The following is a 72089-nucleotide window of genomic DNA, read 5'->3' as shown; positions in this document are numbered from 1 at the left end:
AACTATTCAAAATCCTTAGAGTACTAGAAACCCCATCCCAACCCCCCAATAACATAATCAAAGATGAGGCCTGGTGCATCAGCATGTAAAATGCCATGCAGCAGAAAATCATCATCCTCCAAGACAAAACTGAAAAGAAAAGGGCAGTCCTCCAATCACCCACCCTCACAGCTAACTCAACAACTATCCACTCCATAACAGCCTAAATGTAAAGGTGACATATGCCCAGCATCATTAAAGAATGCGCAGAAGCAGTTATCCCGTTCATCATGAGCTTCATTAACTATCCTTTTCTTCTAGCCAGGTCACCACTCGTCTAAAAGAATCATGGGTACGACCATTACTAAAAAAATCTCCTTGGACACCCTGCTACCCAACAACTATAGACCCATCACAACAGTTCCCTTCCTCTTCAAGATCCAAACTAGGGCTGTCTACCTAAAAATCCAAGCCTTCTTTGAAACTCACCATATCCTAGGCATGCACCAATCCAGCTTTTGCCCATGCCACAGCACTGAATCAGCAATCCTGGATCTCAAAGTTCAACTAGACTGATTCAAAGACTAAGGCAAACCAGCGCTACTACTCCTCCTTGATCTGTCTGCCTTTTTCGACCTGTCAGATCACAACACACTCTGTCACCAACTCACAAACTCGGCAAACTTCTCCCGCAAATCAGCAGCATGGATAGCCTCATTCCTTGAAAACAGAGTGCCAGGGGACCACTCCGGTGGTGATAGTGCGCGGTACAAATGTCCTTTAACATTAACACGCACCCTGATCCCGATTCCCTGTAGCATCCCTCAAGACTCATGCATCTCCCCATCTTTCTACAATACATTCACCAAACTCCTCTTTGACCGCCTAGACTCCCTCGGCATCTCCTATGCCAACTACGCCGACAACACCCAAATCCTCTTCACACTTTCAGGCTCCTTCCAAGAAGACTCCATCTCCATCAACAAAATATATTCAACCATCCAGACCTGGATGGCCGCCGACCACCTATGTCTGTATGATGAGAAAACTGAGATCCTACTTCTAGGGTCGCCCACCATGCTCAAGAAACTCAGCACAGAACTCTCCTCCTTCTGCATAGATGGTAACCAGATTCCTGACCACCCCTCTGAAAAGATACTAGGTGTCCACATAGATGCCACTCTCTCCCTTACCAAACAAGTAAAAGCCAGTGTGTCCTCGTCCGCCTACAAAACTATGCTTATCAATGCAAAAAGGCACTTCCTCTCCCTTACAGATTGCTTAACCATAGCCAGAGCCATCATTGGAGCAAAACTGGGCTACTGCAATGCATTATTTACAGGCACCTCTAAGCAGAACCTCGAGAAACTACAAGTTATTCAAAATAACACCCTGCGAGCAGCCCTGAACATATGCAAAAGCAACCCTATCTCATAAAAGCTCACTGGATCACTGTCTGTGAAAGGATCATCTTCAAAACCCTTTCAATCACTCACAAATGTCGATCAAACACAACCCCCCAGTACCTAGTCAGAAGAATTGAACACTCCAACTCGACCAGACCAGTGAGAACCGCCCGGCACACCAGCTAATCCTTCCAAAGGTGAAAAAGACAAGAGCAGGAGGGACCAGTTTCCCTACAGTAGCTGCTACCCAATGGAACGCTCTCCTGCCTGAAATAAGAGTACTAACAGACTACCGTCCATTCCGCAAGGCGCACACAACATAGCTCTTTGTCTAAGAACTGCTGCCCCCACACACCACCCAAAACAAGAACTTTTCAAGCGCCACCCCCAGGTCTCCACCTTTTCCCTTTCTTGCCTAATCAGCAAGACCCCCGTGAACTGACTTACCCGGCATAATTTTTTTCTTTATGTCTCCTTCTTGTCTCCCTGTCCTCTTCTGCTCTTAAAACAAATGTAGTGTGTTCTGAAACCGTGCCCTGATGCCCTCGAGCTTGGGTGCTCTACAAATGCAAATAAATAAATAAAATAATTAAATATCTGGACTCCACCAAAGCCCTTGCAGCGCCCTCAATGTCATTTTCATTGTATCTGGTTCCCGCTGAGATGCACTCAACACCCCTTTAGTCAATTAATCCCTGATAATGACCTACTTCTCCTGCATCCTTAAAACAGTCAATAACTTAACTAGCTCAACAACCTCCGCCTCAACCACACCAAAAACAAAATCATATATCTTTCAATTGCCGTGCCAACTGCCCTCCTCTCCCCCCAATTTCTTCAATGACCAGAAACCTGGGTTTGCTAATGCACAGCATCCTGTCTTTTACTGCTCAAACTAACCAGGCAGTACAAAAGACTCACTTCCAGATGAAGAACATCTTCTCTTACCAAACCACGTTCTGGAAAATGAAAGTGGCCGAAGTCCTCGAGCTCTCCATACTGCAATATTCCCGACATGAGACCAACAAAGGGATCAATCTTAGGGTTGCACTTTTTCAGAACAAGGCAGCCAGGCCTATCTTCTGTTACAAACTCTGGGTCCTCATTTCATCTACCTTTAAATTCTATAAATGGCTCCGAAGTAAACAGACCTATCTCCAAAACTGTAATGGTTTATTGAGAAGCCACCCAGACCACAGGGAGGTCCTTCCCCCCAAACTCAAGTGGTTTTGCAGCAAAATGTTTAACATATTCTTTTCTTTAGCCCTATCTCAGACAAATATCATGCCTCTTGGATCCCTCTCCCCGAGCTAACAAAGAGCCAAGAACCACGATGGTGTCCGGGAAATAAATTGGCATTTATTTAAGTTAAAAGGAATAGAAATGTGAACAAAAATGTCACACACCAATTTATCCGTGGCACAACACAATCAACTTTTCTCAGCATAAATAAATCACAAAACTGTGTTAAAAAGAACACAATCACAAATCTTCACTTTCTGCTAATTTCACTTCAGGAAATAATTGCACTGATCAATAACAAAGGCACTTATCATGTAACATTGTGTGATTTTGATTTTCCTGCAGGCTTAAAAGGCTAGCAGTAGGATTTCAAGATTGGTACAAATACATACAGAAAGAATTGGAATGTTGTGGTAAATTTTGGATTTCAGACCCCCCCTTACTGAAAGTCCTGTGTTGGGGAGGCTGGATATAAAGGTTGGACTGATTTAAGAACAAAGACACCCCCCTTCCTTAAAGTAGTCGGGGTCAGCAGGAAAACAAGGATTACCCAATTAAATTCTAGGCTATAGTTTTCAGCACACACTGGGAAAAGAGGTTTGCTCATTTTGAATGTTAACAATATTTACCTTGTAGTGTTCTACCAAATGGGGAATTAATATATTTAGTAAAATAGGCTAAGGGTCTACACAGTTTTGCCCTCCACCCACTACAAAGGGAAAGGCATCAAGGCAAGCGGACTACCCCACCTTTTGGTTTCCCAGGGCTCAGTTCTACTTACATAGAAAGCCTCTGTATAAGGTTCAGGACAGTTTGCTGCATCTCAGGTCACTCTGGAAAGATAGGGCAGGAGTCTGGTCACTCCAGTCTCAACGATGACCTCCCGCTCTCCACCATAGGACCCAGTCAGCTTTGAGGCCTTCCTAGAAATAGACAGCTCCACCCAGATGAATTCTCAGCAATCTCCTCTGGTGTCTCCTTACCGCTGTCAGATGGTAAGTTTCCCACATCTGAAAAAATTGTGCAGAGGGCGAATAGTTAATTACCACAAAGGTGTATCAAATTTTATGAGACATGATACAAAAAATTCAAAAAAGTCAATTAATGACATATTGTTATACAATTCATTATTATATCACATGAAAGAACAGCAAGGGCATACATAAAAAATGGCTAAAACCAGTTCACCACAATGAACATTCATAGTGCAGCATTCAGACCATACACAACAATCAGTGACATTCAAACATACAACAAGTACTAAAAAACAAAGCATAATTGATTGACAATAGGAGATGGGGTGTACAAACTTTCCCCGCATCCAGTATGATTATATTTATTTTTTAGATTGTTTTCAAACCAGCAATAGAGATAAGTAAAACAATCTATCACAAGGGCGGATCTAAAGAGAGGAAATGTATGTAGATCACATCCCTAAATTATTAGCTCAACCGGTTTCGACGAAGAATGTGCTTTGGACAACGTATTCATCAGGAGAAGGATAACAGAAAACTGCAAGGCAAGAGCAAAACTGCATGAGTGTGCGGCATTGCCCTGCCCCAGACTTAACTATAACAATAATGTGTACACCACGTGCCACCTGACCAGTGACAACAAGTTGTTAAAATATTTTACATTTTAAATTTAAAATAGGGAGTCTAGGAAAACCAATCAAAGGCAGCCCTAATCCACAGGGTTTTGATCCAGAGAAAGAGATACCGTGACTGTGGAGACAGGTGAATACCACCATAAGGGACCTAGGTGGCAGAGCAAGTTGATTTTAAAGGATTAGAAGCCCCACACCCAAGGGTGACTGCAGACAGTAAAACTACACAACTCTGCAACCAAACTGACCTCGTAAGTGTAAGCCTACACAGCCAGATTAGAAGTAGGATGGAGTAACTGCTGCCAGGCCCCAATCGGTCCACTAGAATCTTGAGTGGGGAAACAGACAGGGGGAAGGGGAAGGAAAAAACACAAGTAGGCATAAATTGGGTGCCATGTATTACAAAAATACTCATCCCAAAACTTGGGCCCCAGTGCTCTGGGTGATCCCCTCCAATAGTGGGCATCCAACACTGTCCACTTAATAAGTTGTACAACACAGCTTGCCATCATAATATAAACTGCTATACTGCAAAACAAAAATAATCAATTACCCATACTATATATGAGCAAGAGAGTTAATGCTAGTCAGCTGACATCCACTAGTGCCTCAAAGCCCTGCTCAAATATAGGGTTGCGGCCCCCTCGGCTGGTTTGGTACCGAATGGGCCACTGCACATATCAAATGCAAATATCATGCCAAATAGATCCCCATTGTCCTAAGCTGGTCGGCATCAGGCCCATCAGTGGGTAAAAGGTGATAAGTTTCACAGACCATAGGAGCTAAATATTGGGTAGTTTTAATCCCGGGCACACTCAGATGCTTATTAAGATGGCAATAAATCAGCTCAATTGAAAAAAGAATCTGAAAGTAAATTCATTATAAACAATCGCCTGGACCCGGCTTAAGGCACAATCCATTTACTGCGCTCAAGGTTACGTCTGACAACACACTGCCTGCCGTTAAGAAAAACAAACTAATGAGGGACTCGCATAAGTTGCAATACGTGCAATGCACGGTGGTTCTGGTGCTGCGAGTATCCTTCGCAGGAAGCACAGATGACGTGCCACAAAAGTGGACCAGCCTCGATAGGCTAAATTAGCCCAACGGTGTCACGTGCTGTGTATTGCTGGCACGTCGTGACGCTTAGAAAGCCCAGGGTCTCACGTGCTTTGCATCAGTGTTATGGCAACACGTCGTAACATTCCGGGATCAATACCGTACCGGAAAACAAAATAACAAGCATGACTGCCAAATCCGGCTACAGAAACCAATGGGTGAGGCAAATCACGTGGCTCGTACTAGACCGAATGACCTCACAGAGATGTCTCTTTGAAAACAAAAGCAATTGCTAAGATCCCATAGTATGTAAAGGTCCTTTAGCAATCCATTATTCAACAAGGGCTAGACTTATTAGCAAAAAATGATATAAGTCTGAATTAAAAAGACTTGCAGGCGGCATCCAGGGGTATGTGCTGAATTCAAAATCTTCAAAAGTGCAGGGAGGAAAACCAGATGTCGAATGATAAATTAGACTAAAGCTGCCTAACAGACATTAAAGTCCCATGATTCTAAGGAGTTCAGGCCTTTGTGGAGAGTTTGTAAATTAAAAATCCACATTTTTTTTTTATAGGCCAATTTATTAGGTGTTTGTACTGGCCCACTTGCTCAAATTTTTTCAATACAAAACCATATTAATGTGTCTGTATCATGACCCATCTCCACAAAATGTGAAACCAATGGGGCAAAAAGTGTACGTATCCTGATCTTTGAACGATGTTCATTGATGCGTACATTAATTTCTCTCGTTGTCTTGCCCACATAAAATGGTAAGTTTCAGCAGCCTTTCTGATGGCCTGTCTCTTGTCTGTCTGTTCTGTGTGTTTCCCTCTGTCCTACTGCAGTCCCCCTTATATAGCAGTGATAACACCACCAATTTTACAATCTTGGGGAAGTACCCTGCAATAATCCCTGCCACTAGGATTGGACAGTTACCCTTCTCTCTCCTCCCAAACCCAACCTCCAATTCAGGATTGGTTTAGGGGTCTGGAGCAACATATGGCAATTCCCATCTGTAATCGCCTTTTGTTCTCCTGTCAACCTTTTGGCAAAAACTAGTTATGTATCACAACTTCATAATTTTACTGATTCAGCTAATCATGGAGAATTAGATAAACTGACCATCAAATCCGTACCATGTAGAATGGCCATGTGACACCTTTCAGCCTTCCATAAAAAGCATAACAGATATGAATATGTATGTTATTAAACATATCCCTAATTCCCTTTTCCACCTGCTCACCAACTCTCACATTTGGAACATGTTCAGATCAGCCAGAAGCCTAATTTAGCTGGACATTACATTTCCCTGAGTCGCAGGTAGATGAATTTTATATCCCCCAAATCGCCTGGAAATTACAGAAAAATGGTAAATAGATTAAATCCATCCGCCTTATGATGGTTGAGAAAAAGGGCTAGATGATAATAGTCCTTTGGGTCAGTCTGAGCTCAGAGTTTTTTTTTTTTTTTATCGGTTTCCATTGTGTTGGAAGGTTGCTCTTTGAAGTGTGTGCCCCCATTTTCACAAATATTAGTCATGCTCCAGCCAAGAGTAACTTTTCTTGAAGTCTGTGCTTTCAGAGCTAGCAGGTATGGAGAACACTGAATTTTGACACTTTCAGCAGGACATTTAATTGCAATTGGTAATTAGATGGGAGATGCGACATCCAGGCTGGGAGAGGGAGATTTTTTAGTGAATTTTGCCCACAGCCAGAAAAAGGGTCTGCCTGAGGCTGACACTTTTCATAAAGACAGCGTGGCTTTTCAAAATGCCACTGGAGTTTTGTAGGTGAAACATAATATACTTTGCTTTTTGTCAACCCACACATCATGTTTTGTTTTCCTGACATTTTTCTGTTAGCAAAAGCTGTTTTTATTTGCACACACCTGTGCAGGTCATTTCTGTTTTAAATGTTTAACTATCCTGTTTTCCATGTGACAGGGATCTTTGATTCCTCCTTATTTTGTAAATTAAATGTTGCTTATCCATTGGTGATGACAGGTAGGCCCCTTTCCACATGGCTCTTTAATTTTACTTGAAAAACAGAAACAAAGGCCAGGCCGTTTTTGTTTCAGTGTTTAAAATCTTGCTATTCATGTGAGAGGGACTTCTGTTTGGGGTCTTTAAATGCACCTCACAAAACCCTCTGGGTCATTGGTACCTGGATCATTGATACCTTGTGAACCCGGGGGGTCCTTAAATCAGTAACAAGTCATGCATGGATGGGATGCAGAATTAATCTTACACAAAATAATAAGACTGACTCAGGGAGTTGGAAAAAAGTCTCTCCCGACAGTTTTATTATCAATTGTCTAAAACAGGGAGTTACAATGGACATCAACAGACGTTCGCTTAAGTTCTCTCAGCACATTTCATAAAAAAGAACACTTTTATAATGAAAATTTGCCATATATATCAGACTACATGGCAAATAAGAGAAATAAGAGAAACCTACAGGAGGTTGTGGTTGGCTCCAGGGGATCATCTAAGTATACTTTCCACATAGGGACGGGTTATGATTGGGTCTCTGCAGTCAGGTGGACAACTTATGCCCACCCCTAGTGCAAGTCATATTCAACAGTTATTAAGTACACAGTATTTCATTGGCTCTCCAACTATAAGGCCCTTCGTTTTATGGCCCTCTACAATTGGTTGCCATGCTTTTACCCTTCTGGAACATTCGGCTCACGAGCAGCACGTAAGCTGGTTCCCCAGGTGTCAGTGAGTGGACTTGACTGTGTCTCCCCACCCAATTAGCCCAACATCTCTGCTTCATGTGATGTCATTAGCTTCTCTTCCTCTCATTTTTATATTCCTCCAGGGATCTCCTCCAAGAGATTGTCATCTCTACGGGGATACATCAGATAGGGCTTTCTCAATGGATACCTTTTCTCAATGCTCTCCGTGGAATAGGCAGCATCACTGGTGTCGTACATGTCGCGTTCTCTGGCTTCCAGCATATAGGAAGCATGGGGGCGGGACTTCCTGCAGGGGCATTCAGCTGCTCCTCTACACTTGCATCCAGCATCATGAAACACTGGAGCGATCTCCAGGTGTAACTCAGGAATTAACCACCCGACAGCAGATTCTGCCCTAAACACACTGCCTACCTGTTTGGCAGGGGTATTGCTAGGTCTGGAAAAGACCCAGGGCTCCGCTCATTTTGGGACTGTCGGGAGTGGTGGCTAGCGAGCCTTTTTGGTTGTAACCCCTGAGCTTCTATCCAGGGCTACGACCAAAAGACCCAGGGCTATAGCCCCTTCAGCCCCGCCATATTAACGCCTCTGCTGTTTGGCACAGCATTCCAATAAACCTTGCTCCCCACCCCCACCCTGAATGCCCAGCTCAACCTGTACATTTCTCTAACAATGTTTCAATGCGATACATTGGTTTCACTTCCAGGAAACGGCTCTTCTCTGTGAGGAGATGTGAACGGGCGCCTCCCCGTCAGCTTGGAAGCAGCTGGACCAAAGTTTTGTTGCATTATGATATTTCTAAATAAATATATAAAGGCCGCTCAGTAGGGAGCAATGCATGGACAATGGTAGCTCTTCTGCAGTGACCTTTTTCTATGTTCAGATTAAAAGTTCGAAATTGCTATTAAAAAAAAAATCAATTAATAATGACGGGTCGCCCGGCACTTTCAAGTCAAACCGCCTACAGCAGTTGACGTATTTGGTAAATAAAAGCTCAAAGTAGTCCTTTGAAAAATCTGCAAAGTTGTTTTCTGTTCGATCAGTAAAAAATTGTTATTACATTTTGGGTTTCGTAAAATGATTTTTTTCTCCTCACACAGTCCATTACAAAAAGCTGCCGGCTAATTCCATCAATGTAAAAAATGGGTGACTTTTTTGGATAATGCAAACCACAGAATAATATCTTTTATGATGTTATGTGTTAAACGTTTTTTGTTTAACTGTACGACACACAAATAAACAATTGAAAAATACATGCATATTTCGTTTCTTTTCTTAATAAGTGTTGCAGTTTCAAATTAAACGTTACACGCTACACAGGTTCATATTATTATTTTACACATGACATGGCACATTACTTAAAAAAGAGAAACATTAAAAAAAAGAATGTTTACCTATTAATTAATACTAGACCACATATCCATTTATCATCATCCCTCAATATAACTGGACCGACGTTAGCAGTCCTATGGCGCTCGTCAGGAAGCAAGCTCAGGTACCCTCCTCTCAACGTTCACCAGCTTTAGTTATGCCCATTAATCACATTATTCCAGGTTAATCATTAATTGTTACCCAGGGGAGGCAGTATTTTCTCACTGTTTCCCAGAATCTCTTATCAATGCCATGATCACCGACACGTGAGTCGCACTATGGCACGTTATCAAGAACAATCCCTATTATCGATTTAAAACCAATGAACAGGAGCTCTCAGATAAGGTTGTCTGCGTTGAACGACATGTGTTTTATTGTTTCTTGGCCCTTTACCTGTGCGCATAATCGGCAACACCTTTTACTTGCAGAAAGTCCCAGCCAAGGACCATAGTTTGCCAGAAAGGGGTAATTGATACCATCGCAGTAATAAAAATCCCCCTGTGATATTTTTGACATGGGATCTTTAGTAAATAGGGTTGGTGTTTACCACATAAGAAGGTTTAACCAACAAGCGATTGCGTCGTTTTCTTCTCCAGGACCAGTTCATAAATAGGTGCATTAGCCTGACAAACAGCCTTATCACTCGTTGGGCGGAGCGACAAATATGCGGCGGTAATGCTATTACCGCTGCAGTACCGCTCCACCTAATACAGAGTTTTGGGGAAGGTCAGGGCACTCACCTCCAGCTTTGAGTTGGAGGTGAGTGCACCGATTTTTGGCCCATTTTCGATGCTATTACCGCCGGGTCTATTACCGCTGGCAGTAACAGCACCGAAAAGCCCCGTAGACTCCTATGGATTCTTGGGAATGACGGCCACACCGCAACTCAGGATCCGGTGCAAATTGCGACAGTCCGAATTGCGGAGACGCTAATAGCATTTACCGCTGGGATACCGCCCAACTCGTGAGGAGGTCCAAAGAGCCTTCTTTTTGAATTGGCATATTACATTTTATACAGTTTGTGACCAATCTACCTGCCTTTCTATAATCATCAGAAATACCTGTACTCTTTCTTTTTTTTTTAAACTTTGGTTTTATTAGCATTTTCTTAATATAGCAAACGGGCTCCATGCATGTTCAAAAGAAGTACATATGACAGGCCCAATGAACCCGGCACCCCCTCCCTTCCTCCCCCCACCCCAAAACATGCCCACCCCCCTAATCTCTTATTCAAACATGAACCGTAATTTTGGGAGTCTTAAACTGTTCATTTGTGTCCGGAGCTTGGTAAAGAGTGTGAACGTCGACAATCATCTATGGCTGTGATTCGACCGCCTACCCCCTGGCCGTGGGTGCCCGTTCCGTCTTTGGTTCCTCCAAGTCCCGTCACACCGGGCCCCGTCCCGGGCCCCTGCCGGGCATCAGTGGATGTCCCATCCCCAGTCTGCTGCACCCCATACCAGTTCTCTTGGAATGCACCAGAGTCATTCTTCATCATTGCCGTTAGCTTGTCCATTAAGAACATATTTTTCAATTTTCTTAGCCAGTCCTCCTTTGAGGGGGTCTCTGGGCTCTTCCATTTCTGAACCAGGGCCCCCCTTTCCGCCCTCAGCATTGTTTCCCACATTCTGGGGTACCTGTAAATGTCCGTGGCCTCCGGGGGGAGACCCAACAACACCGTCAGAGGGTTCTGGTGGAGCAATTCCTCTGTGACTTCAGCAATCCAGCCCCTGACCCTATCCCAATACGCCTGTACTTTTGGGCAGTGCCACCACATGTGGCCCCTCGATCCTGTCTGGCCGCACCCCCTTGGACACATGGGGGACACTCCGTGAACATTTTTGATAACTTTACGGGGTCTCTGTGCCACCCCTGCAAGATCTTGAAGTTGTGTTCCATGTCGGCTAGGAATAGATTCCCATGGAATGCTATTTTAAATATCCGTGACCAGGTGTCCTCCGAGATCACCTCTCCTGCCAGGTCATTCCAAAAAGCGGGGAAAACCTGTCTCTCCACTAAATTAGCAGTGTTCAGGATCCTGTACATCCCTGACACTGTTCCCTTCCTGGAGGTCGCTGTGTCAAGTAGTTTCTCAAAGGGGGTTAGCTGTCTCTTCAGGTTCTGACCCCATGATTGGTCACAAAGAATGCCCTTCGGGCGGAGATATTCGAATCTGGCGAGGGACCCCTGCCCAATAGCGTCCCTCAGATCCTCGTATGGTAGGAATTCCCACTCCCGGAATAATTGCCCCGCCCATTCCAGTCCTGAGGTCTGACCAGGCCTGTGCCTTGCGGAACCCCCTACTACCTATATTGAGGGGGTGTCCCCAGAGTGAGGACATCGGAGATGACCACGACGTTAGGTGCGCTGTCTGGGGGCCCTCCCTCCAGATTGCCCAGAGAACTCCCAGGGTAGGATGGTTTTTAAATCTGTTCGGGATGAACCTGCGCGGGGCCCAGAGGAAATCTCGAACTTTAAGAGGGTGGGCATCCATATCCTCCAAGTAGGACCAGTAGGTGCCCATTCCCTCCCTCATGTGCTCCAGGAGGACGCGCAGTTGGGCGGCGCGGAAATAAAGTTGGAAGTCTGGTAAGCCAAACCTTCCCTCTTCTCTCGGCAGGGTCAGGACCGCCTTTGCGGTCCTCAGGGTCCTGCCCTGCCAAATAAACTTGCGGACCGCATTCTGCAGAGTCCTAACGGTTTGGTCAGGGACGCTGGTTGGGAGGGAGGTGAAGAGATAAAGCAAACGCGGCAGTACATTCATCTTCACTGCCGTCATGCGGCCGTACCAGGACAGAATCATTGAGCCCCACCTCCTGAGGTCCGCGGTAATACCTGCTAAAACGGGGTCATAGTTGGTCGGGGTGAGTTTTGATAAATCCCTGGTGAGGAGGACGCCCAGGTATCGGATAGAGACCTTTCCCACTGATATCCCGTTAAGTATGCCCACAGAGTCTAAGCCCGGGTCCCGTGTTCTCATGGGGAGCAGAACTAATTTAGACGCATTAATCTTCAGCCCAGAGAAGTGCCCAAATGCACCCACCAGAGACAGGAGGGGGGAGGGAGGAACTGGGGTCCACCAGGTAAGCCAAGATGTCGTCCGCAAACAGGGAAAGCTTAAATTCCACTTCGCCCCTCTTAACTCCTTTGATTTCCGGGTATGATCTAACTGCTATGGCCAGGGGCTCCATTGTAAGGACATATATCAGGGGGGACAGCGGACATCCCTGTCTTGTGCCCCGTGAGAGGGGGAAGGGATCCGATAACCTGCCATTCACTTGTACCCTTGCCATCGGAGCTCTATATAATGCAGCCACCCATCCCCTGAAATGTTGCGCCAAATCCCATTTTCTGGAGGAGGAATTCCATGTATCTCCACTCGACCCTATCGAATGCCTTTTCCGAGTCCAGGGAGAGGACGCTCGCGTCGAGGTCCGACTCCTGGGTGTGGTGGAACAAGTCTATGGTTTTACGGATGTTGTGTGAGCCCTGTCTTCCCCTTATAAATCCTACCTGGGCCCCATGGATCAGTTTCGGTAGTATCTCCTCCAACCGCCTCCCGATTACCTTGGCTAGGATCTTAACATCGATGTTCAACAGGGATATCGGGCGGTAGGAAGAGCACTCCGTGGGGTCCTTCCCTTCCTTGGGCAATACCACAATTATGGCCTCCATCATGGAGTGTGGGAGGGTCCCCCCCTCTAGTACTGTGTTGAAGACCTTCACTAAGTGCGGGACTAAGGTCGAGCAAAACCTTTTATAAAAGTAGACTGTGAAGCCATCCTCGCCCGGGGAAGTGCCCACCTTCATCCCGCTGATTGCGTGTTCCACCTCGTCCTCAGTCACCAGGCCCTCCAACCCCTCTGCCATTTCCCTAGTTAGGGCTGGCATTTGTATTGAGTTCAGGAACCCTTCTATCTCCGCGTCACCCCCGTTATATTCTGATGAGTATAGTTTTTCATAGTATCGGCGGAATGCCTCTCCTATGTGGGGAGTGTCATGGCCTATTAACCCCTCTTCGTTCTTTACTGCTTTCACCATTCTGCTTCTCTGCACCTCCCTCAGTTTCCAGGCCAGGATCCTATCTGCCCTGTCCTCCTTTTCGTAGTACTTTTGCTTAACCAATTGGAGACTCTGTTCCGTTTTGTGCAGGTGGAGATCTTTCAACTGGAGCCTATAGTCGGCCAGAGTGGCGAGCTGATCTCGATCCAATGGATCTGCAGGGGGACCCCCCGGTTGGAGTTGAGCTATTTTCTCTCTCAGTGATTTTTCCTGGGCCTCCCTTACTCTTTTATTTTGGGCACCCATTTTGATAAGGAGTCCCCTTAGGGTTGCCTTGAAGTCGTCCCATAGGGTGTGCGGACCTACCTCCCCATTGTCGTTAAACTCGAAGAATTCTGTTATTGCGTCTAGCACCTCCTGCGCGTGGACCTCATCCTTCAACAGAGAGTCGTTGCATTTCGATCGTCCCCTACAGTCGCTTAGCCAGCCCCTTGCAATGGTGGTTCGGACCATGTCGTGGTCCGACCAGGGGACGGTGTCGACTTTGTGGCCAGTGACGAATGGGTGCAGGGTCTCGTCCACTAAGATGTAATCTATTCTGGAATAAGATGAGTGAATGGCTGAATAGTATGTGAAGGAGGGGGCTCCCGTTCTGGGAGTCGGGACCGTGTCCACAAGACCCAGCCCTGAGTTAACCCTTTGGAAGGTCCGAGCCATGGACTCATCCGTTGCCCTGGACGACTGGGGACCAACGCATTTCCTGTCCTGGGTTGGATCCAGGACCATGTTGAAATCTCCCCCCACCACCAACACGCCCCGGACAAAAAGCTTAAGTGTAATGCTCACCTGACTCCCACGGAGGCGCTGGCCTGGTTCGCGCTGCTGTGACCTCTTCTAAGGTGATGCGCAGGGTTCGGAAGACGGACTGGACCGGACCCCCAAATCTAGCTTGTCTGGCTCGCAGAAGTATCCTTCTGTAGGCGAAAATAGGGGATTAACTGTCTGCGGGGTAATGCAATCGGCCTCCCCCTTTCCCCTCTCACCCTCCTCAAACCCTTCTGTGATTCCCCGTAGCGTCTCACCTTAGGGTCTGGAAGGATGAGCTCTCCATCCTGCTTCTGATGCAGGGGCGCGTTGGTATCCAGTTACTTCACTGGATTTTCGGATTGGTGAGAACCAAACTTGCTTGGCTTCCAGGTAAGTTTTTTGATAAGAGGTTCCCCTTGTGTCCATGCATTAATGTACTAATGCTAGTGTCTTTTTCCCCATAGGGGCCGGGGTACGGAATGCCGGGGAACAGGCACCGACCCGAGATGAGAGGTGAAATCCTTATAGAAATCAGGTAAGTCTTTAATGAGCGTTTTTTGGTAATGTCTTTTCATCCGCTCATTAACGCTGATGTCTCTTTTTCCCCTTAGGGGCCGGGGTCCCGAAATGCCAGGATGCGGCGCGGACCCGAAATGAAGAGGGAATGAATCAACAGGTAATTCTTAACATGGAGATTTAGCTTTCCTTATTCCCTTCTCTCTCTCACCTTTTGTTCTTGCCTTTTTCTCCCTAGGCGCTGGGGCGTGACTGCGAATCCGGATGATCGCTGCAGAACATGGAGGCGCCCTGTAAAGGTGAGTGGAATGCAGCGCTGCAGCGATCGACGCGATGAGCTTTTAAATAAAAGTCTTCCTTTTCAGGATTGTCAGCGAGATGTAGCAGGTAAGGACTTTTCCTTCTTCTGTTCTCTTCTTCTCTTCCTTTGCAGGTGATCCAGGATGCTGGCAGGCGTGGCAGAAGTCAGGATGCAGGAGCAGACACGGTGAGCGTCCAGCTGCTAGATGCAGAACAACGCGAAGCACGTGTGGCTGTTCGGGTGGGGTTTAAATAGCCTTGGAAGAAGTTCCAGGTATGTATCCTTCCTCCAATCAGGTATGTATCCTTCCCCGACCATGCCCGGATGGTAAATTAGTCCCACAGGTAAAGTAGTTCCTTTCAGGCCTCAAGGAGGCCGGGATCCTGCAGCATGGTCTGCATCAGGTAAGTGCACCCAAGCACTCCCATAATGAGCCTGGCGCCTATGGCGCCAGGACTGATGTCTTTTATGAGCCTGGCGCCATAGGCGTCAGGACACTGTCCAAAGGGCCCCTATATGCGGTTGCTGGGTCTTTCCTTGGGGACTGGATGTCCGCTTTCGGGGACGCAGGGCTTGAACCGGCTCCCCGGGAGCGGGCATCATGACAGCACTCCCCCCCAAGGCCCCCTCCCAAGGTTGTTCCCTCTGGGGGTTTTGGTTTGTCTGGGAAGAGTCGGTGGAATTTCCTGACTAATCGAGGTTCATGCACATGGTCGCTGGGTTCCCACGACCTCTCCTGAGGTCCGTACCCCTTCCAATCAATTAGGTAGAACAGTTTTGACCTAAACATTTTTGAGTCTAAAATGTTCTTCACTTCGAATTCGGGCTCCCCATCTATTAGAATAGGTTCTGGAGGTTTGAGTAGTCGGGTTCCGGGTACCACTGGTTTCAGAAGTGACACATGAAAAACAGGGTGAATTCGCATACTAGCTGGTAAATCAAGTTTAACATCCACTGGGTTAATTATTGCCGTAATAGAATAAGGTCCCAGATATTTTGGGTTAAAAGTTTGAGGCCCTTTGAGTGGTAAATTTCTGGTAGCTAACCACACTTGATCCCCAATCTGATACTGAGGTGCTTCACTCCGATGTAGATCAGCATTCTCCTTGTATTTTCTCTTGGCTTGTTGTAAATGCGTAGTTGCCTCTTTGAAGGCTTGGGTAATTGTAGAATGCAGATGTTCTACTGCAGGCATTCCGAGGTTCTGAGGTGAGTCAAGGTTTGAGGTTCGAGGGTGATGCCCAAACAAAGTATAAAAAGGACTGTGGCCAGTTCCAGAGTGTACCGAATTATTATATGTGTATTCGGCTATCCAAAGAATGTCTTTCCAGTTGCTTTCAGATTGCTGTAACATACACCGTAAGTACTGCTCAAGGGTCTGATTTGTCCTCTCGGTCTGACCATCGGTCTGAGGGTGGTGACTGGTCGATAATCTTACGTCGATCTGCGCCATTTGACAACATTTGCGCCAGAAGTGGGAAATGAATTGGCTTCCCCGGTCAGAGATTAGTGTAGATGGGAATCCATGTAGCCGAACAATATTTTCGAGGAATTCTTTGGCTAGGACAGAAGCTGAAGGTAAACCTTTCAAAGGAATAAAGTGGGCCATTTTGGAAAACAAATACACAATTACCAGAATAGTATTGTACCCCGAACAAGGAGGCAGGTCCGTAATAAAATCCATTGATGGGGTGTGCCAGGGTGCTGGCGGTATGCCTAGAGGTTGAAGGAGACCGGCTGGTCTTTTCTTTTGACTTTTATTTTGGGAGCAAACACCACAGGACATCACAAAAGATTTAACATCTTTTAGCCAAGAGGGCCACCAAAATTGTCGTTTCACCTTTTCCTCTGTCTTGGCAATACCGGGGTGTCCCTCTATTAATGTATCATGATAACCGGAAATAACTAGTTCGTGTAATGCCTTATGTGGCAGGAATAAGCGTCCTTGGAAATAAGGTAAACCATTATCTATGGTAAAGTCTGATCCCTTTTGTATCCAATCCTGTAAGGTTGTAGGGTCCAGGAGTTGTTTCACTCTGGCTTGAATGTCTTCAAGCGTCTGTAACAAAGTCATGCCTAGAATCCTCTGTTCGGGAATTATTGGTACTGGTTCTGAGTTTGTATCAGATTCTCCCATTCCAATTCGGGATAAGGCGTCTGCTTTGCCATTCTTGCAGCCAGGTCGATAGGTAATCACGAAATCAAATTCAGCGAAAAACAAAGCCCATCGGAGCTGCCGTGATGACTGAGCCTTGGCGGTTTTCAAATACTGTAAATTCCGGTGATCAGTGATCACTGTGATGGTATGTCGAGCGCCAAGCAGATAATGCCGCCAGGCTTTAAAAGCGGACTTAATGGCTAACAGTTCTTTGTCAGTGATTGCATAATTAACCTCGGGTGCCGAGAATTTTCTGGACCAAAATGCTACGGGATGCAGTTGGTTGGTTTCGGGATCTCTTTGGGACAGGACAGCTCCTATGGTTAGGCTGGATGCGTCAGTCTCGACGACATAAGGGAGATCTGGACGCGGGTGTTTCAATATAGGTGCAGAGGTAAACTTAGCTTTTAAATCCTGAAAGGCCTGCTCGGCTTCTTCAGACCATTCAAAACGTTTATTTTTCCTCAAGAGTGCAGTAATGGGTTGTACCACGCGTGAAAATTCCGGGATAAACCTGCGATAGAAATTGGCAAAGCCGAGCATACTTTGAACCCCTTTTACAGAGCTAGGTGATGGCCATTTGAGGATGGCATTCACTTTTCTTGAGTCCATTCGGACTCCTTTGGGTGTCAGGATGAAACCTAGAAACTCGACTTCTGTGGTATGGAAAACACATTTCTCCAATTTAGCAAATAGTTTGTGTTGGCGCAGTTTTTCAAGTACTGCCCTGACGTGTTTTCTGTGTTCAGATTCCGAAGAGGAGTACACCAGAATGTCATCGATATATACGACAACACAAACATCGATGAGTTCCCGAAGGACATCATTCATGAAGTATTGGAAGGCAGCCGGCGCGTTACACAATCCGAAAGGCATCACCTGGTACTCGAATAATCCGTATTTAGTACGGAAGGCAGTTTTCCATTCGTCGCCTTCTTTAACTCGTACCAGATGATAAGCCCCCCGGAGATCTAACTTGGTGTATATGCAAGCGTCCTTCACCTGGTCAAGGAGTTCAGGGATCAGAGGCAGAGGATAACGGTTTTTAACCGTTATCTGGTTCAATGCGCGGTAATCGATACAAGTTCTAAGGTCGCCTTCGTTTTTGGGCACGAAGAACAAAGCCGAGGATGCCGAGGACTTTGACGAGCGAATAAAACCATTAGCTAGGTATTGATCCAAATATTGTCTCAAATGCAGGTTCTCAGGTTCGGTAAGGGCATAAATCCTACTACAAGGGGGTTGTGCACCGGGCACCAGATCGATTTGGCAATCGTACGATCTGTGAGGAGGTAACTTGTTGGCCTGTTCCTTTTGGAAGACGTCCTGAAAGTCTTGGTATTCCGGGGGTAGTTGCATGGAGGCAGAGGTTACAGATGCTAGATTAATCTTCAGGTTTTCTGGGTAGCAGGTTTGTGTACAATCCGGGAAGGTTATTCTCTTAGCTCGCCAATCAATTCGAGGATTATGTGTCTCTAACCAAGGGATTCCAAGAATAACCTGAAACTGTGGAGCCTTGATTACATCAAACACAACACCCTCCCGATGGCCGTCGGGACCAATAAGAGTCACCTCAGTAGTGGAATGTGTTACCAGTCCAGAGGCAATTTCAGTTCCATCGACTGTGGTGATGACATCTTTGCTGGTTTTAGGACGGAGAGGGAGGTTAATCCTAGAGACCAATTCACGATCCACATAGTTTCCAATAGCCCCACTATCGATGTATGCCTTTATTGCATGCAACCGCTTAGGCTGTTCTGGATCTACGAGAACCATTGGCACAATGAAATGCGAGGTCTGAGAGTTAGTTTTCAAGCTCGGCAAGTGGACCCCTACGCTTGTCGGGCGGAGTCGTTTCCCGAAACAGAGTCTTCATGGTTTTTATCAGCGGCTCCTACCGCCTTTCGGGGCGGTTTTGCCGGGTAATCTCGTAGAAAGTGTCCAGAATTCCCACAATAAAGACCTAATTTTAACTGCTGCCTCCTTTCACGTTCCTTTTGAGTTAAGGGTCCTTTAACCCCTCCAATTTGCATAGGCTCAGAGACATCAACTCCCTTGGGATTAGCATGGGTCTTGACCAACACCCGGGTCTCAAACCTGGACCAATCTGCTTTTCTGTTTTGAAGTCTGTGATCCAATTGGACCACTAAGTCTATATACTCTGTGCATTCTTGGGGCGGATTAACAACTTGGGCCAAGACATCTTTAAGTTCTCCGCGTAGGCCTCGATAAAACAACGTGACTCTTTTATCCTCTGGCCATCCCGTTTCCACAATTAGTCTATTAAAGGTTGCAATATAGGATAGGAGGTCCTGATTGCCCTGTCACAGGGATAGAAGTTCATCATCCAGAGCCTGCCCCTGAGAGTGTCGAGCAAATAACATTTCCATGCTTGCTTGAAACCCTTGAAAATCACGGAGAATCGGGTCATCTTGAGTAACCAGTGGAACTGACCAATCGGCAGCGCAGCCGCTGAGATATGACAATACAAAGGCTACCTCGGTCTGATCATTAGGGAAGGCCCCAGGTCGGCATAGGAAGTGCAAACGACACTGATTCATGAATACGGCGAATCGTTTGGGGTCCCCAGCAAAGCGTTCGGGTGGGGCCAGCGGCATGTTTCCGGGTAGATTAATCTGCACAGGGTTACTGGAAACCACAGGAGCGGGGTTCCCGCCAGAACCGGGTAGAGGAGTTTGCCCAGCTTGACCTTGCAAAAGCTTTCTGGCCAGGTCATCAGTTCTTTCCTTTGATATTATTAATTCCCTCCTGAGGGCATTAGTCTCTTGACGAGCGGCATGTACTTCGGCCCGTAATCCCCCCAGTAATTGGGCCAACTGATCAGTCTCAGAACTTTCCATAGCGCCTGGGTGGGAATTTGTAGGAAGGCTTAGCGTTCTGTAATGCTCACCTGACTCCCACGGAGGCGCTGGCCTGGTTCGCGCTGCTGTGACCTCTTCTAAGGTGATGCGCAGGGTTCGGAAGACGGATTGGACAGGGCCCCCAAATCTGGCTTGTCTGGCTCGCAGAAGTATCCTTCTGTAGGCGAAAATAGGGGATTAACTGTCTGCGGGGTAATGCAATCGGCCTCCCCCTTTCCCCTCTCACCCTCCTCGAAACCCTTCTGTGATTCCCCGTAGCGTCTCACCTTAGGGTCTGGAAGGACGAGCTCTCCATCCTGCTTCTGATGCAGAGGCGCGTTGGTATCCAGTTACTTCACTGGATTTTCGTATTGGTGAGAACCAAACTTGCTTGGCTTCCAGGTAAGTTTTTTGATAAGAGGTTCCCCTTGTGTCCATGCATTAATGTACTAATGCTAGTGTCTTTTTCCCCATAGGGGCCGGGGTACGGAATGCCGGGGAACAGGCACCGACCCGAGATGAGAGGTGAAATCCTTGTAGAAATCAGGTAAGTCTTTAATGAGCGTTTTTTGGTAATGTCTTTTCATTCGCTCATTAACGCTGATGTCTCTTTTTCCCCTTAGGGGCCGGGGTCCGGAAATGCCAGGATGCGGCGCGGACCCGAAATGAAGAGGGAATGAATCAACAGGTAAGTCTTAACATGGAGATTTAGCTTTCCTTATTCCCTGTGGCTGTTCGGGTGGGGTTTAAATAGCCTTGGAAGAAGTTCCAGGTATGTATCCTTCCTCCAATCAGGTATGTATCCTTCCCCGACCACGCCCGGATGGAAAATTAGTCCCACAGGTAAAGTAGTTCCTTTCAGGCCTCAAGGAGGCCGGGATCCTGCAGCATGGTCTGCATCAGGTAAGTGCACCCAAGCACTCCCATAATGAGCCTGGCGCCTATGGCGCTAGGACTGATGTCTTTTATGAGCCTGGCGCCATAGGCGCCAGGACACTGTCCAAAGGGCCCCTATATGGGGTTGCTGGGTCTTTCCTTGGGGACTGGATGTCCGCTTTCGGGGACGCAGGGCTTGAACCGGCTCCCCGGGAGCGGGCATCATGACATTAAGTTTCTCCCCCACCTCCTCCCAGAATTAGGCTTGACCTTCATTTGGGCCGTATACCACCGCTAGGGTAAGTGGGGCACCCTCCAGGTACCCTCATACCAACAAGGAACGGCACTCAGGGTCTTTCAGTGTGTCCTCTTTTTCGAAACCAACGTTCCTCGCCAGGAGGATGGCTACCTCTCTTTTTTTACCCTTGAGGGATGCACAAAAAACCACCTCTATTCCTCCCCCCGCATCTTGGGATCCTTCCCCCGTGCCCAGTGAGTTTCTTGTAAGAAGAGAAGGTCAAGGTTAGCCCTCCTAAATTCCCTATAGAGCAGGGACCTCTTTGTGGGGGTGTTTAGGCCCAGCACGTTAAGTGAACCCACTCCCAGGGCCGTCAGACTTTCAGCCATTATCTAATAATAATAATAATTAGGCTTTTATATAGCGCTACAAACCCTCAGGTATCTGAGCGCTGCTTATTATTACCCACGGTGTGTGGTGCTCATTTATCGACCTCGGAAGGATGAAAGGCTGAGTTTGGCCCCGCCGGGATTCGAACCTGCGTTAACAGGCTCTGCACGGGTGTCAAAGCGGGCGCTCTACTCGCTGTGCCACTTGATCTAAGATCGCTCCTCTCCCTGTCGACATATTCTCACAACCCTTTCCTGCATGCTCCCTTGAATTCAAATTGTGCTCCCCCATTCCTCCCTCCCCCTGGGTGGGCCTGAAACTTTTCCCCAACTGCCCCCCAATCCCCGTCCCGAACTGAACAACCCCAATTGTCGTGTATCGCCCCTCCCCCTCCCCCCTCCCTGGCATCCAGCCAATTAGTTCTGCCATCGCTGGCTTTGGCCGAACCACCAGCCTGCCCCACCTCGGCCAGGCCATCTGTGTAAAGCTCATCGTCTTGAGCCCCCCCTACCCCTCAATTGCAGCGACCCCTCCCTGTCCCCCTTATACTTGTTGTTCGTGGGGACGCTGTGAGTAATTGAACTTCCGAAACACCACTACACTATTTTGGAGCCTAATGTCAGCTTTATTGTGCTCTGGACTATGGCCTGTTAATACTAAGAACAGCTTTAGCTCTTTGAGCAGCCTGTGGCAATTTGGCTTGTGGTGCTGTGATGTCATGAGGTGGGTGAGGTCAGCGGTGCAATGGTGTGTGCTGAGAGATCCACTTGGAAGTAGGCCTGGGTGGTGGGCACCTGTGGCTCTCTGGCTTCTACCTCTGCACTGGGAACCTTCTTCGAGCAGGCTTACCTGGTAAGATTACAGCATAAAATGGTGGCAAGATATTCTTCTGATGGCTGAAGAGATCTTGGTGAGCTGTGGGTGGGCAGGGGGAGAGCAGCATAATCTTTAGCTCAATGGCCCCAATAGAAGTCAGACCCACCACCCAAGGCCGTTTTGCACATGTATTTATTTTATTTATTTATTTTAACATTTATAGCAGTGCACCAAGCCCTTAGGCATCTGGGAGCTAGTTTATTTGTGTGTCTGTTTATTTGTTTGTTTATTTATTTATTTATTTGTTTATTTGTTTGTTTATTTGTATGTAAGGCGTACATGACCCCAAGGTACCTGGGTGCCTTTACCACAAAGGTTACAAGTATACCTTCAACTTAGTTACAATGGAAGCAAATATACAACATGTGCAAAGAATGTACAAGAAGATCGATTATACACAAGCTTCAGAGTATTATACAGTGGATGCCAATATACAACATATACAGTCAAATTGCACAACAGATAATGTGAATGAGGTACCATAAGTAGGGGGAAATTACATAACGTACAGGTAGGTGCAGAGTATCTGAAATAAGCACAAGAGGCGTTAGTGAGTCAGGAGGTCAGGTAGTCTCTTCTGTGGAGTGCTAGAATGATCCAGGTGTGTCATTAGTGACCAGACAGTTTATGGTTTTGCACCTGAACATGAAGAACGGTTGGTTAGCTCTCAGTGAAGGAGGTAAGGAGTTCCATGCTTGTTCTGCCTTGACAGGGAAATTGCTTCCTCCTGCTTTTTTTTGTTTAAATTTAGGCACAACCAAACAGGATGAATTGATAGTTCTTGTGGGTCGTAAAGTGGATTTTTTCCTGATTCTCTCCGTGAGGTAGATATGGGCAGCTTTTTTAAGGCTTTTATACGTTAGTGATGAAGTTTTGAGCATAATTTTGTCCTTCGTGGAAAGCCATTTTATCTGCCTCCTCAGATGCGATATGTGTTCTGTCTTTGGTATGCAATGGGCTGCTCTGAGGGCATTGTTTTGCAGAATTTGGATTTTGTTAGTGATGCAATTGCTTGCTCCAAGGTACAGAGAGTTACAATAATCCAGTTTGGAGAGGATAAGTGCTCTCGCTAGGGTTGTACAGCTGCCTTTGGACAAGAAGGGTTTGCAGGCCCTGATCAGCTTACAAGTATAAGCAGAAGAGGAAGCCATCGCATTGACTTTTTTGTTAAATGTGAAGGCAGAGTTGAGGTAAAAAAGGCTATTACCGTCTATGTTGAAGGCAGCATAGTTTGAGCTCAGTTTGTTGAGGTTGGCTTTAGATCCGAGTATTAGGAGTTCAGTCGTGTCATCACTCAGGCATAGACGGTGTGTGGCCATCCAGGCCTGAATGATAAGGTATATTCTATTCACCAAGGCCAAGTCTTTGTCATACTCTCCAGTGAGAGGTATGAGGATCTGGGTGTCATCTGCATGGTTTGTGTAGGTGGCACCCAGGTGGTCTAGGTCATCGAACAGTGGCTTGGTAAATATATTATACATAGTCGGAGATACACAAGAACCTGTGGAACACCACATGCTATCAGGATTTGATCAGCTGCTGCTAGTGGAGAGAAGACTCTCATAGTCCTTTTGTTTAGAAAAGTGTTTATCCAGGTGATAGCGTCTTGTGAGAAGTATGCCGCCGAGGCAAGGTGTTTACGGAGTACTTGGTGGTTGACCAGATTGAAGGCGGCCGAAAGATCGAGAAGTAGCAGCAGTGCTGTTTTTCCCTGATCCTCCAGTTCATCAATGTGTGTATTTAGATCTATTAATGCTGTCTCAGTGCCCTGCCATTGTCTAAAGCCAGATTGGCGGGCACCGAGGAGGTGGCTATTCTCTAGGTACTCCTGAATATGGGTGTAGGCCACTTTATCAAGGATCTTGAGTAAAAATTGTACTGTGGTAATAGGTCTAAAGTTGGTCAAGATTGACGGGTCCAGTGATTGTTTTTTCAATAGGGGTTGGACCCAGGACTCTTTAAGATTACTGGGGACAGTGCCAGAATTAAAAGAGGAGTTAATTAGTTTAGTTATAAACGGTGCCTGTTCTCGAGCGGCATCTTTCATTAACTGTGCCGGGCAGCTGTCTCCATGACATCACAAGGGTTTGAGGGATGAGATGATTCTTTCTACCTTGTTGGTGGAGACTTGAGTGAAGTTGAAGTGGTGTTCTGAATATTCATGCACCAGAGTTTGTCCTTCAGACATTCATCTGTCTGGGAATGGGTGGGTGATTCAATTTCCCTTAGAATAGTGAACAGTTCCTCATTGCTTGAAGTGGCTTTATTAATCCTATCATTATAGGATTTGGGTTTGGAACATATTATTTCCTTTTTGTAGAGGGTAGCTAGGTTGATCAAGTTATTTTTGTTTTCATCAGTAAGAAAAAGTTTCCACACGGTTTCAAGTTTTCTTTTTTCTGTTCTCAAAGATTTAAGGTGGGGAGTGAACCAAGAGTTCAGATGCGTTTTAGGTTTGCTTTTCTTCAACTTAAGTGGAGCAATAACATCTAGAGCTTTGATCATGGTGGCATTATAATCATCTAATGGGATGTCTGGACTGGTTGAGTCCAGCCGTGAGTTAAGCGTAGGCACGATAAGTGGTATAAGCTTATCAGCGGTGATGTTACTTTTATTCCTAGTAAGGAGGGTGGGGCAATTGGAAAGATCTGGGAGCCAGGTATATTAGTTGGCACGGTGATGGTGATCAGGACATGATCAGTCCAGGTTTTAGGTGTAATAGAGGTGAAGGATACTGCGCAGTTGAGGTTGGCAATCCAATCAAGGGTTCTCCCTTTGATATGAGTGGCCTGGGTCACTCTTCGGGTGAGACTCAATCATGTTAGTAGATAAGAGATTACTAGAGCCTGTTGGTCGTTAGGCTCATTAAAACCTAAGTTGAAATCTAGCAAAATAAGTTGAGAAGTCGGTTTGGTATCAGAAAGAATTACAGATATGTCTTCTTCAAATGTGCCAATCCATCCTCGTGGTCTTTATAACAGGTATATTGTTAAGGTACCTGAGTTTGAGAAAGGAACTTTGTCTGTGAATAATTTGCAGGAGCTAACATCAGGAGAGGGGGTTATTCTCATGGCTAGGTCAGACTTGGTAAGTCAGCTACATGGTAAGTTACAATAAGTACGATTGCAAAGACCACATGGTGACCATGCAAAGCGTCCCAAACAAGAGGGAATATCTTGAAAAACACACTCCAGTAAAGCCTCTCATTGCCACAAGGTGAAGCAGGCTACTTTAGGTAAGTGAGAAAACATGAGTGACAAAATAAGTTTGAGTGCACATTCTGGCAAGTCTCACCTCATGGTTACAAGGAGCCAATTCAGGTGATCAAAAAAGAGTGGCAAAATACGTATGAGTGCACATGCTGGCAAGACTCGCCTCACAGTAAAGGGGGCAAATTCAGGTTAACAAACATGTACGACAAAATAAGTATGAGTGCACATTCTGGCAAGCCTCGCCTCATGATACAGGGGGAAAATTCAGGTGAGCAAACATAAGTGGCAAAATAAGTATGAGTGCACGTTCTGGAAAGTCTTGCATCATGGTACAGGGGGAAAATTCAGATGAGCAAACATGCGTGGCAAAATAAGTATGAGTGCACATTCTGGCAAGCCGCATCTCATGGTACACAGGGCAAATTCAGGTGAGCAAACATGTGCGGCAAAATACGTATGAGTGCACATTCTGGCAAGTGTCACCTCCTGGAACAGGGGGCAAGTTCAGGTGAGCAAACTTACGTGTCAAAATATGTTTTAGTGCAGATTTTGGCAATCCTTGCCTCATGGAGAAAGGGGAAAATTCAGATGAGCAAACATACGTGGCAAAATAAGTATGAGTGCACATTCTGGCAAGCCTCACCACATGGTTCAGGAGGAAAATTCAGATGAGCAAACATGCGTGGCAAAATAAGTATGAATGCACATTCTGACAAGCCTTGCCTCATGGAACAGGGGGAAATTTAGAAGAGAAAACATGCATGGCAAAATAAGTATGAGTGCACAGCCTGGCAAGCTTCGCCTCATGGTACAGGGGGCAAATTCAGGTGAGCAAACATGCGTGGGAAAAAAAGTATGAGTGCGCATTCTGGCAAGTCTCTTCTCATGGAACAGGGGGCATATTCAGATGAGCAAACATACATGGCAAAATAAGTATGAGTGCACATTCTGGCAAGCCTCGCCTCATGGAGCAGGGGCAGAATTGAGGTGAGAAAACATGCGTAGGAAAATAAATATGAGGGCGCATTCCGGCAAGCCTCGCCTCACGGTACAGGGGGGCAAGGCAAATTTAGATGAGCAAACATGCGTGGCAAAATAAGTATGAGGGCACATTCTGGCAAGTCTCATCTCATGGAACAGGGGGCAAGTTCAGGTGAGCAAACAAGAGTGTAAAGAAAAATATGAGTGTGCATTCTCGCAAGCCTTGCCTCAAGCAAAAGGGGGCAAATTCAGGTGAGCAAACATGCGCCGCAAAATAAGTATGGGCACACATTCTGGCAAGCCTCACCTCATGGAACAGGGGGCATATTCAGGTGAGCAAACATGTGTGGCAAAAGAAGTATGAGTTCACATTCTGGCAAGTCGTGCCTCATGGAACAGGGAGCAAAATGAGATGAGTAAACATGCATGGCAAAATAAAATAAGTAGGAGTGCACATTCTGGCAAGCCTCGCCTCATTCAGGTGACCACACATGCATGGCAAAATAAGCATGAGTGCACATTCTGACAAGCCTCGCCTCATGGTGCAAGGGGCAAATTCAGGTGAGCAAACATGCGTGCCAAAATAAGTATGAGTGCACATTCTGGAAAGCCTTGCCTCATGGAGCAGGGAGAAAATTCATGTGAGCAAATATGCATGGCAAAATAAAATAAGTAGGAGTGCACATTCTTGCAAGCCTCGCTTCATGGTACAGGGTGCCAATTCAGGTGAGCAAACATACATGGCAAAATTAGTATGAGTGCACATTCTGGCAAGCCTCGCCTCATGGAGCAGGGGCAAAATTGAGGTGAGAAAACATGCGTGGCAAAATAAGTATGAGTGCACATTTTGGAAAGCTTCGCCTCATGGTACAGGGGGCAAATTCAGGGGAGCAAATATGCGTGGCAAAATAAGTATGAGTGCGCATTCTGGCAAGCCTCGCCTCGCCTCAAAGTACAGGGGGTAAATTCAGATGAGCAATCATGCATGGCAAAATAAGTATGAGTGCAAATTCTGGCAAGTCTCACCTCATGGTACACGCAGCAAGGTCAGGTGAGAAAACAAGAGTGTCAAAACAAATATGAGTGCACATTCTGGCCTCGCCTCAAGGTACAGGGTGCAAATTCAGGTGAGCAAACATGAAGCGCAAACTAAGTGTGAGTACACATTCTGGCAAGCCTCGCCTCATGAAATAGGGGGAAAATACAGGTGAGCAAACATGCATGGCAAAATAAAAAAAGTAGGAGTGCACATTCTGGCAAGCCTTGCCTCATGGTACAGGGGGCAAATTCAGGTGAGCAAATATGCGTGTCAAAATAAGTATGAGTGCACATTCTGGCAAGCCTCGCCTCATGGAACAGGGGGAACATTCAGGTGAGCACACATGCATGGCAAAATAAGCATGAGTGCACATTCTGGCAAGCCTCGCCTCATGGTGCAAGGGGCAAATTCAGGTGAGCAAACATGCGTGTCAAATTAAGTATGAGTGAACATTCTGGCAAGCCTCGCCTCATGGAGCAAGGGGCAAATTCAGGTGAGCAAACATGAATGTCAAATTAAGTATGAATGCACATTCTGCATGCCTCGCCTCATGGAACAGGGTGCAAATTCAGGTGAGCAAACATACATGGCAAAATTAGTATGAGTGCACATTCTGGCAAGCCTCGCCTCATGGAGCAGGGGCAAAATCGAGGTAAGAAAACATGCGTGGCAAAATAAGTATGAGTGCGCATTCTGGCAAGCCTCGCCTCAAAGTACAGGGGGTAAATTCAGATGAGCAATCATGCATGGCAATATAAGTATGAGTGCACATTCTGGCAAGCCTCGCCTCATGGTACACGGGGCAATTTCAGGTGAGAAAACATGTATGGCAAAATAAGTATGAGTGCACATTCTGGCAATTCTCACCTCATGGTACAGGCAGCAAGGTCAGGTGAGAAACCAAGAGTGTCAAAACAAATATGAGTGCACATTCCGGCCTCGCCTCAAGGAACAGGGTGCAAATTCAGGTGAGCAAACATGCAGCGCAAACTAAGTATGAGTGCACATTCTGGCAAGCCTCGCCTCATGGTACAGTCGGCAAATTCAGGTGAGCAAATATGTGTGTCAAAATAAGTATGAGTGCACATTCTGGCAAGCCTCACCTCATGGAACAGGGGAAAAATTCAGGTGAGCAAACATGCGTGGCAAAATAAGTATGAGTGCACATTCTGGCAAGCCTCACCTCATGGAGCGGGGAAATAGTCAGGTGAGCAAACATGCATAGCAAAAGAAGTATGAGTTCACATTCTGGCAAGTCGTGCCTCATGGAACAGGGAGCAAAATGAGATGAGTAAACATGCATGGCAAAATAAAATAAGTAGGAGCGCACATTCTGGCATGCCTCGCCTCATTCAGGTGAGCACACATGCATGGCAAAATAAGCATGAGTGCACATTCTGGCAAGCCTCGCCTCATGGTGCAAGGGGCAAATTCAGGTGAGCAAACATGCGTGTCAAAATAAGTATGAGTGCACATTCTGGAAAGCCTTGCCTCATGGAGCAGGGAGAAAATTCATGTGAGCAAATATGCATGGCAAAATAAAATAAGTAGGAGTGCACATTCTTGCAAGCCTCGCTTCATGGTACAGGGTGCCAATTCAGGTGAGCAAACATACATGGCAAAATTAGTATGAGTGCACATTCTGGCAAGCCTCGTCTCATGGAGCAGGGGCAAAATTGAGGTGAGAAAACATGCGTGGCAAAGTAAGTATGAGTGCACATTTTGGAAAGCTTCGCCTCATGGTACAGGGGGCAAATTCAGGGGAGCAAATATGCGTGGCAAAATAAGTATGAGTGCGCATTTTGGCAAGCCTCGCCTCACCTCAAAGTACAGGGGGTAAATTCAGATGAGCAATCATGCATGGCAAAATAAGTATGAGTGCAAATTCTGGCAAGTCTCACCTCATGGTACACGCAGCAAGGTCAGGTGAGAAAACAAGAGTGTCAAAACAAATATGAGTGCACATTCTGGCCTCGCCTCAAGGTACAGGGTGCAAATTCAGGTGAGCAAACATGCAGCGCAAACTAAGTATGAGTACACATTCTGGCAAGCCTCGCCTTATGAAATAGGGGGAAATTACAGGTGAGCAAACATGCATGGCAAAATAAAAAAAGTAGGAGTGCACATTCTGGCAAGCCTCGCCTCATGGTACAGGGGGCAAATTCAGGTGAGCAAATATGCGTGTCAAAATAAGTATGAGTGCACATTCTGGCAAGCCTCGCCTCATGGAACAGGGGGAACATTCAGGTGAGCACACATGCATGGCAAAATAAGCATGAGTGCACATTCTGGCAAGACTCGCCTCATGGTGCAAGGGGCAAATTCAGGTGAGCAAATATGCGTGTCAAATTAAGTATGAGTGAACATTCTGGCAAGCCTCGCCTCATGGAGCAAGGGGCAAATTCAGGTGAACAAACATGCATGTCAAATTAAGTATGAATGCACATTCTGCATGCCTCGCCTCATGGTACAGGGTGCAAATTCAGGTGAGCAAACATACATGGCAAAATTAGTATGAGTGCGCATTCTGGCAAGCCTCGCCTCAAAGTACAGGGGGTAAATTCAGATGAGCAATCATGCATGGCAAAATAAGTATGAGTGCACATTCTGGCAAGCCTCGCCTCATGGTACACGGGGCAATTTCAGGTGAGAAAACATATATGGCAAAATAAGTATGAGTGCACATTCTGGCAAGTCTCACCTCATGGTACAGGCAGCAAGGTCAGGTGAGAAACCAAGAGTGTCAAAACAAATATGAGTGCACATTCCGGCCTCGCCTCAAGGAACAGGGTGCAAATTCAGGTGAGCAAACATGCAGCGCAAACTAAGTATGAGTGCACATTCTGGCAAGCCTCGCCTCATGGTACAGTCGGCAAATTCAGGTGAGCAAATATGTGTGTCAAAATAAGTATGAGTGCATATTCAGGCAAGCCTCACCTCATGGAACAGGGGAAAAATTCAGGTGAGCAAACATGCGTGGCAAAATAAGTATGAGTGCACATTCTGGCAAGCCTCACCTCATGGAGCGGGGAAATAGTCAGGTGAGCAAACATGCGTAGCAAAAGAAGTATGAATTCACATTCTGGCAAGTCGTGCCTCATGGAACAGGGAGCAAAATGAGATGAGTACACATGCATGGCAAAATAAAATAAGTAGGAGTGCACATTCTGGCATGCCTCGCCTCATTCAGGTGAGCACACATGCATGGCAAAATAAGCATGAGTGCACATTCTGGCAAGCCTCGCCTCATGGTGCAAGGGGCAAATTCAGGTGAGCAAACATGCGTGTCAAAATAAGTATGAGTGCACATTCTGGAAAGCCTTGCCTCATGGAGCAGGGAGAAAATTCATGTGAGCAAATATGCATGGCAAAATAAAATAAGTAGGAGTGCACATTCTTGCAAGCCTCGCTTCATGGTACAGGGTGCCAATTCAGGTGAGCAAACATACATGGCAAAATTAGTATGAGTGCACATTCTGGCAAGCCTCGCCTCATGGAGCAGGGGCAAAATTGAGGTGAGAAAACATGCGTGGCAAAATAAGTATGAGTGCACATTTTGGAAAGCTTCGCCTCATGGTACAGGGGGCAAATTCAGGGGAGCAAATATGCGTGGCAAAATAAGTATGAGTGCGCATTCTGGCAAGCCTCGCCTCGCCTCAAAGTACAGGGGGTAAATTCAGATGAGCAATCATGCATGGCAAAATAAGTATGAGTGCAAATTCTGGCAAGTCTCACCTCATGGTACACGCAGCAAGGTCAGGTGAGAAAACAAGAGTGTCAAAATAAATATGAGTGCACATTCTGGCCTCGCCTCAAGGTACAGGGTGCAAATTCAGGTGAGCAAACATGCAGCGCAAACTAAGTATGAGTACACATTCTGGCAAGCCTCGCCTCATGAAATAGGGGTAAAATACAGGTGAGCAAACATGCATGGCAAAATAAAAAAAGTAGGAGTGCACATTCTGGCAAGCCTCGCCTCATGGTACAGGGGGCAAATTCAGGTGAACAAATATGCGTGTCAAAATAAGTATGAGTGCACATTCTGGCAAGCCTCGCCTCATGGAACAGGGGGAACATTCAGGTGAGCACACATGCATGGCAAAATAAGCATGAGTGCACATTCTGGCAAGCCTCGCCTCATGGTGCAAGGGGCAAATTCAGGTGAGCAAACATGCGTGTCAAATTAAGTATGAGTGAACATTCTGGCAAGCCTCGCCTCATGGAGCAAGGGGCAAATTCAGGTGAGCAAACATGCATGTCAAATTAAGTATGAATGCACATTCTGCATGCCTCGCCTCATGGTACAGGGTGCAAATTCAGGTGAGCAAACATACATGGCAAAATTAGTATGAGTGCACATTCTGGCAAGCCTCGCCTCATGGAGCAGGGGCAAAATCGAGGTAAGAAAACATGCATGGCAAAATAAGTATGAGTGCACATTCTGGCAAGCCTCGCCCAAAGTACAGGGGGTAAATTCAGATGAGAAATCATGCATGGCAAAATAAGTATGAGTGCACATTCTGGCAAGCCTCGCCTCATGGTACACGGGGCAATTTCAGGTGAGAAAACATGTATGGCAAAATAAGTATGAGTGCACATTCTGGCAAGTCTCACCTCATGGTACAGGCAGCAAGGTCAGGTGAGAAACCAAGAGTGTCAAAACAAATATGAGTGCACATTCCGGCCTCGCCTCAAGGTACAGGGTGCAAATTCAGGTGAGCAAACATGCAGCGCAAACTAAGTATGAGTGCACATTCTGGCAAGCCTCGCCTCATGGTACAGTCGGCAAATTCAGGTGAGCAAATATGTGTGTCAAAATAAGTATGAGTGCACATTCTGGCAAGCCTCACCTCATGGAACAGGGGAAAAATTCAGGTGAGCAAACATGCGTGGCAAAATAAGTATGAGTGCACATTCTGGCAAGTCGTGCCTCATGGAACAGGGAGCAAATTGAGATGAGTAAACATGCAGGGAAAAATAAACATGAGTGCACATTCCGGCAAGCCTCGCCTAATGGTACAGGGGGCAAATACAGGTGAGCACACATGAATGGCAAAATAAGTATGAGTGCGCATTCTGGCAAGCCTCGTCTCAAAGTACAGGGGGTAAATTCAGATGAGCACCATGAATGGCAAAATAAGCATGAGTGCACATTCTGGCAAGCCTCACCTCATGGTGCAAGGGGCAAATTCAGGTGAGCAAACATGCGTGTCAAATTAAGTATGAGTGCATATTCTGGCAAGCCTCGCCTCATGGTACAAGGTACAAAGTCAGGTGAGCAAACATACATGGTTAAATTAGTATGAGTGCACATTCTGGCAAGCCTCGCCTCATGGAGCAGGGGCAAAATTGAGGTAGGAAACATGCGTGGCAAAATAAGTATGAGTGTACATTTTGGAAAGCTTCGCCTCATGGAGCGGGGAAATATTCAGGTGAGCAAACATGCGTGGCAAAAGAAGTATGAATTCACAGTCTGGCAAGTCGTGCCTCATGTAACAGGGAGCAAAATGAGATGAGTAAACACGCATGGCAAAATAAAATAAGTAGGAGTGCACATTCTGGCAAGCCTCGCCTCATGGTACAGGGGGCAAATTCAGGTGAGCACACATGCGTGTCAAAATAAGCATGAGTGCACATTCTGGCAAGCCTGGCCTCATGGAACAGGGGGAACATTCAGGTGAGCACACAAGCATGGCAAAATAAAATAAGTAGGAGTGCACACTCTGGCAAGCCTCGCCTCATGGTACAGGGTGCAAATTCAGGTGAGCAAACATACATGGCAAAATTAGTATGAGTGCGCATTCTGGCAAGCCTCGCCTCATGGTACACGGGGCAATTTCAGGTGAGAAAACATGTATGGCAAAATAAATATGAGTGCACATTCTGGCAAGTCTCACCTCATGGTACAGGCAGCAAGGTCAGGTGAGAAACCAAGAGTGTCAAAACAAATATGAGTGCACATTCCGGCCTTGCCTCAAGGTACAGGGTGCAAATTCAGGTGAGCAAACATGCAGTGCAAACTAAGTATGAGTGCACATTCTGGCAAGCCTCGCCTCATGGTACAGTCGGCAAATTCAGGTGAGCAAATATGTGTGTCAAAATAAATATGAGTGCACATTCTGGCAAGCCTCACCTCATGGAACAGGGGAAAAATTCAGGTGAGCAAACATGCTTGGCAAAATAAGTATGAGTGCACATTCTGGCAAGCCTCACCTCATGGAGCGGGGAAATAGTCAGGTGAGCAAACATGCGTAGCAAAAGAAGTATGAGTTCACTTTCTGGCAAGTCGTGCCTCATGGAACAGGGAGCAAATTGAGATGAGTAAACATGCAGGGAAAAATAAACATGAGTGCACATTCCGGCAAGCCTCGCCTAATGGTACAGGGGGCAAATTCAGGTGAGCACACATAAATGGCAAAATAAACATGAGTGCACATTCTGGCAAGCCTCACCTCATGGTGCAACGGGCAAATTCAGGTGAGCAAACATGCGTGTCAAATTAAGTATGAGTGCACATTCTGGCAAGCCTCGCCTCATTGAGCAGGGGCAAAATTGAGGTAGGAAACATGCGTGGCAAAATAAGTATGAGTGTACATTTTGGAAAGCTTCGCTTTTTGGAGCGGGGAAATATTCAGGTGAGCAAACATGCGTGGCAAAAGAAGTATGAATTCACATTCTGGCAAGTCGTGCCTCATGTAACAGGGAGCCAAATGAGATGAGTAAACATGCATGGCAAAATAAAATAAGTAGGAGTGCACAACTGGCAAGCCTCGCCTCATGGTACAGGGGGCAAATTCAGGTGAGCAAACATACATGGCAAAATTAGTATGAGTGCACATTCTGGCAAGCCTCGCCTCATGGAGCAGGGGCAAAATTGAGGTGAGCAAACATGCGTGTCAAAATAGGTATGAGTGCACATTTTGGAAAGCCTCGCCTCATGGAGCAGGAAGAAAATTCAGGTGAGCAAACATGCATGGCAAAATAAAATAAGTAGGAGTGCACATTCTGGCAAGCCTCGCCTCATGGAGCAGGCGCAAAATTGAGGCGAGAAAGCATGCATGGCAAAATAAGTATGAGTGCACATTTTGGAAAGCTTCGTCTCATGGTATAGGGGGCAAATTCAGGGGAGCAAATATGCGTGGCAAAATAAGTATGAGTGTGCATTCTGGCAAGCCTCACCTCAAAGTACAGGGGGTAAATTCAGATGAGCAATCATACATGGCAAAATAAGTATGAGTGCACATTCTGGCATGCCTCGCCTCATGTTACAAGGGCCACATTCAGGTGAGAAAACATGTATGGCAAAATAAGTATAAGTGCACATTTTAGCAAGTCTCACCTCATGGTAGAGGCAACAAGGTCAGGTGAGAAAACAAGAGTGTCAAAACAAATATGAGTGCACATTCTGGCCTCGCCTCAAAGTACAGGGTGCAAATTCAGGTGAGCAAACATGCAGCGCAAACTAAGTATGAGTACACATTCTGGCAAGCCTCGCCTCATGAAATAGGGGGGAAATTCAGGTAAGCAAACATGAATGGCAAAATAAAATAAGTAAGAGTGCACATTCTGGCAAGCCTCTCCTCATGGTACAGGGGCAAATTCAGGTGAGCAAATATGCGTGTCAAAATAAGTATGAGTGCACATTCTGGCAAGCCTCGCCTAATGGTACAGGGGGCAAATTCAGGTGAGCACACATGAATGGCAAAATAAACATGAGTGCACATTCTGCCAAGCCTCACATCATGGAGCGGGGAAATATTCAGGTGAGCAAACATGCGTGGCAAAAGAAGTATGAGTTCACATTCTGGCAAGTCGTGCCTCATGGAACAGGGAGCAAAATGAGATGAGTAAACATGCATGGCAAAATGAAATAAGTAGGAGTGCACATTCTGGCAAGCCTCGCCTCATGGTACAGGGGGCAAATTCAGGTGAGCAAACATACATGGCAAAATTAGTATGAGTGCACATTCTGGCAAGCCTCGCCTCATGGAGCAGGGGCAAAATTGAGGTGAGAAAACATGCGTGGCAAAATAAGTATGAGTGCACATTTTGGAAAGCTTGGCCTCATGGTACATGGGGCAAATTCAGGGGAGCAAACAAGCATGGCAAAATAAAATAAGTAGGAGTGCACACTCTGGCAAGCCTCGCCTCATGGTACAGGGTGCAAATTCAGGTGAGCAAACATACATGGCAAAATTAGTATGAGTGCGCATTCTGGCAAGCCTCGCCTCATGGTACACGGGGCAATTTCAGGTGAGAAAACATGTATGGCAAAATAAATATGAGTGCACATTCTGGCAAGTCTCACCTCATGGTACAGGCAGCAAGGTCAGGTGAGAAACCAAGAGTGTCAAAACAAATATGAGTGCACATTCCGGCCTCGCCTCAAGGTACAGGGTGCAAATTCAGGTGAGCAAACATGCAGTGCAAACTAAGTATGAGTGCACATTCTGGCAAGCCTCGCCTCATGGTACAGTCGGCAAATTCAGGTGAGCAAATATGTGTGTCAAAATAAATATGAGTGCACATTCTGGCAAGCCTCACCTCATGGAACAGGGGAAAAATTCAGGTGAGCAAACAAGCGTGGCAAAATAAGTATGAGTGCACATTCTGGCAAGCATCACCTCATGGAGCGGGGAAATAGTCAGGTGAGCAAACATGCGTAGCAAAAGAAGTATGAGTTCACTTTCTGGCAAGTCGTGCCTCATGGAACAGGGAGCAAATTGAGATGAGTAAACATGCAGGGAAAAATAAACATGAGTGCACATTCCGGCAAGCCTCGCCTAATGGTACAGGGGGCAAATTCAGGTGGGCACACATGAATGGCAAAATAAGCATGAGTGCACATTCTGGCAAGCCTCACTTCATGGTGCAAGGGGCAAATTCAGGTGAGCAAACATGCGTGTCAAAATAAGTATGAGTGCGCATTCTGGCAAGCCTCGCCTCAAAGTACAGGGGGTAAATTCAGATGAGCACTCATGAATGGCAAAATATTCATGAGTGCACATTCTGGCAAGCCTCACCTCATGGTACAGGGGGCAAATTCAGGTGAGCACACATGCATGGCAAAATAAGCATGAGTGCACATTCTGGCAAGCCTGGCCTCATGGTGCAAGGGGCAAATTCAGGTGAGCAAACATACATGGCAAAATTAGTATGAGTGCACATTTTGGCAAGCCTCGCCTCATGGAGCAGAGGCAAAATTGAGGTGAGAAAACATGCGTGGCAAAATAAGTATGAGTGCACATTTTGGAAAGCTTCGCCTCATGGTACAGGGGGCAAATTCAGGGGAGCAAATATGCGTGGCAAAATAAGTATGAGTACACATTCTGGCAAGCCTCGCCTTATGAAATAGGGGGAAATTACAGGTGAGCAAACATGCATGGCAAAATAAGTATGAGTGCGCATTCTGGCAAGCCTCGCCTCATAGTACAGGGGGTAAATTCAGATGAGCACACATGAATGGCAAAATAAGCATGAGTGCACATTCTGGCAAGCCTCACCTCATGGTGCAAGGGGCAAATTCAGGTGAGCAAACATGCATGTCAAATTAAGTATGAGTGCACATTCTGGAAAGCCTCACCTCATGGAGCAGGGAGAAAATTCAGGTGAGCAAACATGCATGGCAAAATAAAATTAGTAGGAGTGCACATTCTGGCAAGCCTCACCTCATGGTACAGGGTACAAAGTCAGGTGAGCAAACATACATGGTTAAATTAGTATGAGTGCACATTCTGGCAAGCCTCGACTCATGGAGCAGGGGCAAAATTGAGGTAGGAAACATGCGTGGCAAAATAAGTATGAGTGTACATTTTGGAAAGCTTCGCCTCATGGAGCGGGGAAATATTCAGGTGAGCAAACATGCGTGGCAAAATAAGTATGAATTCACATTCTGGCAAGTCGTGCCTCATGTAACAGGGAGCAAAATGAGATGAGTAAACATGCATGGCAAAATAAAATAAGTAGGAGTGCACATTCTGGCAAGCCTCGCCTCATGGTACAGGGTACAAAGTCAGGTGAGCAAACATACATGGTTAAATTAGTATGAGTGCACATTTTGGCAAGCCTCGCCTCATGGAGCAGGGGCAAAATTGAGGTGAGAAAACATGCGTGGCAAAATAAGTATGAGTGCACATTTTGGAAAGCTTCGCCTCATGGTACAGGGGGCAAATTCAGGGGAGCAAATATGCGTGGCAAAATAAGTATGAGTGCGCATTCTGGCAAGCCTTGCCTCAAAGTACAGGGGGTAAATTCAGATGAGCAATCATGCATGGCAAAATAAGTATGAGTGCAAATTCTGGCAAGTCTCACCTCATGCTACACGCAGCAAGGTCAGGTGAGAAAACAAGAGTGTCAAAACAAATATGAGTGCACATTCTGGCCTCGCCTCAAGGTACAGGGTGCAAATTCAGGTGAGCAAAGATGCAGCGCAAACTAAGTATGAGTACACATTCTGGCAAGCCTCGCCTCATGAAATAGGGGGAAAATTCAGGTGAGCAAACATGTATGGCAAAATAAAAATAAGTAGGAGTGCACATTCTGGCAAGCCTCGCCTCTTGGTACAGGGGGCAAATTCAGGTGAGCAAATATGCATGTCAAAATAAGTATGAGTGCACATTCTGGCAAGCCTCGCCTCATGGAACATGGGGAAAATTCAGGTGAGCAAACATGCTTGGCAAAATAAGTATGAGTGCACATTCTGGCAAGCCTCACCTCATAAAGCGGAGAAATATTCAGGTGAGCAAACATGCGTGGCAAAAGAAGTATGAGTTCACATTCTGGCAAGTCGTGCATCATGGACCAGGGAGCAAAATGAGATGAGTAAACATGCATGGCAAAATAAAATAAGTAGGAGTGCACATTCTGGCAAGCCTCGCCTCATGGTACAGGTGGCAAATTCAGGTGAGCACACATGCATGGCAAAATAAGCATGAGTGCACATTCTGCCAAGCCTTGCCTCATGGTGCAAGGGGCAAATTCAGGTGAGCAAACATGCGTGTCAAATTAAGTATGAATGCACATTCTAGAAAGCCTCGCCTCATGGAGCAGGGAGAAAATTCAGGCGAGCAAACATGCATGGCAAAATAAAATAAGTAGGAGTGCACATTCTGGCAAGCCTCGCCTCATGGTACAGGGGGCAAATTCAAGTGAGCACACATGCAGGGCAAAATAAGCATGAGTGCACATTCTGGCAAGCCTCGCCTCATAGTGCAGGGGCAAATTCAGGTGAGCAAACATGCGTGTCAAAATAAGTATGAGTGCACATTCTGGAAAGCCTCGCCTCATGGAGCAGGGAGAAAATTCAGGTGAGCAAACATGCATGGCAAAATAAAATAAGTAGGAGTGCATATTCTGGCATGCCTCGCCTCATGGAGCAGGGGAAAAATTGAGGTGAGAAAACATGCGTGGCAAGATAAGTATGAGTGCACATTCTGGCAAGCCTGGCCTCATGGTGCAAGGGGCAAATTCAGGTGAGCAAACATGCGTGTCAAAATAAATATGAGTGCACATTCTGGCAAGCCTCGCCTCATGGTACAGGGTGCAAATTCAGGTGAGCAAACATACATGGCAAAATTGGTATGAGTGCACATTCTGGCAAGCCTCACCTCATGGAGCAAGGGGAAAATTGAGGTGAGAAAACATGCGTGTCAAAATAAGTATGAGTGCACATTTTGGAAAGCTTCGCCTCATGGTACAGGGGGCAAATTCAAGGGAGAAAATATGTGTGGCAAAATAAGTATGAGTGCGCATTCTGGAAAGCCTCGCCTCATGGCACACTGGGCAAATTCAGGTGAGCAAACATGTATGGCAAAATAAGTATGAGTGCACATTCTGGCAAGTCTCACCTCATGGTACAGGCAGCAAGGTCAGGTGAGAAAACAAGAGTGTCAAAACAAATAGGAGTGCACATTCGGGCAAGCCTCGCCTCATGGTACAGGGTACAAAGTCAGGTGAGCAAACATACATGGTTAAATTAGTATGAGTGCACATTCTGGCAAGCCTTGCCTCATGGAGCAGGGGCAAAATTGAGGTAGGAAACATGCGTGGCAAAATAAGTATGAGTGTACATTTTGGAAAGCTTCGCCTCATGGAGCGGGGACATATTCAGGTGAGCAAACATGCGTGGCAAAAGAAGTATGAATTCATATTCTGGCAAGTTGTGCCTCATGGAACAGGGAGCAAAATGAGATGAGTAAACATGCATGGCAAAAAAAAATAAGTAGGAGTGCACATTCTGGCAAGCCTCGCCTCATGGTACAGGGGGCAAATTCAGATGAGCAATCATGCATGGCAAAATAAGTATGAGTGCACATTCTGGCATGCCTCGCCTCATGGTACACGGGCCAAATTCAGGAGAGCAAACATGTATGGCAAAATAAGTATGAGTGCACATTTTAGCAAGTCTCACCTTATGGTACAGGCAGCAAGGTCAGGTGAGAAACAATAGTGTCAAAAGAATTATGAGTGCACATTCTGGCCTCGCCTCAAAGTACAGGGTGCAAATTCAGGTGAGCAAACATGCAGCGCAAACTAAGTATGAGTACACATTCTGGCAAGCCTCGCCTCATTAAATGAGGGGAAAATTCAGGTGAGCAAACATGCATGGCAAAATAAAATAAGTAGGAGTGCACATTCTGGAAAGCCTCGCCTCATGGTACAGGGGGAATATTCAGGTGAGCAAATATGCATGTCAAAATAAGTATGAGTGCACATTCTGGCAAGCCTCGCCTCATGGAACAGGGGGAAAATTCAGGTGAGCAAATATGCGTGGCAAAATAAGTATGATTGCACATTCTGGCAAGCCTCACCTCATGGAGCGGGGAAATATTCAGGTGAGTAAACATGCGTGGCAAAGGAAATATGAGTTCACATTCTGGCAAGTCGTGCCTCATGGACCAGGGAGCAAAACGAGATGAGTAAACACGCATGGCAAAATAAAATAAGTAGGAGTGCACATTCTGGCAAGCCTCGCCTCATGGTACAGGCGGCAAATTCAGGTGAGCACACATGCATGGCAAAATAAGCATGAGTGCACATTCTGGCAAGCATCGCCTCATGGTGCAAGGGGCAAATTCAGGTGAGCAAACATGCGTGTCAAAATAAGTATGAGTGCGCATTCTGGCAAGCCTTGCCTCAAAGTACAGGGGGTAAATTCAGATGAGCACACATGAATGGCAAAATAAGCATGAGTGCACATTCTGGCAAGCCACACCTCATGGTACAGGGGGCAAATTCAGGTGAGCAAATATGCGTGTCAAAATAAGTATGAGTGCACATTCCGGCAAGCCTCACCTCATGGAACAGGGGGAAAATTCAGGTGAGCAAACATGCATAGCAAAATAAGTATGAGTTCACATTCTGGCAAGTTGTGCCTCATGGAACAGGGAGAAAAATGAGATGAGTAAACATGCATGGCAAAATAAGATAAGTAGGAGAGCACATTCTTTCAAGCCTCGCCTCATGTTACAGGGGGCAAATTCCGGTGAGCACACATGCATGGCAAAATAAGCATGAGTGCACATTCTGGCAAGCCTCGCCTCATGGTGCAGGGGGCAAATTTAGGTGAGCAAACATGCGTGTCAAATTAAGTATGAGTGCACATTCTGGAAAACCTCGCCTCATGGAGCAGGGAGGAAATTCAGGTGAGCAAACATGCATGGCAAAATAAAATAAATAGGAGTGCACATTCTGGCAAGCCTCGCCTTATGGTACAGGGGGCAAAGTCAGGTGAGCAAACATACATGGTTAAATTAGTATGAGTGCACATACTGGCAAGCCTCACCTAATGGAGCAGTGGCAAAATTGAGGTAGGAAACATGCGTGGCAAAATAAGTATGAGTGTGCATTTTGGAAAGCTTCGCCTCATGGTACGGGGGCAAATTCAGGGGAGCAAATATGTGTGGCAAAATAAGTATGAGTGCGCATTCTGGCAAGCCTCGCCTCAAAGTACAGGGGCTAAATTCAGACGAGCAATCATGCATGGAAAAATAAGTATGAGTGCACATTCTGGCAAGCCTCGCCTCATGGTACACGGGGCAAATTCAGGTGAGCAAACATGTATGGCAAAATAAGTATGAGTGCACATTTTGGCAAGTCTCACCTCATGGTAGAGGCAACAAGGTCAGATGAATAAACAAGACTGTCAAAACAAATATGAGTGCACATTCTGGCCTCGCCTCAAAGTACAGGGTGAAAATTCAGGTGAGCAAACATGCAGCGCAAACTAAGTATGAGTACACATTCTGGCAAGCTTTGCCTCATGAAATAGGGGGGAAATTCAGGTGAGCAAACATGAATGGCAAAATAAAAAAGGCAAGAGTGCACATTCTGGCAAGCCTCGCCTCATGGTACAGGGGCAAATTCAGGTGAGCAAATATGCGTGTCAAAATAAGTATGAGTGCACATTCTGGCAAGCCTCGCCTCATGGAACAGGGGATAAATTCAGGTGAGCAAACATGCATGGCAAAATAAGTATGAGTTCACATTCTGGCAAGTCGTGCCTCATGGAACAGGGAGAAAAATGAGATGAGTAAACATGCATGGCAAAATAAGATAAGTAGGAGTGCACATTCTGGCAAGCCTCGAATCATGGTACAGGGAGCAAATTCAGGTGAGCACACTTTGCATGGCAACAAAAGCATGAGTGCACATTCTGGCAAGCCTCGCCTCATGGTACAGGGAGCAAATTCAGGTGACCAAACATGCGTGTCAAATTAAGTATGAGTGCAGATTCTGGCAAGCCTCGCCCCATGGAGCAGGGGCAAAATTCAGGTAGGAAACATGCGTGTCAAATTAAGTATGAGTGCACATTCTGGAAAGCCTCGCCCCATGGAGCAGGGGCAAATGTTCAGGTAGGAAACATGCGTGGCAAAATAAGTATGAGTGTACATTTTGGAAAGCTTCGCCTCATGGTACAGGCAGCAAGGTCAGGTGAGAAAACAAGAGTGTCAAAACAAATATGAGTGCACATTCTGGCCTCGCCTAGAGGTACAGGGTGCAAATTCAGGTGAGCAAACATGCAGCGCAAACTAAGTATGAGTACACATTCTGGCAAGCCTCACTTCATGAAATAGGGGGAAAATTCAGGTGAGCAAACATGCATGGCAAAATAAAATAAGTAGGAGTGCACATTCTGGCAAGCCTCACCTCATGGTACAGGGGGCAAATTCAGGTGAGCAAATATGCGTGTCAAAATAAGTATGAGTGCACATTCTGGCCACCCTCACCTCATGGAACAGGGGGAAAATTCAGGTGAGCAAACATGCGTGGCAAAATAGTATGAGTTCACATTCTGGCAAGTCGTGCCTCATGGAACAGGGAGCAAAATGAGATGAGTAAACATACATGGCAAAATGAAATAAGTAGGAGTGCACATTCTGGCAAGCCTCGCCTCATGGTACAGGGGGCAAATTCAGGTGAGCAAACATACATGGCAAAATTAGTATGAGTGCACATTCTGGCAAGCCTCGCCTCATGGAGCAGGGGCAAAATTGAGGTGAGAAAACATGCGTGGCAAAATAAGTATGAGTGCACATTTTGGAAAGCTTCGCCTCATGGTACATGTGGCAAATTCAGGGGAGCAAACAAGCATGGCAAAATAAAATAAGTAGGAGTGCACATTCGGGCAAGCCTCGCCTCATGGTACAGGGGGCAAATTCAGGTGAGCACACATGCATGGCAAAATAAGCATGAGTGCACATTCTGGCAAGCCTGGCCTCATGGTGCAAGGGGCAAATTCAGGTGAGCAAACATACATGGCAAAATTAGTATGAGTGCACATTTTGGCAAGCCTCGCCTCATGGAGCAGAGGCAAAATTGAGGTGAGAAAACATGCGTGGCAAAATAAGTATGAGTGCACATTTTGGAAAGCTTCGCCTCATGGTACAGGGGGCAAATTCAGGGGAGCAAATATGCATGGCAAAATAAGTATGAGTGTGAATTCTGGCAAGCCTCGCCTCAAAGTAGAGGGGGTAAATTCAGATGAGCAATCATGCATGGCAAAATAAGTATCAGTGCAAATTCTGGCAAGTCTCACCTCATGGTACAGGCAGCAAGGTCAGGTGAGAAACCAGAATGTCAAAACAAATATGAGTGCACATTCCAGCCTCGCCTCAAGGTACATGGTGCAAATTCAGATGAGCAAACATGCAGCGCAAACTAAGTATGAGTGCACATTCTGGCAAGCCTCGCCTCATGGTACAGTCGGCAAATGCAGGTGAGCAAATATGTGCGTCAAAATAAGTATGAGTGCACATTCTGGCAAGCCTCGCCTCATGGAACAGGGGGAAAATTCAGGTGAGCAAACATGCGTGGCAAAATAAGTATGAGTGCACATTCTGGCAAGCCTCACCTCATGGAGCTGGGAAATAGTCAGGTGAGCAAACATGCATAGCAAAAGAAGTATGAGTTAACTTTCTGGCAAGTCGTGCCTCATGGAACAGGGAGCAAATTGAGATGAGTAAACATGCAGGGAAAAATAAACATGAGTGCGCATTCCGGCAAACCTCGCCTAATGGTACAGGGGGCAAATTCAGGTGGGCACACATGAATGGCAAAATAAGCATGAGTGCACATTCTGGCAAGCCTCACCTCATGGTGCAAGGGGCAAATTCAGGTGAGCAAACATGCGTGTCAAATTAAGTATGAGTGCACATTCTGGAAAGCCTCACCTCATGGAGCAGGGAGAAAATTCAGGTGAGCAAAAATGCATAGCAAAATAAAATAAGTAGGAGTGCACATTCTGGAAAGCCTCGCCTCATGGTACAGAGTACAAAGTCAGGTGAGCAAACATACATGGTTAAATTAGTATGAGTGCACATTCTGGCAAGCCTCGCCTCATGGAGCAGGGGCAAAATTGAGGTAGGAAACATGCCTGGCAAAATAAGTATGAGTGTAGATTTTGGAAAGTTTTGCCTCATGGAGCGGGGAAATATTCAGGTGAGCAAACATGCGTGGCAAAAGAAGTATGAATTCACATTCTGGCAAGTCGTGCCTCATGTAACAGGGAGCAAAATGAGATGAGTAAACATGCATGGCAAAATAAAATAAGTAGGAGTGCACATTCTGGCAAGCCTCGCCTCATGGTACAGGGGGCAAATTCAGGTGAGCACACATGCATGGCAAAATAAGCATGAGTGCACATTCTGGCAAGCCTGGCCTCATGGTGCAAGGGGCAAATTCAGGTGAGCAAACATACATGGCAAAATTAGTATGAGTGCACATTTTGGCAAGCCTCGCCTCATGGAGCAGGGGCAAAATTGAGGTGAGAAAACATGTGTGGCAAAATAAGTATGAGTGCACATTTTGGAAAGCTTCGCCTCATGGTACAGGGGGCAAATTCAGGGGAGCAAATATGCGTGGCAAAATAAGTATGAGTGCGCATTCTGGCAAGCCTCGCCTCAAAGTACAGGGGGTAAATTCAGATGAGCAATCATGCATGGCAAAATAAGTATGAGTGCACATTCTGGCAAGTCTCACCTCATGGTACAGGCAGCAAGATCAGGTGAGAAAACAAGAGTGTCAAAAAAAATAGGAGTGCACATTCTGGCAAGCCTCGCCTCATGGTACAGGGTACAAAGTCAGGTGAGCAAAAATACATGGTTGAATTAGTATGAGTGCACATTCTGGCAAGCCTCGCCTCATGGAGCAGGGAGAAAATTCAGGTGAGCAAACATGCGTGGCAAAAGAAGTATGAGTTCACATTCTGGCAAGTCGTGCCTCATGGAGCAGGGAGCAAATTAGATGAGTAAACATGCATGGCAAAATAAAATAAGTAGGAGTGCACATTCTGGCAAGCCTCACCTCATGGAGCAGGGGCAAAATTGAGGTGAGAAAACATGCGTGGCAAAATAAGTATGAGTGCACATTTTGGAAAGCTTCGCCTCATGGTACATCGGACAAATTCAGGGGAGCAAACAAGCATGGCAAAATAAAATAAGTAGGAGTGCACATTCTGGCAAGCCTCGCCTCATGGTACAGGGGGTAAATTCAGGTGAGCAAATATGCTTGTCAAAAATAAGTATGAGTGCACATCTGGCAAGCCTCGCCTCATGGAGCAGGGGCAAAATTGAGGTGAGAAAACATGCGTGGCAAAATATGTATGAGTGCGCATTCTGGCAAGCCTCGCCTCAAAGTACAGGGGGTAGATTCAGATGAGCAATCATGCATGGCAAAATAAGTATGTGTGCACATTCTGGCATGTCTCACCTCATGGTACAGGCAGCAAGGTCAGGTGGGAAACCAAGAGTGTCAAAAAAAATATGAGTGCACATTCCGGCCTCGCCTCAAGGTACAGGGTGCAAATTCAGGTGAGCAAACATGCAGCGCAAACTAAGTATGAGTGCACATTCTGGCAAGCCCCGCCTCATGGTACAGTCGGCAAATTCAGGTGAGCAAATATGTGTGTCAAAATAAGTATGAGTGGACATTCTGGCAAGCCTCGCCTCATGGAACAGGGGGAAAATTCAGGTGAGCAAACATGTGTGGCAAAATAAGTATGAGTGCACATTCTGGAAAGCCTCGCCTCATGGAGCAGGGAGAAAATTCATTTGAGCAAACATGCATGGCAAAATAAAATAAGTAGGAGTGCACATTCTGGCAAGCCTCGCCTCATGGAGCAAGGGCAAAATTGAGGTGAGAAAACATGTGTGGCAAAATAAGTATGAGTGCACATTTTGGAAAGCTTCGCCTCATGGTACTGGGGGCAAATTCAGGGGAGCAAATATGTGTGGCAAAATAAGTATGAGTGCGCATTCTGGCAAGCCTAGCCTCATGGCACACAGGGCAAATTCAGGTGAGCAATAATGTATGGCAAAATAAGTATGAGTGCAAATTCTGGCAAGTCTCACCTCATGGTACAGGCAGCAAGGTCAGGTGAGAAAACAAGAGTGTCAAAACAAATATGAGTGCACATTCTGGCCTCGCCTCAAGGTACAGGGTGCAAATTCAGGTGAGAAAACATGCAGCGCAAACTAAGTATAAGTACAGATTCAGGCAAGCCTCGCCTCATGAAATAGGGGGAAAATTCAGGAGAGCAAACATGCATGGCAAAATAAAATAAGTAGGAGTGCACATTCTGGCAAGCCTCGCCTCATGGTACAGGGGGCAAATTCAGGTGAGCAAATATGCGTGTCAAAACAAGTATGAGTGCACATTCTGGCAAGCCTCGCCTCATGGAACAGGGGGAAAATTCAGGTGAGCAAACATGCGTGGCAAAATAAGTATGATTGCACATTCTGGCAAGCCTCACCTCATGGAGCGGGGAAATATTCAGGTGAGTAAACATGCGTGGCAAAAGAAATATGAGTTCACATTCTGGTAAGTCGTGCCTCATGGACCAGGGAGCAAAATGAGATGAGTAAACACGCATGGCAAAATAAAATAAGTAGGAGTGCACATTCTGACAAGCCTCGCCTCATGGTACAGGCGGCAAATTCAGGTGAGCACACATGCATGGCAAAATAAGCATGAGTGCACATTCTGGCAAGCCTCACCTCATGGTACACGGGGCAAATTCAGGTGAGCAAACATGTATGGTAAAATAAGTATGAGTGCACATTCTGGCAAGTCTCACCTCATGGTACAGGCAGCAAGGTCAGGTGAGAAAACAAGAGTGTCAAAACAAATATGAGTGCACATTCTGGCCTCGCCTCAAGGAACAGGGTGCAAATTCAGGTGAGCAAACATGCAGCGCCAACTAAGTATGAGTACACATTCTGGCAAGCCTCGCCTCATCAAATAGGGGGAAAATTCAGGTGAGCAAACATGCCTGGGAAAATAAGTATGAGCGCACATTCTGGCAAGCCTCACCTCATGGAGCGGGGAAATATTCCGGTGAGCAAACATGCGTGGCAAAAGAAGTATGAGTTCACATTCTGGCAAATCGTGCCTCATGGAACAGGGAGCAAAATGAGATGAGTAAACATGCATGGCAAAATAAAATAAGTAGGAGTGCACATTCTGGCAAGCCTCGCCTCATGGTACAGGGGGTAAATTCAGGTGAGCAAATATGCTTGTCAAAATATGTATGAGTGCATATTCTGGCCACCCTCGCCTCATGGAACAGGGGGAAAATTCCGGTGAGCAAACATGCGTGGCAAAATAAGTATGAGTGCACATTCTGGCAAGCCTCACCTCATGGAGCGGGGAAATATTCAGGTGAGCAAACATGCGTGGCAAAAGAAGTATGAGTTCACATTCTGGCAAGTCGTGCCTCATGGAACAGGGAGCAAAATGAGATGAGTAAACATGCATGGCAAAATAAAATAAGTAGGAGTGCACATTCTGGCAAGCCTCGCCTCATGGTACCCGGTGCAAAGTCAGGTGAACAAACATACATGGTTAAATTAGTATGAGTGCACATTCTGGCAAGCCTCACCTCAAGGAGCAGGGGCAAAATTGAGGTAGGAAACATGCGGGCAAAATAAGTATGAGTGTGCATTTTGGAAATCTTCGCCTCATGGTACGGGGGCAAATTCAGGGGAGCAATTATGTGTGGCAAAATAAGTATGAGTGCACATTCTGGCAAGCCTCGCCTCATGGTACACGGGGCAAATTCAGGTGAGCAAACATGTATGGCAAAATAAGTATGAGTGCACATTCTGGCAAGTCTCACCTCATGGTACAGGTAGCAAGGTCAGGTGAGAAAACAAGAGTGTCAAAACAAATATGAGTGCACATTCTGGCCTCGCCTCAAGGAACAGGGTGCAAATTCAGGTGAGCAAACATGCAGCGCAAACTAAGTATGAGTACACATTCAGGCAAGCCTCGCCTCATAAAATAGGGGGAAAATTCAGGTGAGCAAACATGCATGGGAAAGTAAAATGAGTAGGAGTTCACATTCTGGCAAGCCTCGCCTCATGGTACAGGTGGCAAATTCAGGTGAGCAAATATGCGTGTCAAAAATAAGTATGAGTGCATATTCTGCCCACCCTTGCCTCATGGAACAGGGGGAAAATTCCGGTGAGCAAACATGCGTGGCAAAATAAGTATGAGTGCACATTCTGGCAAGCCTCACCTCATGGAGCGGGGAAATATTCAGGTGAGCAAACATGCGTGGCAAAAAAAGTATGAGTTCACATTCTGGCAAGTCGTGCCTCATGGAACAGGGAGCGAAATGAGATGAGTAAACATGCAAGACAAAATAAAATAAGTAGGAGTGCACATTCTGGCAAGCCTCGCCTCATGGTACAGGGGGTAAATTCAGGTGAGCAAATATGCATGTCAAAATAAGTATGAGTGCACATTCTGGAAAGCCTCACCTCATGGAGCAGGGAGAAAATTCAGGTGAGCAAACATGCATGGCAAAAGAAAATAAGTAGGAGTGCACATTCTGGCAAGCCTCGCCTCATGGTACAGGGTGCAAATTCAGGTGAGCAAACATACATGGCAAAATTAGTATGAGTGCATATTCTGGCTCGCCTCGCCTCATGGAGCAGGGGCAAAATTGAGGTGAGGAAACATGCGTGGCAAAATAAGTATGAGTGCGCATTCTGGCAAGCCTCGCCTCATGGTACACGGGGCAATTTCTGGTGAGAAAACATGTATGGCAAAATAAGTATGAGTGCACATTCTGGCAAGTCTCACCTCATGATACAGGCAGCAAGGTCAGGTGAGAAACCAAGAGTGTCAAAACAAATATGAGTGCACATTCCCGCCTCGCCTCAAGGTACAGGGTGCAAATTCAGGTGAGCTAACATGCAGCGCAAACTAAGTATGAGTGCACATTCTGGCAAGCCTCGCCTCATGGTACAGTCGGCAAATTCAGGTGAGCAAATATGTGTGTCAAAATAAGTATGAGTGCAGATTCTGGCAAGCCTCGCCTCATGGAACAGGGGGAAAATTCAGGTGAGCAAACATGCGTGGCAAAATAAGTATGAGTGCACATTCTGGCAAGCCTCAACTCATGGTGCAAGGGGCAAATTCAGGTGAGCAAACATGCGTGTCAAATTAAGTATGAGTGCACATTCTGGAAAGCCTCACCTCATGGAGCAGGGAGAAAATTCAGGTGAGCAAACATGCATGGCAAAATAAAATAAGTAGGAGTGCACATTCTGGCAAGCCTCGCCTCATGGTACAGGGGCAAAATTGAGGAAGGAAACATGCGTGGCAAGATACGTATGAGTGTACATTTTGGAAAGCTTCGCCTCATGGAGCGGGGAAATATTCAGGTGAGCAAACATGCGTGGCAAAAAAGTATGAATTCACATTCTGGCAAGTCGTGCCTCATGGAACAGGGAGCAAAATGAGATGAGTAAACATGCATGGCAAAATAAAGTAAGTAGGATTGCACATTCTGGCAAGCCTCGCCTCATGGTACAGGGGGCAAATTCAGGTGAGCACACATGCATGGCAAAATAAGCATGAGTGCACATTCTGGCAAGCCTGGCCTCATGGTGCAAGGGGCAAATTTAGGTGAGCAAACATGTGTGTCAAAATAAATATGAGTGCACATTATGGAAAGCCTCGCCTCATGGAGCAGGGAGAAAATTCATTTGAGCAAACATGAATGGCAAAATAAAATAAGTAGGAGTGCACATTCTGGCAAGCCTCGCCTCATGGTACAGGGTGCAAATTCAGGTGAGCAAACATATATGGCAAAATTAGTATGAGTGCACATTCTGGCAAGCCTCGCCTCATGGAGCAAGGGCAAAATTGAGGTGAGAAAACATGCATGGCAAAAAAAGTATGAGTGCACATTGTGGAAAGCTTCGCCTCATGGTACAGGGGGCAAATTCAGGGGAGCAAATATGTGTGACAAAATAAGTATGAGTGCGCATTCTGGCAAGCCTCGCCTCATGGCACACAGGGCAAATTCAGGTGAGCAAACATGTATGGCAAAATAAGCATGAGTTCACATTCTGGCAAGTCGTGCCTCATGGAACAGGGAGCAAAATGAGATGAGTAAACATGCATGGCAAAATAAAATAAGTAGGAGTGCACATTCTGGCAAGCCTCGCCTCATGGTACAGGGGGCAAATTCAGGTGAGCACACATGCATGGCAAAATAATCATGAGTGCACATTCTGGCAAACCTCGCCTCATGGTGCAAGGGGCAAATTCAGGTGAGCAAACATGCGTGTCAAAATAAGTATGAGTGCACATTCTGGCAAGCCTCGCCTCATGAAGCAGGGAGAAAATTCAGGTGAGCAAACAAGCATGGCAAAATAAAATAAGTAGGAGTGCACATTCTGGCAAGCCTCGCCTCATGGTACAGGGTGCAAATTCAGGTGAGCAAACATACATGGCAAAATTAGGTTGAGTGCACATTCTGGCAAGCCTCACCTCATGGAGCAGGGGCAAAATTGAGGTGAGAAAACATGCATGAGTGCACATTTTGGAAAGCTTCGCCTCATGGTACATCGGGCAAATTCAGGGGAGCAAACAAGCATGGCAAAATAAAATAAGTAGGAGTGCACATTCTGGCAAGCCTCGCCTCATGGTACAGGGGGTAAATTCAGGTGAGCAAATATGCTTGTCAAAAATAAGTATGAGTGCACATCTGGCAAGCCTCGCCTCATGGAGCAGGGGCAAAATTGAGGTGAGAAAACATGCGTGGCAAAATATGTATGAGTGCGCATTCTGGCAAGCCTCGCCTCAAAGTACAGGGGGTAGATTCAGATGAGCAATCATGCATGGCAAAATAAGTATGTGTGCACATTCTGGCATGTCTCACCTCATGGTACAGGCAGCAAGGTCAGGTGAGAAACCAAGAGTGTCAAAAAAAATATGAGTGCACATTCCGGCCTCACCTCAAGGTACAGGGTGCAAATTCAGGTGAGCAAACATGCAGCGCAAACTAAGTATGAGTGCACATTCTGGCAAGCCCCGCCTCATGGTACAGTCGGCAAATTCAGGTGAGCAAATATGTGTGTCAAAATAAGTATGAGTGCACATTCTGGCAAGCCTCGCCTCATGGAACAGGGGGAAAATTCAGGTGAGCAAACATGTGTGGCAAAATAAGTATGAGTGCACATTCTGGAAAGCCTCGCCTCATGGAGCAGGGAGAAAATTCATTTGAGCAAACATGCATGGCAAAATAAAATAAGTAGGAGTGCACATTCTGGCAAGCCTCGCCTCATGGTACAGGGGGCAAATTCAGGTGAGAAAACATGCAGCGCAAACTAAGTATAAGTACAGATTCAGGCAAGCCTCGCCTCATGAAATAGGGGGAAAATTCAGGAGAGCAAACATGCATGGCAAAATAAAATAAGTAGGAGTGCACATTCTGGCAAGCCTCGCCTCATGGTACAGGGGGCAAATTCAGGTGAGCAAATATGCGTGTCAAAACAAGTATGAGTGCACATTCTGGCAAGCCTCGCCTCATGGAACAGGGGGAAAATTCAGGTGAGCAAACATGCGTGGCAAAATAAGTATGATTGCACATTCTGGCAAGCCTCACCTCATGGAGCGGGGAAATATTCAGGTGAGTAAACATGCGTGGCAAAAGAAATATGAGTTCACATTCTGGTAAGTCGTGCCTCATGGACCAGGGAGCAAAATGAGATGAGTAAACACGCATGGCAAAATAAAATAAGTAGGAGTGCACATTCTGACAAGCCTCGCCTCATGGTACAGGCGGCAAATTCAGGTGAGCACACATGCATGGCAAAATAAGCATGAGTGCACATTCTGGCAAGCCTCACCTCATGGTACACGGGGCAAATTCAGGTGAGCAAACATGTATGGTAAAATAAGTATGAGTGCACATTCTGGCAAGTCTCACCTCATGGTACAGGCAGCAAGGTCAGGTGAGAAAACAAGAGTGTCAAAACAAATATGAGTGCACATTCTGGCCTCGCCTCAAGGAACAGGGTGCAAATTCAGGTGAGCAAACATGCAGCGCCAACTAAGTATGAGTACACATTCTGGCAAGCCTCGCCTCATCAAATAGGGGGAAAATTCCGGTGAGCAAACATGCGTGGCAAAATAAGTATGAGTGCACATTCTGGCAAGCCTCACCTCATGGAGCGGGGAAATATTCAGGTGAGCAAACATGCGTGGCAAAAAAAGTATGAGTTCACATTCTGGCAAGTCGTGCCTCATGGAACAGGGAGCGAAATGAGATGAGTAAACATGCAAGACAAAATAAAATAAGTAGGAGTGCACATTCTGGCAAGCCTCGCCTCATGGTACAGGGGGTAAATTCAGGTGAGCAAATATGCATGTCAAAATAAGTATGAGTGCACATTCTGGAAAGCCTCACCTCATGGAGCAGGGAGAAAATTCAGGTGAGCAAACATGCATGGCAAAAGAAAATAAGTAGGAGTGCACATTCTGGCAAGCCTCGCCTCATGGTACAGGGTGCAAATTCAGGTGAGCAAACATACATGGCAAAATTAGTATGAGTGCATATTCTGGCTCGCCTCGCCTCATGGAGCAGGGGCAAAATTGAGGTGAGGAAACATGCGTGGCAAAATAAGTATGAGTGCGCATTCTGGCAAGCCTCGCCTCATGGTACACGGGGCAATTTCTGGTGAGAAAACATGTATGGCAAAATAAGTATGAGTGCACATTCTGGCAAGTCTCACCTCATGATACAGGCAGCAAGGTCAGGTGAGAAACCAAGAGTGTCAAAACAAATATGAGTGCACATTCCCGCCTCGCCTCAAGGTACAGGGTGCAAATTCAGGTGAGCTAACATGCAGCGCAAACTAAGTATGAGTGCACATTCTGGCAAGCCTCGCCTCATGGTACAGTCGGCAAATTCAGGTGAGCAAATATGTGTGTCAAAATAAGTATGAGTGCAGATTCTGGCAAGCCTCGCCTCATGGAACAGGGGGAAAATTCAGGTGAGCAAACATGCGTTGGCAAAATAAGTATGAGTGCACATTCTGGCAAGCCTCAACTCATGGTGCAAGGGGCAAATTCAGGTGAGCAAACATGCGTGTCAAATTAAGTATGAGTGCACATTCTGGAAAGCCTCACCTCATGGAGCAGGGAGAAAATTCAGGTGAGCAAACATGCATGGCAAAATAAAATAAGTAGGAGTGCACATTCTGGCAAGCCTCGCCTCATGGTACAGGGGCAAAATTGAGGAAGGAAACATGCGTGGCAAGATACGTATGAGTGTACATTTTGGAAAGCTTCGCCTCATGGAGCGGGGAAATATTCAGGTGAGCAAACATGCGTGGCAAAAAAGTATGAATTCACATTCTGGCAAGTCGTGCCTCATGGAACAGGGAGCAAAATGAGATGAGTAAACATGCATGGCAAAATAAAGTAAGTAGGATTGCACATTCTGGCAAGCCTCGCCTCATGGTACAGGGGGCAAATTCAGGTGAGCACACATGCATGGCAAAATAAGCATGAGTGCACATTCTGGCAAGCCTGGCCTCATGGTGCAAGGGGCAAATTTAGGTGAGCAAACATGTGTGTCAAAATAAATATGAGTGCACATTATGGAAAGCCTCGCCTCATGGAGCAGGGAGAAAATTCATTTGAGCAAACATGAATGGCAAAATAAAATAAGTAGGAGTGCACATTCTGGCAAGCCTCGCCTCATGGTACAGGGTGCAAATTCAGGTGAGCAAACATATATGGCAAAATTAGTATGAGTGCACATTCTGGCAAGCCTCGCCTCATGGAGCAAGGGCAAAATTGAGGTGAGAAAACATGCATGGCAAAAAAAGTATGAGTGCACATTGTGGAAAGCTTCGCCTCATGGTACAGGGGGCAAATTCAGGGGAGCAAATATGTGTGACAAAATAAGTATGAGTGCGCATTCTGGCAAGCCTCGCCTCATGGCACACAGGGCAAATTCAGGTGAGCAAACATGTATGGCAAAATAAGCATGAGTTCACATTCTGGCAAGTCGTGCCTCATGGAACAGGGAGCAAAATGAGATGAGTAAACATGCATGGCAAAATAAAATAAGTAGGAGTGCACATTCTGGCAAGCCTCGCCTCATGGTACAGGGGGCAAATTCAGGTGAGCACACATGCATGGCAAAATAATCATGAGTGCACATTCTGGCAAACCTCGCCTCATGGTGCAAGGGGCAAATTCAGGTGAGCAAACATGCGTGTCAAAATAAGTATGAGTGCACATTCTGGCAAGCCTCGCCTCATGAAGCAGGGAGAAAATTCAGGTGAGCAAACAAGCATGGCAAAATAAAATAAGTAGGAGTGCACATTCTGGCAAGCCTCGCCTCATGGTACAGGGTGCAAATTCAGGTGAGCAAACATACATGGCAAAATTAGGTTGAGTGCACATTCTGGCAAGCCTCACCTCATGGAGCAGGGGCAAAATTGAGGTGAGAAAACATGCATGAGTGCACATTTTGGAAAGCTTCGCCTCATGGTACATCGGGCAAATTCAGGGGAGCAAACAAGCATGGCAAAATAAAATAAGTAGGAGTGCACATTCTGGCAAGCCTCGCCTCATGGTACAGGGGGTAAATTCAGGTGAGCAAATATGCTTGTCAAAAATAAGTATGAGTGCACATCTGGCAAGCCTCGCCTCATGGAGCAGGGGCAAAATTGAGGTGAGAAAACATGCGTGGCAAAATATGTATGAGTGCGCATTCTGGCAAGCCTCGCCTCAAAGTACAGGGGGTAGATTCAGATGAGCAATCATGCATGGCAAAATAAGTATGTGTGCACATTCTGGCATGTCTCACCTCATGGTACAGGCAGCAAGGTCAGGTGAGAAACCAAGAGTGTCAAAAAAAATATGAGTGCACATTCCGGCCTCACCTCAAGGTACAGGGTGCAAATTCAGGTGAGCAAACATGCAGCGCAAACTAAGTATGAGTGCACATTCTGGCAAGCCCCGCCTCATGGTACAGTCGGCAAATTCAGGTGAGCAAATATGTGTGTCAAAATAAGTATGAGTGCACATTCTGGCAAGCCTCGCCTCATGGAACAGGGGGAAAATTCAGGTGAGCAAACATGTGTGGCAAAATAAGTATGAGTGCACATTCTGGAAAGCCTCGCCTCATGGAGCAGGGAGAAAATTCATTTGAGCAAACATGCATGGCAAAATAAAATAAGTAGGAGTGCACATTCTGGCAAACCTCGCCTCATGGAAGAGGGGGAAAATTCAGGTGAGCAAACATGTGTGGCAAAATAAGTATGAGTGCACATTTTGGAAAGCTTCGCCTCATGGTACTGGGGCAAATTCAGGGGAGCAAATATGTGTGGCAAAATAAGTATGAGTGCGCATTCTGGCAAGCCTAGCCTCATGGCACACAGGGCAAATTCAGGTGAGCAATAATGTATGGCAAAATAAGTATGAGTGCAAATTCTGGCAAGTCTCACCTCATGGTACAGGCAGCAAGGTCAGGTGAGAAAACAAGAGTGTCAAAACAAATATGAGTGCACATTCTGGCCTCGCCTCAAGGTACAGGGTGCAAATTCAGGTGAGAAAACATGCAGCGCAAACTAAGTATAAGTACATATTCAGGCAAGCCTTGTCTCATGAAATAGGGGGAAAATTCAGGTGAGCAAACATGCATGGCAAAATAAAATAAGTAGGAGTGCACATTCTGGCAAGCCTCGCCTCATGGTACAGGGGGCAAATTCAGGTGAGCAAATATGCGTGTCAAAACAAGTATGAGTGCACATTCTGGCAAGCCTCGCCTCATGGAACAGGGGGAAAATTCAGGTGAGCAAACATGCGTGGCAAAATAAGTATGATTGCACATTCTGGCAAGGCTCGCCTCATGGTACAGGCGGCAAATTCAGGTGAGCACACATGCATGGCAAAATAAGCATGAGTGCACATTATGGCAAGCCTCGCCTCATGGCGCAAGGGGCAAATTCAGGTGAGCAAAAATGCGTGTCAAAATAAGTATGAGTGCACATTCTGGAAAGCCTCGCCTCATGGAGCAGGGAGAAAATTCAGGTGAGCAAACATGCATGGCAAAATAAAATAAGTTGGAGTGCACATTCTGGCAAGCCTCGCCTCATGGAGCAGGGAGAAAATTCAGGTGAGCAAACATGCATGGCAAAATAAAATAAATAGGAGTGCACATTCTGGCAAGCCTCGCCTCATGTTACACGGGGCAAATTCAGGTGAGCAAAAATGTATGGCAAAATAAGTAGGAGTGCACATTCTGACAAGCCTCGCCTCATGGTACAGGCGGCAAATTCAGGTGAGCACACATGCATGGCAAAATAAATAGGAGTGCACATTCTGGCAAGCCTCGCCTCATGGTGCAAGGGGCAAATTCAGGTGAGCAAACATGCATGGCAAAATAAAATAAATAGGAGTGCACATTCTGGCAAGCCTCGCCTCATGTTACACGGGGCAAATTCAGGTGAGCAAACATGTATGGCAAAATAAGTATGAGTGCACATTCTGGCAAGTCTCACCTCATGGTACAGGCAGCAAGGTCAGGTGAGAAAACAAGAGTGTCAAAACAAATATGAGTGCACATTCTGGCCTCGCCTCAAGGTACAGGGTGCAAATTCAGGTGAGCAAACATGCAGAGCAAACTAAGTATGAGTACACATTCTGGCAAGCCTCGCCTCATGAAATAGGGGGAAAATTCAGGTGAGCAAACATGCATGGCAAAATAAAATGAGTAGGAGTGCATAATCTGGCCACCCTCGCCTCATGGAACAGGGGGAAAATTCCGGTGAGCAAACATGCGTGGCAAAATAAGTATGAGTGCACATTCTGGCAAGTCTCACCTCATGGTACAGGCAGCAAGGTCAGGTGAGAAAACAAGAGTGTCAAAACAAATATGAGTGCACATTCTGGCCTCGCCTCAAGGAACAGGGTGCAAATTCAGGTGAGCAAACATGCAGCGCAAACTAAGTATGAGTACACATTCTGGCAAGCCTCGCCTCATGAAATAGGGGGAAAATTCAGGTGAGCAAATATGAGTGTCAAAATAAGTATGAGTGCATATTCTGGCCACCCTCGCCTCATGGAACAGGGGGAAAATTCCGGTGAGCAAACATGCGTGGCAAAATAAGTGTGAGTGCACATTCTGGCAAGCCTCACCTCATGGAGCGGGGAAATATTCAGGTGAGCAAACATGCGTGGCAAAAGAAGTATGAGTTCACATTCTGGCAAGTCGTGCCTCATGGAACAGGGAGCAAAATGAGATGAGTAAACATGCATGGCAAAATAAAATTAGTATGAGTGCACATTCTGGCAAGCCTCACCTCAAGGAGCAGGGGCAAAATTGAGGTAGGAAACATGCGGGCAAAATAAGTATGAGTGTGCATTTTGGAAATCTTCGCCTCATGGTACGGGGGCAAATTCAGGGGAGCAAATATGTGTGGCAAAATAAGTATGAGAGCACATTCTGGCAAGCCTCGCCTCATGGTACACGGGGCAAATTCAGGTGAGCAAACATGTATGGTAAAATAAGTATGAGCGCACATTCTGGCAAGTCTCACCTCATGGTACAGGCAGCAAGGTCAGGTGAGAAAACAAGAGTGTCAAAACAAATATGAGTGCACATTCTGGCCTCGCCTCAAGGAACAGGGTGCAAATTCAGGTGAGCAAACATGCAGCGCAAACTAAGTATGAGTACACATTCTGGCAAGCCTGGCCTCATGAAATAGGGGGAAAATTCAGGTGAGCAAACATGCCTGGGAAAATAAGTATGAGTGCACATTCTGACAAGCCTCAACTCATGGAGCGGGGAAATATTCAGGTGAGCAAACATGCGTGGCAAAAGAAGTATGAGTTCACATTCTGGCAAGTCGTGCCTCATGGAACAGGGAGCAAAATGAGATGAGTAAACATGCATGGCAAAATAAAATAAGTAGGAGTGCACATTCTGGCAAGCCTCGCCTCATGGTACAGGGGGTAAATTCAGGTGAGCAAATATGCTTGTCAAAATAAGTATGAGTGCATATTCTGGCCACCCTCGCCTCATGGAACAGGGGGAAAATTCCGGTGAGCAAACATGCGTGGCAAAATAAGTATGAGTGCACATTCTGGCAAGCCTCACCTCATGGAGCGGGGAAATATTCAGGTGAGCAAACATGCGTGGCCAAAGAAGTATGAGTTCACATTCTGGCAAGTCATGCCTCATGGAACAGGGAGCAAAATGAGATGAGTAAACATGCATGGCAAAATAAAATAAGTAGGAGTGCACATTCTGGCAAGCCTCGCCTCATGGTACCCGGTGCAAAGTCAGGTGAACAAACATCCATGGTATGAGTGCACATTCTGGCAAGCCTCACCTCAAGGAGCAGGGGCAAAATTGAGGTAGGAAACATGCGGGCAAAATAAGTATGAGTGTGCATTTTGGAAATCTTCGCCTCATGGTACGGGGGCAAATTCAGGGGAGCAAATATGTGTGGCAAAATAAGTATGAGTGCACATTCTGGCAAGCCTCGCCTCATGGTACACGGGGCAAATTCAGGTGAGCAAACATGTATGGCATAATAAGTATGAGTGCACATTCTGGCAAGTCTCACCTCATGGTACAGGCAGCAAGGTCAGGTGAGAAAACAAGAGTATCAAAACAAATATGAGTGCACATTCTGGCCTCGCCTCAAGGAACAGGGTGCAAATTCAGGTGAGCAAACTTGCAGCGCAAACTAAGTATGAGTACACATTCTGGCAAGCCTCGCCTCATGAAATAGGGGGAAAATTCAGGTGAGCAAACATGCATGGGAACGTAAAATGAGTAGGAGTTCACATTCTGGCAAGCCTCGCCTCATGGTACAGGGGGCAAATTCAGGTGAGCAAATATGCGTGTCAAAAATAAGTATGAGTGCATATTCTGGCCACCCTCGCCTCATGGAACAGGGGCAAAAATTCTGGTGAGCAAACATGCGTGGCAAAATAAGTATGAGTGCACATTCTGGCAAGCCTCACCTCATGGAGCGGGGAAATATTCAGGTGAGCAAACATGCGTGGCAAAAGAAGTATGAGTTCACATTCTGGCAAGTCGTGCCTCATGGAACAGGGAGCGAAATGAGATGAGTAAACATGCAAGGCAAAATAAAATAAGTAGGAGTGCACATTCTGGCAAGCCTCGCCTCATGGTACAGGGGGTAAATTCAGGTGAGCAAATATGCTTGTCAAAATAAGTATGAGTGCACATTCTGGCAAGACTCACTTCATGGTACAGGCAGCAAGGTCAGGTGAGAAAACAAGCGTGTCAAAACAAATATGAGTGCACATTCTGGCCTCGCCTCAAGGAACAGGGTGCAAATTCAGGTGAGCAAACATGCAGCGCAAACTAAGTATGAGTACACATTCTGGCAAGCCTCGCCTCATGAAATAGGGGGAAAATTCAGGTGAGCAAACATGCATGGGAAAATAAAATGAGTAGGAGTTCACATTCTGGCAAGCCTCGCCTCATGGTACAGGGGGCAAATTCAGGTGAGCAAATATGCGTGTCAAAATAAGTATGAGTGCATATTCTGGCCACCCTCGCCTCATGGAACAGGGGGAAAATTCCAGTGAGCAAACATGCGTGGCAAAATAAGTATGAGTTCACATTCTGGCAAGTCGTGCCTCATGGAACAGGGAGCAAAATGAGATGAGTAAACATGCATGGCAAAATAAAATAAGTAGGAGTGCACATTCTGGCAAGCCTCGCCTCATGGTACCCGGTGCAAAGTCAGGTGAGCAAACATACATGGTTAAATTAGTATGAGTGCACATTCTGGCAAGCCTCACCTCAAGGAGCAGGGGCAAAATTGAGGTAGGAAACATGCGGGCAAAATAAGTATGAGTGTGCATTTTGGAAATCTTCACCTCATGGTACGGGGCAAATTCAGGGGAGCAAATATGTGTGGCAAAATAAGTATGAGTGCACATTCTGGCAAGCCTCGCCTAATGGTACACGGGGCAAATTCAGGTGAGCAAACATGTATGGCAAACTAAGTATGAGTACACATTCTGGCAAGCCTCGACTCATGAAATAGGGGGAAAATTCAGGTGAGCAAACATGCATGGGAAAATAAAATGAGTAGGAGTGCACATTCTGGCAGGCCTCGCCTCATGGTACAGTCGGCAAATTCAGGTGAGCAAATATGTGTGTCAAAATAAGTATGAGTGCACATTCTGGCAAGCCTCGCCTCATGGAACAGGGGGAAAATTCAGGTGAGCAAACATGTGTGGCAAAATAAGTATGAGTGCACATTTTGGAAAGCTTCGCCTCATGGTACTGGGGGCAAATTCAGGGGAGCAAATATGTGTGGCAAAATAAGTATGAGTGCGCATTCTGGCAAGCCTAGCCTCATGGCACACAGGGCAAATTCAGGTGAGCAATAATGTATGGCAAAATAAGTATGAGTGCAAATTCTGGCAAGTCTCACCTCATGGTACAGGCAGCAAGGTCAGGTGAGAAAACAAGAGTGTCAAAACAAATATGAGTGCACATTCTGGCCTCGCCTCAAGGTACAGGGTGCAAATTCAGGTGAGAAAACATGCAGCGCAAACTAAGTATAAGTACAGATTCAGGCAAGCCTCGCCTCATGAAATAGGGGGAAAATTCAGGAGAGCAAACATGCATGGCAAAATAAAATAAGTAGGAGTGCACATTCTGGCAAGCCTCGCCTCATGGTACAGGGGGCAAATTCAGGTGAGCAAATATGCGTGTCAAAACAAGTATGAGTGCACATTCTGGCAAGCCTCGCCTCATGGAACAGGGGGAAAATTCAGGTGAGCAAACATGCGTGGAAAAATAAGTATGATTGCACATTCTGGCAAGCCTCACCTCATGGAGCGGGGAAATATTCAGGTGAGTAAACATGCGTGGCAAAAGAAATATGAGTTCACATTCTGGCAAGTCGTGCCTCATGGACCAGGGAGCAAAATGAGATGAGTAAACATGCATGGCAAAATAAAATAAGTAGGAGTGCACATTCTGACAAGCCTCGCCTCATGGTACAGGCGGCAAATTCAGGTGAGCACACATGCATGGCAAAATAAGCATGAGTGCACATTATGGCAAGCCTCGCCTCATGGTGCAAGGGGCAAATTCAGGTGAGCAAAAATGCGTGTCAAAATAAGTATGAGTGCACATTCTGGAAAGCCTCGCCTCATGGAGCAGGGAGAAAATTCAGGTGAGCAAACATGCATGGCAAAATAAAATAAGTTGGAGTGCATATTCTGGCAAGCCTCGCCTCATGGAGCAGGGAGAAAATTCAGGTGAGCAAACATGCATGGCAAAATAAAATAAATAGGAGTGCACATTCTGGCAAGCCTCGCCTCATGTTACACGGGGCAAATTCAGGTGAGCAAACATGTATGGCAAAATAAGTAGGAGTGCACATTCTGACAAGCCTCGCCTCATGGTACAGGCGGCAAATTCAGGTGAGCACACATGCATGGCAAAATAAATAGGAGTGCACATTCTGGCAAGCCTCGCCTCATGGTGCAAGGGGCAAATTCAGGTGAGCAAACATGCATGGCAAAAAAAATAAATAGGAGTGCACATTCTGGCAAGCCTCGCCTCATGTTACACGGGGCAAATTCAGGTGAGCAAACATGTATGGCAAAATATGTATGAGTGCACATTCTGGCAAGTCTCACCTCATGGTACAGGCAGCAAGGTCAGGTGAGAAAACAAGAGTGTCAAAACAAATATGAGTGCACATTCTGGCCTCGCCTCAAGGTACAGGGTGCAAATTCAGGTGAGCAAACATGCAGAGCAAACTAAGTATGAGTACACATTCTGGCAAGCCTCGCCTCATGAAATAGGGGGAAAATTCAGGTGAGCAAACATGCATGGCAAAATAAAATGAGTAGGAGTGCACATTCTGGCAAGCCTCGCCTCATGGTACAGGGGGCAAATTCAGGTGAGCAAATATGCGTGTCAAAATAAGTATGAGTGCATAATCTGGCCACCCTCGCCTCATGGAACAGGGGGAAAATTCCGGTGAGCAAACATGCGTGGCAAAATAAGTGTGAGTGCACATTCTGGCAAGCCTCACCTCATGGAGCGGGGAAATATTCAGGTGAGCAAACATGCGTGGCAAAAGAAGTATGAGTTCACATTCTGGCAAGTCGTGCCTCATGGAACAGGGAGCAAAATGAGATGAGTAAACATGCATGGCAAAATAAAATAAGTAGGAGTGCACATTCTGGCAAGCCTCGCCTAATCTACCCGGTGCAAAGTCAGGTGAGCAAACATACATGGTTAAATTAGTATGAGTGCACATTCTGGCAAGCCTCACCTCAAGGAGCAGGGGCAAAATTGAGGTAGGAAACATGCGGGCAAAATAAGTATGAGTGTGCATTTTGGAAATCTTCGCCTCATGGTACGGGGGCAAATTCAGGGGAGCAAATACGTGTGGCAAAATAAGTATGAGAGCACATTCTGGCAAGCCTCGCCTCATGGTACACGGGGAAAATTCAGGTGAGCAAACATGTATGGTAAAATAAGTATGAGTGCACATTCTGGCAAGTCTCACCTCATGGTACAGGCAGCAAGGTCAGGTGAGAAAACAAGAGTGTCAAAACAAATATGAGTGCACATTCTGGCCTCGCCTCAAGGAACAGGGTGCAAATTCAGGTGAGCAAACATGCAGCGCAAACTAAGTATGAGTACACATTCTGGCAAGCCTGGCCTCATGAAATAGGGGGAAAATTCAGGTGAGCAAACATGCCTGGGAAAATAAGTATGAGCGCACATTCTGGCAAGCCTCACCTCATGGAGCGGGGAAATATTCAGTTGAGCAAACATGCGTGGCCAAAGAAGTATGAGTTCACATTCTGGCAAGTGGTGCCTCATGGAACAGGGAGCAAAATGAGATGAGTAAACATGCATGGCAAAATAAAATAAGTAGGAGTGCACATTCTGGCAAGTCTCGTCTCATGGTACAGGGGGTAAATTCAGGTGAGCAAATATGCTTGTCAAAATAAGTATGAGTGCATATTCTGGCCACCCTCGCCTCATGGAACAGGGCGAAAATTCCGGTGAGCAAACATGCGTGGCAAAATAAGTATGAGTGCACATTCTGGCAAGCCTCACCTCATGGAGCGGGGAAATATTCAGTTGAGCAAACATGCGTGGCCAAAGAAGTATGAGTTCACATTCTGGCAAGTCGTGCCTCATGGAACAGGGAGCAAAATGAGATGAGTAAACATGCATGGCAAAATAAAATAAGTAGGAGTGCACATTCTGGCAAGCCTCGCCTCATGGTACCCGGTGCAAAGTCAGGTGAGCAAACATCCATGGTTAAATTAGTATGAGTGCACATTCTGGCAAGCCTCACCTCAAGGAGCAGGGGCAAAATTGAGGTAGGAAACATGCGGGCAAAATAAGTATGAGTGTGCATTTTGGAAATCTTCGCCTCATGGTACGGGGGCAAATTCAGGGGAGCAAATATGTGTGGCAAAATAAGTATGAGTGCACATTCTGGCAAGCCTCGCCTCATGGTACATGGGGCAAATTCAGGTGAGCAAACATGTATGGCATAATAAGTATGAGTGCACATTCTGGCAAGTCTCACCTCATGGTACAGGCAGCAAGGTCAGGTGAGAAAACAAGAGTGTCAAAACAAATATGAGTGCACATTCTGGCCTCGCCTCAAGGAACAGGGTGCACATTTAGGTGAGCAAACATGCAGCGCAAACTAAGTATGAGTACACATTCTGGCAAGCCTCGCCTCATGAAATAGGGGGAAAATTCAGGTGAGCAAACATGCATGGGAACGTAAAATGAGTAGGAGTTCACATTCTGGCAAGCCTCGCCTCATGGTACAGGGGGCAAATTCAGGTGAGCAAATATGCGTCTCAAAAATAACTATGAGTGCATATTCTGCCCACCCTTGCCTCATGGAACAGGGGGAAAATTCTGGTGAGCAAACATGCGTGGCAAAATAAGTATGAGTGCACATTCTGGCAAGCCTCACTTCATGTAGCGGGGAAATATTCAAATATTCAGGTGAGCAAACATGCGTGGCAAAAGAAGTATGAGTTCACATTCTGGCAAGTCGTGCCTCATGGAACAGGGAGCGAAATGAGATGAGTAAACATGCAAGACAAAATAAAATAAGTAGGAGTGCACATTCTGGCAAGCCTCGCCTCATGGTACAGGGGGTAAATTCAGGTGAGCAAATATGCTTGTCAAAATAAGTATGAGTGCACATTCTGGCAAGTCTCACTTCATGGTACAGGCAGCAAGGTCAGGTGAGAAAACAAGAGTGTCAAAACAAATATGAGTGCACATTCTGGCCTCGCCTCAAGGAACAGGGTGCAAATTCAGGTGAGCAAACATGCAGCGCAAACTAAGTATGAGTACACATTCTGGCAAGCCTCGCCTCATGAAATAGGGGGAAAATTCAGGTGAGCAAACATGCATGGGAAAATAAAATGAGTAGGAGTTCACATTCTGGCAAGCCTCGCCTCATGGTACAGGGGGCAAATTCAGGTGAGCAAATATGCGTGTCAAAATAAGTATGAGTGCATATTCTGGCCACCCTCGCCTCATGGAACAGGGGGAAAATTCCGGTGAGCAAACATGCGTGGCAAAATAAGTATGAATTCACATTCTGGCAAGTCGTGCCTCATGGAACAGGGAGCAAAATGAGATGAGTAAACATGCATGGCAAAATAAAATAAGTAGGAGTGCACATTCTGGCAAGCCTCGCCTCATGGTACCCGGTGCAAAGTCAGGTGAGCAAACATACATGGTTAAATTAGTATGAGTGCACATTCTGGCAAGCCTCACCTCAAGGAGCAGGGGCAAAATTGAGGTAGGAAACATGCGGGCAAAATAAGTATGAGTGTGCATTTTGGAAATCTTCGCCTCATGGTACGGGGGCAAATTCAGGGGAGCAAATATGTGTGGCAAAATAAGTATGAGTGCACTTTCTGGCAAGCCTCGCCTAATGGTACACGGGGCAAATTCAGGTGAGCAAACATGTATGGCAAAATAAGTATGAGTGCACATTCTGGCAAGTCTCACCTCATGGTACAGGCAGCAAGGTCAGGTGAGAAAACAAGAGTGTCAAAACAAATATGAGTGCACATTCTGGCCTCGCCTCAAGGAACAGGGTGCAAAATCAGGTGAGCAAACATGCAGCGCAAACTAAGTATGAGTACACATTCTGGGAAGCCTCGCCTCATGAAATAGGGGGAAAATTCAGGTGGGCAAACATGCATGGGAAAATAAAATGAGTAGGAGTTCACATTCTGGCAAGCCTCGCCTCATGGAACAGGGGGAAAATTCTGGTGAGCAAACATGCGTGGCAAAATAAGTATGAGTGCACATTCTGGCAAACCTCACCTCATGGAGCGGGGAAATATTCCGGTGAGCAAACATGCGTGGCAAAAGAAGTATGAGTTCACATTCTGGCAAGTCGTGCCTCATGGAACAGGGAGCAAAATGAGATGAGTAAACATGCATGGCAAAATAAAATAAGTAGGAGTGCACATTCTGGCAAGCCTCGCCACATGGTACAGGGGGTAAATTCAGGTGAGCAAATATGCTTGTCACAAATAAGTATGAGTGCATATTCTGGCCACCCTTGCCTCATGGAACAGGGGGAAAATTCCGGTGAGCAAACATGCGTGGCAAAATAAGTATGAGTGCACATTCTGGCAAGCCTCACCTCATGGAGCGGGGAAATATTCAGGTGAGCAAACATGCGTGGCAAAAGAAGTATGAGTTCACATTCTGGCAAGTCGTGCCTCATGGAACAGGGAGCAAAATGAGATGAGTAAACATGCATGGCAAAATAAAATAAGTAGGAGTGCACATTCTGGCAAGCCTCGCCTCATGGTGCAAGGGGCAAATTCAGGTGAGCAAACATGCGTGTCAAAATAAGTATGAGTGCACATTATGGAAAGCCTTGCCTCATGGAGCAGGGAGAATTTTCAGGTGAGCAAACAAGCATGGCAAAATAAGTATGAGTGCACATTCTGGCAAGTCTCACCTCATGGTACAGGCAGCAAGGTCAGGTGAGAAAACAAGAGTGTCAAAACAAATATGAGTGCACATTCTGGCATCGCCTCAAGGAACAGGGTGCAAATTCAGGTGAGCAAACATGCAGCGCAAACTAAGTATGAGTACACATTCTGGCAAGCCTCGCCTCATGAAATAGGGGGAAAATTCAGGTGAGCAAATATGCGTGTCAAAATAAGTATGAGTGCATATTCTGGCCACCCTCACCTCATGGAGCGGGGAAATATTCAGGTGAGCAAACATGCGTGGCAAAAGAAGTATGAGTTCACATTTTGGCAAGTCGTGCCTCATGGAACAGGGAGCAAAATGAGATGAGTAAACATGCATGGCAAAATAAAATAAGTAGGAGTGCACATTCTGGCAAGCCTCGCCTAATCTACCCGGTGCAAAGTCAGGTGAGCAAACATACATGGTTAAATTAGTATGAGTGAACATTCTGGCAAGCCTCACCTCAAGGAGCAGGGGCAAAATTGAGGTAGGAAACATGCGGGCAAAATAAGTATGAGTGTGCATTTTGGAAATCTTCGCCTCATGGAACGGGGGCAAATTCAGGGGAGCAAATATGTGTGGCAAAATAAGTATGAGTGCACATTCTGGCAAGCCTCGCCTCATGGTACACGGGGCAAATTCAGGTGAGCAAACATGTATGGTAAAATAAGTATGAGTGCACATTCTGGCAAGTCTCACCTCATGGTACAGGCAGCAAGGTCAGGTGAGAAAACAAGAGTGTCAAAACAAATATGAGTGCACATTCTGGCCTCGCCTCAAGGAACAGGGTGCAAATTCAGGTGAGCAAACATGCAGCGCAAACTAAGTATGAGTAAACATTCTGGCAAGCCTGGCCTCATGAAATAGGGGGAAAATTCAGGTGAGCAAACATGCCTGGGAAAATAAGTATGAGCGCACATTCTGGCAAGCCTCACCCCAGGTGAGCAAACCTGCGTGGCAAAAGAAGTATGAGTTCACATTCTGGCAAGTCGTGCCTCATGGAACAGGGAGCAAAATGAGATGAGTAAACATGCATGGCAAAATAAAATAAGTAGGAGTGCACATTCTGGCAAGCCTCGCCTCATGGTACAGGGGGTAAATTCAGGTGAGCAAATATGCTTGTCAAAATAAGTATGAGTGCATATTCTGGCCACCCTCGCCTCATGGAACAGGGGGAAAATTCCGGTGAGCAAACATGCGTGGCAAAATAAGTATGAGTGCACATTATGGCAAGCCTCACCTCATGGAGCGGGGAAATATTCAGGTGAGCAAACATGTGTGGCAAAAGAAGTATGAGTTCACATTCTGGCAAGTCGTGCCTCATGGAACAGGGAGCAAAATGAGATGAGTAAACATGCATGGCAAAATAAAATAAGTAGGAGTGCACATTCTGGCAAGCCTCGCCTCATGGTACCCGGTGCAAAGTCAGGTGTACAAACATACATGGTTAAATTAGTATGAGTGCATATTCTGGCAAGCCTCACCTCAAGGAGCAGGGGCAAAATTGAGGTAGGAAACATGCGGGCAAAATAAGTATGAGTGTGCATTTTGGAAATCTTTGCCTCATGGTACGGGGGCAAATTCAGGGGAGCAAATATGTGTGGCAAAATAAGTATGAGTGCACATTCTGGCAAGCCTCGCCTCATTGTACACGGGCCAAATTCAGGTGAGCAAACATGTATGGCAAAATAAGTATGAGTGCACATTCTGGCAAGTCTCACCTCATGGTACAGGCAGCAGGGTCAGGTGAGAAAACAAGAGTGTCAAAACAAATATGAGTACACATTCTGGCCTCGCCTCAAGGAACAGGGTGCAAATTCAGGTGAGCAAACATGCAGCGCAAAATAAGTATGAGTACACATTCTGGCAAGCCTCGCCTCATGAAATAGGGGGAAAATTCAGGTGAGCAAACATGCATGGGAAAGTAAAATGAGTAGGAGTTCACATTCTGGCAAGCCTCGCCTCATGGTACAGGGGGCAAATTCAGGTGAGCAAATATGCGTGTCAAAAATAAATATGAGTGCATATTCTGCCCACCCTTGCCTCATGGAACAGGGGGAAAATTCTGGTGAGCAAACATGCGTGGCAAAATAAGTATGAGTGCACATTCTGGCAAGCCTCACCTCATGGAGCGGGGAAATATTCAGGTGAGCAAACATGCGTGGCAAAAGAAGTATGAGTTCACATTCTGGCAAGTTGTGCCTCATGGAACAGGGAGCGAAATGAGATGAGTAAACATGCAAGGCAAAATAAAATAAGTAGGAGTGCACATTCTGGCAAGCCTCGCCTCATGGTACAGGGGGTAAATTGAGGTGAGCAAATATGCTTGTCAAAATAAGTATGAGTGCACATTCTGGCAAGTCTCACCTCATGGTACAGGCAGCAAGGTCAGCTGAGAAAACAAGAGTGTCAAAACAAATATGAGTGCACATTCTGGCCTCGCCTCAAGGAACAGGGTGCAAATTCAGGTGAGCAAACATGCAGCGCAAACTAAGTATGAGTACACATTCTGGCAAGCCTCGCCTCATGAAATAGGGGGAAAATTCAGGTGAGCAAACATGCATGGGAAAATAAAATGAGTAGGAGTTCACATTCTGGCAAGCCTCACCTCATGATACATGGGGCAAATTCAGGTGAGCAAATATGCGTGTCAAAATAAGTATGAGTGCATATTCCGGCCACCCTCGCCTCATGGAACAGGGGGAAAATTCCGGTGAGCAAACATGCGTGGCAAAATAAGTATGAGTTCACATTCTGGCAAGTCGTGCCTCATGGAACAGGGATAAAATTGAGATGAGTAAACATGCATGGCAAAATAAAATAAGTAGGAGTGCACATTCTGGCAAACCTCGCCTCATGGTACCCGGTGCAAACTCAAGTGAGCAAACATACATGGTTAAATTAGTATGAGTGCACATTCTGGCAAGCCTCACCTCAAGGAGCAGGCAGCAAGGTCAGGTGAGAAAACAAGAGTGTCAAAACAAATATGAGTGCACATTCTGGCCTCGCCTCAAGGAACAGGGTGCAAATTCAGGTGAGCAAACATGCAGCGCAAACTAAGTATGAGTACACATTCTGGGAAGCCTTGCCTCATGAAATAGGGGGAAAATTCAGGTGAGCAAACATGCATGGGAAAATAAAATGAGTAGGAGTTCACATTCTGGCAAGCCTCGCCTCATGGTACAGGGGGCAAATTCAGGTGAGCAAATATGCGTGTCAAAAATAAGTATGAGTGCATATTCTGCCCACCTTTGCCTCATCGAACAGGGGGAAAATTCTGGTGAGCAAATATGCGTGGCAAAATAAGTATGAGTGCACATTCTGGCAAACCTCACCTCATGGAGCGGGGAAATATTCCGGTGAGCAAACATGCGTGGCAAAAGAAGTATGAGTTCACATTCTGGCAAGTCGTGCCTCATGGAACAGGGAGCAAAATGAGATGAGTAAACATGCATGGCAAAATAAAATAAGTAGGAGTGCACATTCTGGCAAGCCTCGCCTCATGGTACAGGGGGTAAATTCAGGTGAGCAAATATGCTTGTCAAAAATAAGTATGAGTGCATATTCTGGCCACCCTTGCTTAATGGAACAGGGGGAAAATTCCGGTGAGCAAACATGCGTGGCAAAATAAGTATGAGTGCACATTCTGGCAAGCCTCACCTCATGGAGCGGTGAAATATTCAGGTGAGCAAACATGCGTGGCAAATGAAGTATGAGTTCACATTCTGGCAAGTCGTGCCTCATGGAACAGGGAGCAAAATGAGATGAGTAAACATGCATGGCTAAATAAAATAAGTAGGAGTGCACATTCTGGCAAGCTTCGCCTCATGGTGCAAGGGGCAAATTCAGGTGAGCAAACATGCGTGTCAAAATAAGTATGAGTGCACATTATGGAAAGCCTTGCCTCATGGAGCAGGGAGAATATTCAGGTGAGCAAACAAGCATGGCAAAATAAGTATGAGTGCACATTCTAGCAAGTCTCACCTCATGGTACAGGCAACAAGGTCAGGTGAGAAAACAAGAGTGTCAAAACAAATATGAGTGCACATGCTGGCCTCGCCTCAAGGTACAGGGTGCAAATTCAGGTGAGCAAACATGCATCGTTAAATCAGTATGAGTGCACATTCTGGCAAGCCTCAACTCAAGGAGCAGGGGCAAAATTGAGGTAGGAAACATGCGTGGCAAAATAAGTATGAGTGTGCATTTTGGAAAGCTTTGTCTCATGGTACGGGGCAAATTCAGGGGAGCAAATATGTGTGGCAAAATAAGTATGAGTGCACAATCTGGCAAGCCTCGCCTCATGGTACACGGTGCAAATTTAGGTGAGCGAACATGTATGGCAAAATAAGTATGAGTGCACATTCTGGCAAGTCTCACCTCATGTTACAGGCAGCAAGGTCAGGTGAGAAAACAAGAGTGTCAAAACAAATATTAGTGCACATTCTGGCCTCGCCTCAAGGTACAGGGTGCAAATTCAGGTGAGCAAACATGCAGCGCAAACTAAGTATGAGTACACATTCTGGCAAGCCTCGCCTCATGAAATAAGGGGAAAATTCAGGTGAGCAAACATGCATGGCAAAATAAAATGAGTAGGAGTGCACATTCTGGCAAGCCTTGCCTTATGGTACAGGGGGCAAATTCAGGTGAGCAAATATGCGTGTCAAAATAAGTATGAGTGCATATTCTGGCCATCCTCGCCTCATGGAACAGGGGGAAAATTCCAGTGAGCAAACATGCGTGGCAAAATAAGTATGAGTGCACATTCTGGCAAGCCTCACCTCATGGAGCGGGGAAATATTCAGGTGAGCAAACATGCGTGGCAAAAGAAGTATGAGTTCACATTCTGGCAAGTCGTGCCTCATGGAACAGGGAGCAAAATGAGATGAGTAAACATGCATGGCAAAATAAAATAAGTAGGAGTGCACATTCTGGCAAGCCTCGCCTCATGGTGCAAGGAGCAAATTCAGGTGAGCAAACATGCGTGTCAAAATAAGTATGAGTGCACATTATGGAAAGCTTTGCCTCATGGAGCAGGGAGAAAATTCAGGTGAGCAAACAAGCATGGCAAAGTAAAATAAGTAGGAGTGCACTTTCTGGCAAGCCTCGCCTTATGGTACAGGGTTCAAATTCAGGTGAGCAAACATACATGGCAAAATTAGTATGAGTGCACATTCTGGCAAGCCTCGCCTCATGGAGCAGGGGCAAAATTGAGGTGAGCAAACATGCGTGTCAAAATAGGTATGAGTGCACATTCTGGAAAGCCTCCCCTCATGGAGCAGGGAGAAAATTCAGGTGAGCAAACATGCATGGCAAAATAAAATAAGTAGGAGTGCACATTCTGGCAAGCCTCGAATCATGGAGCAGGGGCAAAATTGAGGTGAGAAAACATGCGTGGCAAAGTAAGTATGAGTGCACATTTTGGAAAGCTTTGCCTCATGGTATAGGGGCAAATTCAGGGGAGCAAATATGCGTGGGAAAATAAGTATGAGTTTGCATTCTGGCAAGCCTCACCTCAAAGTACAGGGGGTAAATTCAGATGAGCAATCATGCATGGCAAAATAAGTATGAGTGCACATTCTGGCATGCCTCGCCTCATGTTACACGGGCCACATTCAGGTGAGCAAACATGTATGGCAAACTAAGTATGA

This window comes from Ambystoma mexicanum, chromosome 1p (assembly GCF_040938575.1).
Source record: "Ambystoma mexicanum isolate Mex_15411 chromosome 1p, UKY_AmexF1_1, whole genome shotgun sequence".
NCBI classification, from domain to species: domain Eukaryota; kingdom Metazoa; phylum Chordata; class Amphibia; order Caudata; family Ambystomatidae; genus Ambystoma; species Ambystoma mexicanum.
This window is presented reverse-complemented; position numbering follows the sequence as displayed.